Source organism: Macrosteles quadrilineatus, unplaced genomic scaffold (genome assembly GCF_028750875.1).
Source record: "Macrosteles quadrilineatus isolate MER2022 unplaced genomic scaffold, UCM_ALF_1.0 Scaffold_9__3_contigs__length_116548681, whole genome shotgun sequence".
In the NCBI taxonomy this organism is placed as follows: Eukaryota; Metazoa; Arthropoda; class Insecta; order Hemiptera; family Cicadellidae; genus Macrosteles; species Macrosteles quadrilineatus.
Window position 1 is genome coordinate 69,706,336 of NW_026542602.1, and position 72,089 is coordinate 69,778,424.

The 72,089-nt window shown below is 31.8% G+C and overlaps 1 protein-coding gene across 2 annotated transcripts; it reads right to left on the reverse strand.

The window, feature by feature from the left end:
* Window positions 1-19,397: 19,397 nt before the first annotated feature.
* On the reverse strand, window positions 19,398-59,053 carry LOC129002811 (lipase member H-like). 2 transcript variants are annotated; one of them, XM_054430887.1, is made up of 7 exons: window positions 58,960-59,053; window positions 31,351-31,432; window positions 30,066-30,193; window positions 27,022-27,291; window positions 24,085-24,291; window positions 22,651-22,807; window positions 19,398-21,944 (listed from the first exon to the last, which is right to left on the reverse strand). In XM_054430887.1, exons 1-7 carry the CDS (start codon window positions 59,009-59,011, stop codon window positions 21,563-21,565), a joined length of 1,278 nt encoding a protein of 425 aa, XP_054286862.1. In that variant the 5' UTR covers window positions 59,012-59,053; the 3' UTR covers window positions 19,398-21,562. The 2 variants fall into 2 exon arrangements, with proteins under 2 accessions (XP_054286862.1, XP_054286861.1); XM_054430886.1 differs by lacking the exon at window positions 58,960-59,053 and adding an exon at window positions 42,768-42,848.
* Window positions 59,054-72,089: the final 13,036 nt, after the last annotated feature.

A 72,089-nucleotide genomic window follows, 5' to 3' on the forward strand; every position in this document is an offset into this window, starting at 1 on the left:
AGAAACTTGACACTCGCGGTCGAAAGGACTCGCGGTCACGGGGTGATCGTCGGTATGACTCGCGGTCACGGCATGATCGTCGGTATGACTCACGGTCACGGCGCGATCGTCGGTATGACTCGCGGTCACGGGGTGATCGTCGGTATGACTCACGGTCACGGCGTGATCGTCGGTATGACTCGCGGTCACGGTATGATCGTCGGTATGACTCACGGTCACGGCGCGATCGTCGGTATGACTCCGCGGTCACGGCGTGATCGTCGGTATGACTCCGTGGTCACGGCGTGATCGTCGGTATGACTCCGTGGTCACGGCGTGATCGTCGGTATGACTCCGTGGTCACGGCGTGATCGTCGGTATGACTCCGTGGTCACGGCGTGATCGTCGGTATGACTCCGTGGTCACGGCGTGATCGTCGGTATGACTCGCGGTCACGGTATGATCGTCGGTATGACTCACGGTCACGGCGTGATCGTCGGTATGACTCACGGTCACGGCGTGATCGTCGGTATGACTCCGCGGTCACGGCGCGATCGTCGGTATGACTCCGCGGTCACGGCGCGATCGTCGGTATGACTCCGCGGTCACGGCGCGATCGTCGGTATGACTCCGCGGTCACGGCGTGATCGTCGGTATGACTCCGCAGTCACGGCGTGATCGTCGGTATGACTCCGCGGTCACGACGTGATCGTTGGTATGACTCCGTGGTCACGGCGTGATCGTCAGTATGACTCCGCGGTCACGGCGTGATCGTCGGTATGGCTCCGCGGTCACGGCGCGATCGTCGGTATGACTCCGCGGTCACGGCGCAATCGTCGAAACCACTTCGTCTCCTGCGTTCGCGGACCTATCGCTCGCAATAGCGGCGTCATCGGCACTCGCGAAGCGGCAAAATCGCCGGCGATCGGACCAAATCCCGTCCCGAAAAATTCCCGAATCAAATGTAATCCCGTCCCGATAATCGGGAATATTTTTTCCCCGAAAAATTCCCGAAATTTCGGGACCCGTCCATTCCTACTCTATAGCAAATGAAATTTGTTATAATATATATGTGTAAACAGTGGCCTACAATTTTATGTGATTAAGTCAGCATTGACATATGTGAGTGCAACAATGCATCAGACCTTCATCACTTCCAATAGAGCCAAGATAGTATGAAGATGTAAATTGGATACTACATATTTAATATAAAAATTTTATAAAAAAAGTACATTATTCGGACAAAATTAGTGGAATTTGTTGAAAGAAGACCCATCCTTGTTATGAACATTAATTAATTTATTTATTTATTTATTTTATTTTCAATGCTACAAAACAGCACATGCCAATTACTTTGTAGCATTAATCAAATAACAGGAATGTTAACATGGTATTACAATTAATAATAAACACAACTAGGGAAAAATGTCCGTCTTCAATGGTGACAGTTTCACTCAAACCATAAATAAAAGAATATAAAATATAAATAAGAATGACAATATAACATTTAAATATACAGTAACAAGAGAATATATACTAACTAAAATAATACTGATGGCCATGAATCAATTATAATAAATATGCAATAAATATAATATAAATATATGCAAATATATATATATATTCTATATATGTATATATATATATATTCTATATTCTATATATATATATATATATATATATATATATATATATATTCTTATATATATATAAATATATAAGATATTAATCATTTATAACATCAAGAATTTTGCTGCAAAGAAGACATTAATTTTGGTGAGATCACTCCAATAGACATTTTTCCCTTTGGAAGCCATTAAAACTTTTTTTAGGCCTAATCTTTGGACATTTGTACTCAAATTCAAAGTCAAGAACTAATAGAAGCTTAACTTATTCAGAATTATTATTAATTCAACCAATCTATAATTCGAACATACTTTATATTTTAAAACAAAATTTAATTAGGCTTATATCACAAGATTAAATTCAAATGCCGCTCGATCACCCCACCTGAGATAAAGATCCTTGCAGTAAGTTATAACACTTGAACCTAAATTAAAACCATTGTAATAGGCCTAGCCTAAAGATTTTAAAGTAAATTCATTTCCCACTGTTTGTACAATTTATTGTGAACCCTTTTCTTTTCTTTTACTATCAGTTTTGTATTATAATTAATAAATTTAAGTTTTGATACTGTACATGGAGTTTCCATTGTAGACCTGAGTTAAAGGATGATTACAATCATAAATATCTTTTTAGCACGTTTTAGGCCTCTTAACCTCTAGAGAAAGACTGAGGTTTCTAACTGATGCGGTTAGTAGTGGCAATATAGCAAAGAGTACCCACTTCGAGAATTTTAGAGGCTATACGGGGGCATTTTTTCCAAGAGAAGAACGAAAAAATTTTTTTAAGCCATTTAAAAAACCTGATCATGGCCTATACATTGAATGAATGAATGAAAATTACATTACATAAAATTACATACCAACGGATGAACAGGCTATGGATGAATATAGTTGAAGAGCAGAAAGCCAATACAGATTAGGTACACCCTTTGGATTATGTTTGGATTGTCCAAAAATTGGCCCAGCTGTCCTTGAACGTAGGGATTTTAATAATCCTTTTAATAGGAATATTGAAAATATGAAACGAAGGAAATAGATTAAATGCTATAAAGTATTTGAAACTTTGGATTGTAACTGAACAACATATTTAGAAGTGTAGTTTCAGAAGGTAGGTTTTAATCCATATTTTCTGTCTGAAGCTAGACGCTTTCACAGATACCTTTACAGACTAAAAAGTGTCACAAAGAACTATTAATGTGTTATACCAATTTTGAGTTTAAAGTAAAGATGAATTTGACAGCATCAAACTGTTAGAGGTTCATTTCAACTACACTATTTCCTATTAAAAGGCCAGCTACAATAGTATCATGGGAACGAGCTGTCACATTTATAGTACCACACCACGGAATTCGGTTACAGTTTAACGATAGTACAACTAGGCTAGTCTGTGGTGTTCCAGCAGCAAATCCCATAAGTCATTATACAGTACATTCCCCACACTATGTTCTGTGTGGCTTCACATCAATTATATCCACACGAGGTTTCCCTGCGTGAATAGCACATTCTAATATGGTTGACAGGTTTTTTGCAAGGTAAAAATACAATACACATTTAACTTTTAAATATGTTCGTTTCATACTGTTATTAGGTTAATAAAATTACTATCAAGATTATTTGGGGACTTTACTCACCTTTATGTTTCTATATAATGTCCAGGACTCGTCAAAACACACACACATTTACAAAACAAACAAACACATATATAGAAAACACGCATTCATCCATGACATCAAAGTCCGTCGGTTCGTAGACCTTAAAAACAAAAACACATAAGAAACAATAAAATTACTATTTTAAAATAGGGGCTTAGTCGGTAGCGTCACATACTCTAGGACCAAGGCAATCATTTCGTGGGTTCGAGTCCTGGTTCCTGCCACTACTTTTTATAAGTACGGACCATAATATACATCGACGGTACCGTCTCACCCCTTATTTTTCCGAATATGTTCTGTAGCCTATGACAAAGGACAAATTTGAGGTTAAAAGTGTCCAATGACGTTATGATCAATTTTGACGTAAATTCACTCTGTAATCATGTGCTGGATAAGTGATTATGGTGTGTCATAAATATTTAAATGACACTATTTTATTTTTTATTCTATGGAAATATAAATTTGTTAAATATTGCAAAAATACAAATACTTTGAATTTTAAGAGTGTTTATATCATTTTGCTCAATCAATTTCCTTTCTGGCTGCATTCCAATCAAATACTAATATAGTATTTTCATAATTACTCTAGCCTCGTAAACAGTAAATCTTTAAAGTTTGGACATTTTTCAATCTATAGTAAACGCTCTCTATGCTGTAAGAAATTTTCTTAGGATAAATTGACTCTAAGGTAAAACATACTCAAAACTAATCAATGGAATGTGGTTGTTGCTAAACGAATTTAAAACATTTATGCTTTTAATTTTTATTTAAATAACTATTTAAATTGTGTTCCAAGTTTCAATGCAAGACAAGTTTGTTTAAAATAGATTTTTTTGTAAACGGCATTTAATTTAACTTAAGTTTTGACAAAACTTGAAAATTGAAATCTTTTCTAATTGAAAGCAAAATTGAAATCTTCCAAAGACCAAGAATATAATGACCTATTTACTGATACTCTTCATGATAAACGACATGAACACTTTCAGCTAAAATTACAAGATGCCATCAATATGTACCAAATAAGTTGTATAGTACAAATAATATCATTAAAATATTCTTTTGCACTTTGCAACATTAAGCAATATGCTTTGTTACAAAGTCTCCCGTCAGTTGACAAAGCCTAAATGAAAAGCTTTGTATGGCGGGCTTTGTAAAACACCTAATAGCTGTGCCATTGAGCGAAAAGTCCCTTTGGGAAATTTCTATGAAAGTCTTTGAATAAAGCAGCAAGCATGAACGGCAACTTTATAGCAACATTTTTAGCTTCATATCCTTTCATTGCAACACTAACAGGATGAAATAAATAATGTAAGACTGCTTTAAATAAATTATAAATTGAATATTAATACATCATTTTTTACCAAATTAAATAGTGAAAAATTTAAGATTTGATGTTGTAGCTCATGTAGTTACATATTTTGAAATATTTAGATTGGAAAATAAATGATCGTATTTTAGAGAAATAATCCTTCTACATTGTAGAATCTTTGTAGATTTTGTAGTAATTGGTGCCAGGACGTTTTGCATAAACTTGTTGACTGATTGATTACTATTATTTTCTTTTATTAGCTTTTAAATAAGTTTACATTTCCTAAAGAAGAGTTGTCCTCAATACGAGATATTAAATTAGCAATAAAAAACCAGTTACAATTAACAAATCATCCGGTTTTTAAAGAAAGTAAAACTACCTGTAAAATGTATTTATTTAAATTTTGATCAATTTATTTCCAAACTAAAATGTAATACAATGACTAATTTAGAGTGTAGTGCATCTTGAAAAAGACATTCATGGAGGAAACGTTAAACAATGACGTTTAACAACATGAAACCACAAAAAAGACATTTAGCAGTACTAGTGGCATAGTAGTATTTACAATGGTATATGTTTTATAAATTATCAATATGTAACTAAAATAAAAATTGATACAGAAGTATATTTTTAATATTTCAAACCAAGGATTGGTTAGTTTCACATCAATTTACCCATCAAGTTGTATGTTATGTCATATAAAATTTGTCAATGTCACTGTCATCTCACAACAGCTAATTACGATTTTCTGTTTAATTTTGTGAAATATCCTAATTAATTCTTTATATAATGTGTTACTATGGAATAGTAAGTAATGAAGTCTATGACGCAATGGTTAAACTTGGATAGCCTTGTCGATGTGATAAGTGATTTTAGAAGACATGGAGCGTGAATTAACGATCGCACGTGCCTTCGGTCCATCACATATCACGTATCACAACAGCGCTGGTCCGTGTGATATGTGATATCAGTGCATCTGAAGTTATTGGATATCGTGTATCCACTACACCGCCCAAACGTCGATATCAGTTCTAACCACCACACGATTGGTGACTACTTCATGTAAAATACAGCGTTGGTTTATGCTTGTAACGTTAAACTATTACTAATAGCATATATTTGTAATACAACATATGTTAAAAATAGAGGTTTTTAATGTTTTTTTTTTTTAATTGCTAGTTTTATTATTAGCAGAAGCTTATATTATATTACATTACAATATTTAGCACTGGTTTTAGAGACTCAACATCTAATTGGCAAAACAAAGTGAAAACATATAAAGTTAGAAGGCAAAATAGTATTTTAAAAAGATAATATGTAGTTAAAGAATGTTTAAGTAATGTTTATTGTTAGTAAAATACATTTATACTAGTGTGAACTTATTTCCATCGTATTATACTGTTGTAATTGAAAACGTGACAAAACCAACATTGATGATTGGAATTATTTACCAGCTCAGATTAAACACGTAATATTTGTTACGTTTACTGTGCATTTGATTATGGATTAAATGAGTTTGGAACGCTACAAATATTTTAAATTAAAATATTTCTCAAGCGTTTTAGTACTTTAATATTGCATTGAACTTATTCAATAAACGGTGTAAAAATGATATTTGAATGTACTGTTTACTTTATTAAGGTTCACCTTAGTGATATTTCGTTTTCAATGCATAAGTGATTCGAAATTTTGCCTCGCTCCAGTGGTACAGAGACATTAGTAATTGATAAACTAAGGTGTTAGTTAAACAAAACTTTTAATTAAACTGCAATTTCGGTAATCAGTTTAACGCTTTGATGTAATTTGACAACGTTACCTGGAACCAAACGATTTACTTCAAACAACTAACATAATGTCTTACTTGGCACTTTACAAATGTATGCTAATATTTATGTGTTTTGTTAATTATTTACCAAAAATCATTAATTGCTTAAAATCGTGTTTCACGTTAAAGAATTAGGTATACATTGCATTATGGTATTAAGTCTGTTTCGTGGTACTAATGTTTTGTGATATTTAAAGTCTCTGAAGACACAACAACATCATAGGGAGCGTAATAGCAATTCTGGTCTCTTATATTACCCTAAAATTAAAAGGAAACTATAGTAAACGCGTTTATAGGCTATTCCACGAAAGGAGAAATCTCTGTATTGAGAACCAACTAGGCTTAAATCGGGTTTAGTCAACACCACAGGGAAATTTCAGATAAACCTCCTGAATAAAGAGGGATAAAAAATTACAACAGATATGTCGTGGTCATCCATCTTATTGGCAGCTGGATTGAGGCTACATAACCTTCGTTCCATCTTATATTTTGAACAAATACTGGTAAATGTTTGTATACATTTTACAACCAAGGAATATAGGACCAAACACAGCTAAAATTTAAATAGATTTTAACAATAGGACTAATTATATGATACATCTATGTATTTTTAATTTTGAAAATTTATATCATTACTAGGCTATAACTTTTACTCTAAATAAAAACTTTACTACCTTCCTAGTAGCATTAAACCTTAGTAATCGTTAAACCTGATGTTATTTCAATAAGGAAAGCATTTGAGAATTCTAAGAAGAACTTTTACTGAAAATCTAAACAGTCAAATTAAAATTCGCTAGAATGCTGGTTTATTTGTTTACAAAACTCATTCATCAGTTCATTGATTTTTCTTTTAAATTTTGCTTGAAAATTAGAGATTAAAATATGTCGAAATGTCCTGAACACGACATCATTGCATTTATTCCTTTGTCCGTCGAGCAACTGGTTCAGCCACTGACTTAAACAATAGTTTATTTTTTACAACAAAACTTTTGCTTCTTTATCATAACCAAAACTAAACTAATCCAACTCGAACTAACCCAAACTAACCCAATTTAACCTAACCCAACCTAACTCAACCTAACCTACCCGTACCTTACCAAACATTACCTAAACTAACCTAACCTAACCTGATCCAACCTAACCTTACCTAACCTAACTAACGCAACATTAGTTTATTTCATTTTTACAACCATTCCTTAATGCTTGCTATTTAACCTAACCTAAACTACTCCAACCCGAACTAACCAAACCTAACCTAAACCAACCTAACCTAACCTTACCTTACCTACTAACCAACATTTGACATGATTTATTTTCATTGTACATAGTTCTCTATAGGTTAGTCGATTAAGTATTTTAGTTGTCCTATTTTTTCTACAGTCTTTATTTACTGATAATTTAACTTAAATTGCCGTTTCATGCACATTTTGTACATGGCATCAAACTTGTAACTGAATAAAACATAACCTTAGTTACATCCAAATAGATTTGTATTGAATATGAGCAACATGCATGTATGAGGTACCTACACAAACTAATATCATCTAACTTTGTCAGACGGCCCTTTGAAACTGCTACATACTAAGCTTGATAACTGAGGATCAAGTTAATCTGTTAATATTACAAAATCAGCGAACTGTGTTATAGAGCTGTGTCACATAGCAAGAGTTGCTCCTAGTAACTTAACCAAATAAATAGTTCAGTTGCAACTGCTTCTTCTGTTACCTAGATTAAACTGCTACATGAAAATATTCATAATAATAAATGTTATTACATATCTTTTACCAATGTATATAGTTGATGTTATATTGTACCTTTTTATCAATCTAAACAGATCGATTATCACCATAGAACAAAAACAAAAATATCGATTTATTTTCCAATCGGTTATTTAACTTAAACTTAACTTGAACTTTTAAAATATGAAAGTAATCATCAGTAAATTTTTGTATGAGGAATACTATTCATTTGAGTTAAACGACATAATAAAATTTGAACGATCGATGTAAAAACTATAGTAAAATATTTTGGAATAATAAAAATATTGATGGATACCACCTACGTAGGATAATTGAACACCGAATTACGATATACCAATATGGTATATTATTGTAGCTATTGTAATAGATGTTAGATTAGTATTATTATACAATATTAAATGCCTTTATTGTTTTATATTTTTAGCATTCTACCGGGTGATTGTACCAGGATATTCAATCATCGTATCAATCGACCAATCGGAACGGATTGCTAATCTGATCACATTGCTGATTACTGCACAATCAGTGACTGTTGTGATACTGATGTCCATTTAAGGCTTGAAACGTATATACATGGTTTAATGAGTCTTTGTTTGTTCATATTTATCAATCGACACCAGCTGGAGTGATTTATTGTATTTTTAAGCATCATAAACTTTGTAATGCTAGTGGTATTTGGGACGTACATTTCCAAAAATATAATATTGTAAGTTTCAGAAGAGTTAAATTTCACTACACCAATAATTATACGTTTTGGTACCTCTTGAAATTGCCAAGGAAAGTGAGGGACTGAATTTCCTATTCCCCCTTCTCTGGGTTCCTCGCACCATTCCTTTTGCTTCGCCCCCCCCCCCCTCTTTCCCAGGAGGGTTCTCAGCTGATCCTAAAAGTCTTTTTTGCTGTGAAGAAACTGGTTGCTGTAATCAAGTTGGCATCCGTCGTCCTCTGCAAACGACAAATCGTCAAATGTTAGGGCTTTTTTGAGGTTATGTTGATTCGGTTCTCATAATAATCAGTTTCAAGATAAAGTTGCAATACTGCCTTATATTTAAACTTATTTATATATATTATTTATATAATTTATAATATTTATTATTTATATATATAAACCTTTATATTACTCTCACAGTATTTCCTCACGTCTTTGGGGCGGACTGTTCAAGGTCGCATTCTGCGGGTTTATCAAGAGTAGAAAATATCGCCCATGTACTAAACCAGTTTGCAATAAGCTATAAAAAGTTTATTTAGAACAAATAAATAATCAATAATGCTCTTTCATTACTTGTTTACTACTAAACACTACTATGTAGAATAAATTTCATGAACTTTTAGGGTTGCAGCTTAGTTTAAGTTGTAACCTATAATATTGGTAAGGGATCGTACGCTATGCTTATATTACACCAGACAACTCAAGCTCCTCCCCCCCCCAAAAAAAAATAGGAACACTAAAGGGTAAGTTATATCTGTGTCCCAACAACTTTTGGATATTTGTAATTCAATGCACATGTAATAACAAACTCTTATGAATAACAGGAGTAATATGAATAACTCTTATGAATAACTGGAATAATAATGTTAAAAAAACTTGTTTCATTTGAAAATTGGTACACATAGTAGCCTACACGTTAAATTCTACAACAATTGGGTTAAAGTTGATCAAAACCACTTAATCTAAACTTACGTTGGAGTGGTTGCTGTAAACTTTCTTTACGTAACAATTAAACAACAAAACAAGTTAGCTGAACTTTGTACTTGAGGAACATTTAAATGAAGGATCTTAGTTTATACCTGGAACCTTTTAATGTGTTTACCAGATATTTCAGGTACAATAAAATGTGTGTTGGCAATAAAAGGAATCATGAGGTTGAAAAAATGCAACAAATTATTTGCATGAATAACAAAAGTACTCTGTGTTTCTAGAACACTAGTTATTTAGGAGAATGTATTTTGTATAATTATAGCATGATAAATAAATTGAGATTACCGAGTGCATTTTGTTAATCTCTTTACAACAATAACTTACTGAGAAACAGTAAGAACACAACAATCCCTTGAGACCCAATGAGAATAGGTTAAATGTCTTCGTGAAAATAGAAATTTGCCAGGTGAATAATATCCTATATAATAGGCAAGAATGTTTCTTGAAAACCTATTTCTCAGCTCGTGTGCATCGCAGTAAAATCTACTGTTAGAAAGGTATTTTCCTGTAGATGTGCAGAATCCCTTTGTATAATATAAAATAGGCTCAAAAATAAGCACGATAAATGGATTTTAAATAAAAAAATAACGTTGGCCTTATGGTTTGATGACGAAATAACAACGGAATATAAACAGAAAAACAAAGAAATTACAATCACAAGTTTTATTTACAGCGCTGGGTAAAATAGAGAAGTGTGTCTTTAGATATTTTTGGTCAAGTTTTCGAACACTGGACGTCGTTTTCATTTAACTACTTGGTAAAGATTCGAATTTTCATTTATACATTATGAATGTAACTTCAATGAAAAATATCATAATTTAATTTTGTTACTGTAAATAGCACGAATGCAAAAAGTCACCGTTCTGTCAAAAAACATTATAAACACAATTGTCACAACTTAGTTCTAAAGTTCAAGTGTATATTTTGGCTAGTTACCATAGGTTAGAACGTTTAAATTTGTTGATTTGGATTATTTGATTTAATGACCTTAGAAAATGTATTCATATTATAAGGTTACTTTATAAAGTTTTCCAGGAAATATGAAGTCCACTTATGGAAATATTAGTATTATATTAGGGTAGAAAATCTATCACTATTTTATTATGAATGCAAAATTTCATGGTTGAAACAAAAACAGTTCACCGTGGCTATTAAACCGGGACTAATTGACCACACATGTTATGCATTTAGGACATAAAAAATCACACGGGAACTGTTCCGTGTGATATTTGATATCTATTGTGTGACGCGTAACTGTTATTGGTTATTGCGAATCCACCACAATATATCGATTTATCAGTTGTAACAGTCGTAACTGCAACGCGAGTGGGATGACAAATTTATCTTACGTGGTGTTGTTAGCTTATAGTAAAAACTATGTTGGAGGATAGTGAATGTTTTATTGCTTGGTGTTCGTGCAATATATTTTTGAATATAGATGTTGTACCCAAGCTTTATACCTGTCATATTGATGTTCTACAAAATGGATGGTCTTTAGGTGAGTCGGTAATTCGGAGTGGCGTTACGAACTTATGGTTCAGGAGCTATAAGGAAAAAAAAACTAGGGGGGGAGGGACTTCGCGGAAGTTAGCACCCCCCAGTAGTAAAATGTATGTGAGCACTAACTTTCAAAACGGAACCAATGGTTAGTGCTTCAACTTCCATCGTTAGTGTTCATACGGTTCAGGAGCTATAATGAAAAACTGTGTGGGGGCCAACTTCACTGAAGTTTCATCCCATCCCAGTAGAAATATGTTAATACAAAACTTCAAAATGGTATCAATGGTAAGTGCTGGTTTGTGAATGTCCAGGAGTTGTAATGAAATCTCTAGCTCTGAGGGCATATTCACGAGGCGAAATTCGGGCTCAAGGCAGTGAGGTCGTGGGCTCGGATCCTGGTTACTGCAACTACATTTTATCAGTACATTTCACCCTTGTACTAGCTCACCCCTTGCTGGATATGCTGCACACATGGGTCCAAGGCCAAATAAGTTAGCAAAGATGATCTAGTGTGCCACTTACTGAAAAATTTAGATCATGTTTTGACGAGTGTTTAATTCCCTTATAATCTCTAACTCTGCTCACCCCTCTTTATACATACACTTCATTTTTGGGATGTATTATAAAAAAAATAAACAACTGCCTAAAACTACATTGTTATATGAAAACCCACTCTACCTACACCAAACGAAAACATTCCTGTAAAATTGCCACAGACATTCATTGGGGTAAAAGGATAACAATATATTAAAAAGTATTTTTAACATATTGTAAGAATATTGCTTTTATTCGCATTCCACAATTAATTACAAACATTTTACCATACTATAAGCCTTGACTCGATTTGTTTACAAAATATGTTTTTTATTATTACATTTACTAATGACAAAATATAATATCGCTAGTATCAGCTAACGCCAATAAATGAAATGTGCAACATGCATCGCATACACTTGCTATGTTATCATAATATTTTATAAGTTCAACCAAAATTTATTAAACATTATTTTCCCCGAATACATCATTGAAACGTGTGTCTACCGAAAGAGGAAAACTGTAATGTACAAATACAAACAAAATAAACGTGCATTTTGATATTTTTGTTGATTTAATATTATTGATAAATTTAAGTGCTTTATTTTTTATTCACAAAGATAAAGTAACAAGGCAAATGACAAGAGTCTGTAAACCGTTGTATACTGAAGAAAACCGGCAAATGAAAGAAGTTTTCCAATTTTATTTCTTTTGTTTATTAAAATTACCCGCTTTCCAGATATTGTAAGAGTTCTCAAAAGGCGCCCATGACACAAATAATTTATCGACGATATAAAAGTGTTGAGGATAAAAGAACAAAACACGGATACTGTATTGGAAAACCAGCAACTTGACGAGCCTAGATGATCCTATAGGGAAATTCTATATAAAGTTCCCTTCAAAAAGAAAAAAAAAACATTGATATCCCCTGCTATACGGTGACAGTTAATTGTTTTTGCAGCAAAAACGGGGCTCATATCAATTATATTTTTTGTACTTAACTACAAAGGAGTATACCGTTCGTTAATTTTTTCCTCCGTTTTGAAATATCTCTATATTGTATGAATCATTATACAATTAGTTTTAGTCAAGTTTTTATATTTTACCTTATCACTGTTATTTTTTTTATAATTTTTGTTGTATTAGACAGATAAATGTATATTTTTATTAGTACTGCAAAACATAAAGCGATAAAAATTGTTCCATCTATAAAGTCTAATACTTGAAAGATTGTTGTATAGTAATAGTTAGTTAGTTAAAATAAAATACAGGATAAGAGTAGGCTACATGGTTGTACTAAGACATTAAATTTAATACTTAAGGAAATGGTAATTTATCGGATTGGACTAATTTTCTAAGTTCCATTGTAAACATAACATAATAAAGTCGAACGTCATATTTTTTATATCTCTACCCTTGAGCACTAGTAATAGTCTATATATTTAGAAGGTAGTAAGCAGCCTATACCAAAATAATCACTCATATATATTTAAATGGGATATTTTATTGGTACAATGTTAATAATTGTCTTAGATAAGAACTTGGTATACGCATGCATACTTTATTACAGTATAAATTCTTGATGGATGGTAAAAATTATGTTTGAAGTTAATTTTACTAAAAAAGCGAAATCCTTTTGAAGAATACGCTGTCAATCAGTAATGTAGCGACCATAACTGCAAAAAGGAAGACGCAATCTAAGATACAGTAAAGCCGATCTTTTGCGTTTCGTCAGTAAAGGAGTCGTTCAATAAACAAAAACCCAAAAGTGCTTTGTTATAAGTAGATGAAAAGATTAAAAACTATGAAAATACGTCTTGATTTTGTAAAATTTAAAAGTAGTTACCAATTAAAATCTTGTTAAAATACTTATAGTATTAAAGTTTGTATTCAAAGATAGCTTTGATTGAACCACATTGATTAACCTTAATTGAACCTCTAATTGATCAGATGTGTTTTGTATCCGTACATAATTATGAGTTTAAACTTATACATGTAATACATTAGACTCATTTGTTACAGTTACCACATACGCCCACTTACTCCACATACCAGTAAGTCTACATACCCGATAGAAGTTAGAAATAAAAATTAGCATGGCTTAGTTGAAAAATAAACATCTTATTTTCAAGCAGAGGGACGTTCAAGTGGGCGTGTCTTATCAAATTTACCTGCCTTATCTAAGATCAGGGGTGCAGCGGCTATCGGGAATCCATCCATGCACTGTAACCACTTCATAACTAAGTCTTTATACATTGAATTTACCTGAAATATTTGCTTAACTCAAGGTTCAAAATAGTACAAAACCAATAATATGTCAAAAGCAAAAATATTAATAACTGCATATTTAAAAATAAAACATCAACAAATATCAATCACAGCCAATCGAATTGCAGAATTCGTAATAGTTTTTGTTGGAAAACACATTTTTTGCTAAACATTATTTTTGAACCCATTAAAGATTGCATTTCCGGAAAAAATGTATCGCTCTATGTATAATCAATAGTATTAAAATGTAAATAAATAAATTATTTGGCTGTTTCTTGCCACCATTAAAAGGAAAATATTTTTCATAAGATTGAGTTGCACAAGATCTTAATACTTGATATGTTTCATTTAAATTATATCTGTGTACGGTACTTATTGTACATATCTTAACGACGCTTTTCACCACGACAACATTTAAAAATATCTTTATAGGTATACATAAAACACTATGGTACTCAATTTTACTAGCAGAACCAAGTTTAAGGTACTTCCAAAGTTTTATTCCTGTTACCTTGATTTAAAAATACATTAAAAAAGTCTCAGTTAAATTTGTAACGTGTGTAGCGTTAAAATGTTAATCAAGTGATATAAACAGCAGTATGCTTGAGGTGTAAGCAAACATAATTGTATAAACCAATACCGCCTGACATGCTCTTAGTGCTGTGCGTCTTTTGAGTTTTGCATTACAAAATCACTGAGCTGTATTTTGCTGTGATGTCATATAACAAACGGTCCTTCTAGGAACTGAATACGACCAAACTACACGTGGAAAATTTCGTTAAACACTTTGTTTAATTACATTGCACAAGTAAGTTATAAATAAAATGAAGTTGGATTTTAATATCATGAATTTTTTATTCATTTCTAGGAACTAGCCTGGAATTGCTTTCCAATTTTTTTCAGGCTAGATTTAGAGTGGGTTGCGACAATACTTAAATAAAATCCATAAGTTACTGGCATGATTTGAACCTGGGACCTCCAGGACCAAAGTACTAGGACTATACCACTATACTACTAGTCCAGCTCGCTCCCCAATATATAAGACATTAAACTTGTATACGAATATAATGTAAAAATGGCTTTTTCGTCACACTGCATAAAAAATGCCGTTTTTTATTGCATGCGTTGCGAGTCTAAAGTCGAATTTTTACTCTCTAGGTAGTAAAAATACTTTTTAGTCTCTAGGGAGTAAAAATCATTTTTAGTCTGTAGGAAGTAAAAATAAGCTGTTGTAAACAGTTGTAAATTTCGATTTTGGCAAAAGCATCGATCGAATTATTTACCGATTGATTTATTACGTAAGTTTGTAGCCTGATGTTGTCGATTGCTCGATATATCGCTGGTACACAACCGTAATAGACGAAATAATTGAATCTTACTAAACAGCTGCTTATTTGCATTAGTAGGATTGAAAACAATCTGGAAGTCGTTTTGAGGTTATCTTTACAAAAAAATAATTTCGATTTCTAGCTTTGTTTTTTTGTTAATTGATGATGCAACATGACGAAAAATATTGTTCACCACACGGGCAAAAAGAGTAACTTTAGACCCTAGTGATGAAATATACTATTTCGTGTTTTTTACGCCAATGGCATTGTTTACGTTTTACGAGGACACGGTTCAAACCCTGGTCTAGTTACAGCTTTTGCTAACAAACTTGGTTTAATTTTTATTGCTACCTAGCTCTAAAATAAGCCCTTAACTAACTTCCAGTTACATTTTTACTGCTCATAAAACTTTAAACCCAGTTATCGGAGGCTGTAAATTTTACAATGTTAGGTATGGAACGTCAATTTGGGCAACATGGAAACAAATCTTGTACTATCTACTCCAACCAGTAAGGGCTATTTTATTTACAAGAGATATCCCAAGTATATTACTTGATTATATACGATACCCTTGGTACAATTTTAGTTTTGTATGCATTATTCTTGTGGTATCTAATTCTATTTACTTGTATAGATTATTTCCCATTTGATATTTTTGTATTAAGTGGTAAATAGTAGATAATAAAGGAATGTATTATAAAAAAAAAAAAAACAATCAAATCTGCATAGAAATTGGTTAGTGACCTTAATTTAATTAAAACTCAAACTAAGGTTCAAGTTACATTTTACATTACATTTCAATAGAAACTTAACAACAAGCAAATAAAAGACAATTTGCTTCACCGATCATGATATCGGTAATATAATTATTGCAGTTTAAAAAGTAAATATATCTTTATATTATATATAATTAAATGAAAAAAAAAATACTACAATATAAAGTAAAAGGTAGAATTTGTTTCATTTTCTTCTATATAATATAGAGAGATATTAACTTGTTTAACTGCAATACTTATATTCGCCATATAATATTTAGATTTGATCTATAGAAACACAAAAATTTAAATTTGAAACAGCAAATGAATCTAAAGTATTGTGATTTCGTAAAATAAATAAAAATTTATTGTACAATACTTTGAAAAGTGAATAAACATTAGTTATATGATGAATAACTAATATACTGAATAATTAATATATATGAATAATTAATATATATGGTAAACATTATATTTATCATTGATACTTTCTCATTTTGTGTCAAAACTAACTTAAAAAAACCACAGCTTAAACTCTTATACGAACAAAACTAATTTAAATTTATTTAAGTTAAGTCCAAAATTTGAGGACATAACGAATATTGATTCTGATACTTTTAAGAGACGGCGGGAATGGTAATTAATATAGTGTCACGATTCCTGAATTCCTAACCTTATTGACAAAGTTATTAAATTCTTTTGTTGAAGGATGTTGCTGGATAGGTGTTGGAATTCAAAGAATGTTCATGAATAAACTGTTACAACCAACTGGAAACTGTTACAGTTCATCTTTGGATATAGTTTTGTATGTTGCTTAGTAAGTTTATTCAAATGTGAAGTCGAAGGTCTCAAGTCATTAATATTATTTATATAATATTACATTATATATTGAAGTTTTTGACATGATCATGAAATTGATTATTAATAAAAATTTATTTTAAAGACATTTTTCAGATATTTATTTAGTTTACCTTGTGTTACTCAAAAATGTTTAACTTTAAGAATAAATACAAAATCTTAAATAGTAAAAAAAGTGAAACATATTAGGTTCCCTGGGCTACAACATTTAATATACTTAGGCCTGTACGTACAGGTGTTTAAAAGGTCTTAACACACCCAAAAATATATTAAACGGCTTAAGATAAAATTTGGCAACTTCAACATATCATTATGGTGAACGTTCTAGCATTTTTCAGGAAATCTAAATTAGACCCCCCTTCCACTTTAAGGGTTGATCGGGGGAAATTAAAATTTTCAATTGTAATGACAAATCAACTGAAACTTCATTGGTAGTATACTGTAAAAAACATTACGAAAGAAATCATATATTGTATTGGTACCACTATGTAATATGGTCGTAACATAGTTATAAAAACCCAATGGTCAGAAATGTTAATGATTATCATTACTTGTAGCAGTGATGGTTATTTATTAATGATCAGGGACTGCTAGATCCAGTTACAAACGATCAAAAGGCTACAGAATTTTCATTTTATCAACAGCAAAATTTTGATGGTTAGACGAACACTATAAAAAAAACATATACAACATAAAAATGTTTGGATAGCTCACCCAACATTTTGATGGATAGGTGAGTACTATGGAAAAAAACATATACAACATAAACATTTTGGATAGCTCGCCCTCCCAATACAAAGGTCATTACTTTTAACACACAATCAACAGATGTAAATTTACTAAGAAAATCGTATCATATAAATTCAAGAAAAATAGCTAATATTTTTAAACGTCCAAATATTGAATAGCTAATTTTTTACAAAAATATCAACTTTAAATTATTAATACAGTCCATTTTATTTAAAATCAAAGAGCCTCATAATTTAACAGCATTGAGAAATTATTTTGAGGATATTTAATGACTCAAATTAAAATACAATTGCATATCTTTCAACCCAAAGGATGTGAATTTCAACAGAGTTTAAATATTTATGGAAAGAAGCGTCCAAAGATCTGAATTTGGAGAGGATGGCAAACAAACATATTGAACCTTGCAAGCTCTTTTGTGAAGGACGATTTTCTACTTTCTTCCTTTCTCTCTCCCTCTAAAAATACTGGACTATTTATATGAAAAATATGCGTTAATTAGCCAAGTTAATTGAATACTTACTAGAATTAGTAATAATTAATCGCAAATTATGCATATCGTACAATAATGGATAACAAATCATTTAATGTTCAAGCAAAAAAAAAACAATTGAAAGGTAAAAAAAAATAAATGAGCGCAAATTAAAGAATTAGTTTTAAATAAAGCTTTTTGTAAAGACATTAAATATTTATTTCTATATGAAAACTGTTTTAATCGGACGCATTGAATAAAACCAGGCTAGTGTGGTTATTCCTCACAAAAATTCAAAAATTCAAAAGTGTATATTTTTTTAGCAAGCGTATTTGGTGTTACAGGAAAGATATTTCGTTTTCAAGTGTATTATTTGTATAAGTAGGCCTAATATACTTTTAGTAATAAGTTATTTAAAAATACCAAGCCACTATTAAAGTGCAAAAATGTAGCCTATGTATTTATTGATAGTCTTGTCTGGTGTAAGAGTGGATGGTCCCAACCAGAGAATAAAAATACATACATTGTCAAATAATATCTCTTTGTTCTACAAACTCAATCATATTACAAAAATGACACCTTCTAGTTGCCTATTTTGGTGGTCGTCATATTAAAACGAATAATTATTTAGCATTTAATGTGTTTAGAATCATGTATTTATCAACTGTAGCTATGTTGTTAGCTATTACATAGCTATTACACTCACTTACCATTAAGTCCTCCAGCGTATCTATTATTCCAAAATCATTTTTTTTTTCTAAAATAACTTTTTTTTTCTTCATCACTTAGCTTAAAAAAATTATAAATATATACAATACGACTCTCTTCCACACACAGAGGTATTCCTTCTTTGTGGAAGATATTTCGCTAATTTAAAAAGCTTTTTTATATGTTTATGTTTATATTAAATTTTATATTATTAAAATACCAAACAATATTGTAAACATTTCTGTATGGTACTAACATGATTTGTAATTTGTAAATATTTTGGCGGAATAAATGCTATTTTGATTTGATTTGTTGTGTGGTACTATTTAGTATACCTAATACTATACTGAATGTTTTGGGAAAATAAATTGAGTCCAACATATTTTAATTTTTTAATATATACAAAATATTCTTTGGTGAAACTACCTATGTCCTAGCTATGTACACATTTTCGAAGAAGGTAACAAATAATTTACACACCATTATACAATAAATGTATAACATTTTGCAGTAAAAATGTTAGGTTATTATTTGGGACTTTTACATTTTATTCACCATAAGTACCAATACATTTGTTCATAATTTGGAATAAGAAATTATGTAGTTTATTGAATGTTTGTACTCTTACCATTAATTACTACTATCACATTTTTATGTTAACATGATTCAATTACAGCAACTATATTTCTATCTGGATGGGTACAAATCGTCAATATCTGAATGTTTTTCTTAAAAATACAGCTAACTTAATTGTCATGGTATAAATTAAAATTAAGTAAGTAAGACCAAGTAAGACCATCGCAAGAAAATCACATTTTCACCACAATAATTTTTTATCAATGAAGTTGAGCACATGACTAATAAAAAAATATGATTTTGTTGGAAAATTATAAGGTAAAAACAATTTGTTTAACTCTATATGAACAAAAAAAATTCTTTTAAAAACTGAAATATAAACAGCCACTGAATCCTCAATATTATATAATATTTTTTGTCTTGGTTTAAAAGTAGACTAATTCAGTTACTATCATAAATTTGCAAGATTAGTTTTGGTAAAAAAAGATTGTTCATTTTGCTTTGAGCATCAATACTGCTCATTCCTATTAAACTTATTATACTTAGAGTCTTTTTTGTGCTAAAATTGTATAAAGACACCGTGTAAGGCACTAGAACATTTTAACCATACAACTAGAGGTAACATGTTCTATCGTCAAGAAATACAGTGAAATGAAAGACAAAAGGTCAAAACATATTGACTTAGAGAGAAAAACCTACAACTCTCAAGGTTAATTGCTTTGACTATCACTTCTCAATACCTTTCCACAATGCTTTATTGAAGCAGAATTGTGAACGAGAATTATCATTTGTTATATTACTTACAGCTTCTTACAAAATCAACTAATTAGAAATGTGATGTTATCATGCAGGAAATTGCACAAGGACAAAAAAAGCATACATCTATTGCAACCGAAAATGATAAGTTGTGGCTGAATAAATTAAGCATTAAATATCACATATTTAAATAATTTTAACACACGTGGTATCTTAAAAAAAATGCGATGCTCCCTGATGTGGACGCCAGCACTAGTGAGACTACGACTATCCGCAGAACTATCCTGATAATTGGACCAATTCGTTAAGTACAAGGATGAAATTTTGTCCAGATTCCACTATAAACTGTATGTCTCTTAGTGTTTATTAGCTGTATGAGCTATTAATTAACAGCTGTGCCTAAGGAACTAAGGAACATGTCGGCCTTAGTAACTAACAAGATTACAAGATCGCACCTCTCATACCACACTTATCCTTCACTCATATTAGGGTTAAAATACGCACTTAGTGGAGTCCCCTTCTTAAATAATTGATATCATTGCGAATATTAGAAGGCACTTAATATCTCGGACCTTTTATATGGGTATTATTTTAATATTTTGACACGAGGAAGTCATGGGGAAACCCGAGAGGATTTGAAGCAGGATGTTCCCCATGACGATTCGTTAAATATTTCAATTTTCTCAGAAAACAGAATTTTAAATTTCTGTATCCAGATCTTAAACCATGTTTTAGTTTATTAAAGCTAAGCAAGATATATGCTTATTCGACATGTTAGAACATTTAAGTCTCTCTTCATATATTTCAGCATGATCTTCGATAACAAGTTTTGATAAGTTTACAGTTTTGAAGTTTGAAGTTTAGTGTGTACAAGCCCTCAATCACATAACAAATCATTACGACCACTCGTTAATAAAAACAAATTATGCATATATGACATGAATACTCTTAGGAGTTCCGTGATTAATCTTCAGAGAAAAATATTGAAAATGATTGCTGTGTTGTATTTTGAACCCATGCACTTAAAGTACACTTAAAAATTCGAATCACTTTAAATAAATACTTAAAAATAGTTTAAAATACACTTTATATTCACGTTTCCCGTATCTTCGGTTTTAACCGTAACAGACACTCATTTCTTGATCTAATTAAAAGGCATGATCACAACCACGAGTAAAATTTCCTAAAATTCATCTTTCCTAACATTATCCCTATCTGCTACTCCACCAGCTCCACAATAGTTGAACGAACTCGTACCCTGCTAAAGAGGTTGCTATAAAGCCTAAAGCGTCTGCCAAAAGGCTGCTTCCACTGTTTTGGAACGCCGGAGGATCTGGGGTTGTAGTTGTTTTTGACCCCCCCTTGACCTTCATGACCCCTGAATCACTAGCTCCTGGATCATCTGCTAAGGGCATGCTGGTGTCCTTCTTGTCTTTGTGTGTTAGGAAGTTGACAACGTCCTTAGGTTGTATGAAGGCCTCACTGGTGTTGTAAACCAGGAGACTTTTGATGTTGTCTGGAAGGGGATTCTCCGGATCCTCTTCTCCATAGGGAGGTTTGCTCTTGGTACTCGTGAAGAACTTACCTCTGGTTCTGAAAAACGTGGAACGCAAGCTGTTTTATTTTTCGTAAGTTTTATTAGATATATATTTTTTTAGAATTGTCACGTGGACTTATATAGAAAATTTTAAAAAGGAAAACTATCACAATGCACAGAATTATATTTTTGCTGGTCATTTGCTAGCACTTATTGTGTTAGCAGTTGTTAAATCAATCTAAAAATGTATCCATTTACAATTTCACAAACTATGTAGTAGGAGAATGAGCTATAGATAGTTTGAAGAACCTAAGGAATGCTACCTAGAAAAATACGTGAAATATATTTAATTGACTTCAAAATTGGTAATAGTATCTTCCATATGAAATAAATGTGTTAAGCACAACGTATATCACGAGTATACTAAAGATTTAAACACTTTGGTACATTGGCAAGTCCATACCTCTTTTATATTGACGAAATTGATTACAGCTGCGAACTCATTCACGTTAGATCATATATCAGGCACACCTAACTATTTTTTTGTACTTTTCACAAGTCCTAGATACTGAAGATGACCTTTAGTGTTTAGCTTTAACCTTTAATGAAAAACATTAATTAGTCAAAGAAAGGACATTCTCTGTAACCGTAACTGGGGAACATCATTTTTAAGTCTACCCTTGATTAGGAGTTGGTTGTAGCATAAATTTCCTCTTTTTTTCATTTTTTTAGCACTTTCAAGTTTAGTAGGTTTTTACTCACGTGGGAGGGGTGGCGTACCCCATGGGGGCTTGGGTCCCGTTGCTGCAGTGACCTTTGTTGAAGGACGCCCAGGTATCACAAGCTGTGGCGATAAGAGCGTTCTTGTGGAATATCGACTCGGCAAACAGAGCGAACGCCATGTAATGGCTGCAAGTAACTGTGAAACAATACATGATTTAGAGGTGATTTTTGTACGAGTCTCTAATTTTTGTAAAAACCTATAAAGTTCTAGTGGACCATAGTGACCACTGTAGATAAAGTAAGTATAAATTTGTAAAATTATCATAAATTATTGAAATTATAAACAGTTGAAAGAATGAACAGGTTTAAAATAGTATTTATTCTATAGAGATTTCCTAGTTGAACAAATAATAACGTAAATTTTTGTAGATAAAAAGTCAAAGTAACTAATCAACTACGTATAATGATGACGTTGTAATCACTTATTTTTTAAATAATAACAGCAATACTCTCTTAGTAGCAACATCCAGATACATATTTAGTATTAAAAGAATTGTTTATCAATCTTGTGAAATTAGACAAAGACTTATTGAAAATGACCGTACAATTTGTCACGAAAGCAATCCCTCCGATTAATATTGGAGCAGATCCACTGCGACACACATCCAGAGTATGAGTAAGATATTAGGGTTAGATAAATTCACAGAAATCCTGTTTGATTAAAAGTGAAGAATGGGATAAGGAGTGTAATTGGTTTTAGCTATCCTAGTGGAAGAGTTTTTAAATATTTCTCGTTTTAATTCATTAAGTTTAACAAATGCTGAATATAAGATTATTACACAGAATTCTATTACGTTCTGATCTTCGATAGTACCAACAGTATTGCAGATAACTGTTTGTGCTAGATTTATTATTCGGGAAAACATTTGTGATGTGTACAGTTTCTTCATAATTGGAGTAAATATCTTTGTGTGGAGATCAGTTGATGCCTTAGATGAGGAGAAACACTTATTGACATAATTAAAAAGAGGACTAATTTGTGTAGTGGGATTCATAGTAGGGGAGCTTCTCTACTGGTAAAGTGGGGGAATTTGGTTTCCGAGATCCAGGGTTCAAATCCCGTCAATCACCAAAGTATTTAATCTGAATAGTGCTGCCGCAACCACCTCTGGACCTATCCTGAAGAAGAGTGAAAAAACAATATCGCTTTAGAACCTAGAAAGAAATAAAATAGGAAAACGGGTGAATGACGTCCCCAGAAAATAAAAACTATATGCATTTCCTATCGTCTCTTATAGCACCACACATACTAATAACCTATGTACAAAGCCTTAAAAATACTTAACAAACTAAACACCTATACCAGCAATATAGGGGTGCCCGTGAACATATGTATGTTACCTGCGTTCAAGGAAAATCCAATTTTGCTAAGGGTGTAAAGTAGCATTATACTTATACTTAACAGGCTCTTACTTATATCAATGGGGTTTTCATATGGACATCCCTTCTGTGGAACTGTATCTCCGTTGGGAAAGAAGTCTACGTGTCCAATGGGGTCTTTCTCTGTGTAACTAAGGATTCCTCCGGAAGTATGAATAGCGTTGACGAACATAGCATCTCCCTTGTCCAGGCGATGCTGTTTGTGGATCTTCTCGTATCCAAATTTCGGTGGATCAAGACCTAGTCACAAAACAAAACAAAGAAAGTCGTTACAGTAATGTATTAAATCAAATATAATGGTGCTAATGCTGCATACTGTTTTAGGATAAATACAGGGTGATTGATATAAGTGTGCCAGCCATTTTATTCGAAAACTATAAGAGATATCAAAAAAAGTAAAATGGTAAGTGCCTTGGATTTTTTATTAAAAAAATTGTAGTCAAGTCAAAAAAATTATTTTAGCCACCATTTTTCCAATATGACCGCCAACTCTGATTTCTTTTTACGGAACATCTTTGAAACGGTTAGGTTTATGAAAAAAATCACAAGTATAAAATCGTCTTAAAATTACTTTTTTTACCAGAATACATCATAAAATACAGGGTGTTCCATAAAAAAAAAATCAAAGTTGGTGGCCATATTTGAAAAATGGCGGCTAAAATAATTTTTTTTACTTGACTATAATTTTTTTAATAAAAAATCCAAGGCACTTACCATTTAACTTTTTTTGATATCTCTTATAGTTTTCGAATAAAACGGCTGGCACACTTATATCAATCACCCTGTATTTGCTTTTCCTTCTATAAGGAACCAAATATTGTGGTAAGGATATGGTAAAGTATGGTTGAGAGGTACTTTAGAGGACAAGAGACCATTGAAGACCAAGAGATGGTTTGACGAGGTTACGAAGGCCTAAGAAAAATGGGAGCAGACCTGGAGCTGACAGAAGACAGAGGATCCTGGAGGCACATGTTTGGCGAGGCCAAAGACCGCCTTGGTATTTAATGGCCACAGGAGTAAGAGTAAGTAAGTAATTTATGTGACCTCTAAGTAAGTTTGACATAAACAAATTGACCACGAAAGGGAGTTCACTCAAATATTCTATTTTAGAAATCCAAGCTTTTCCTATTTCAGAGAAACAGTTTTTGTTGATTTAGATTGTCATTACACCATTGATAAAGCTAATTGGGCTTTTTTTACAAAACCCTTGTCAAAACAAGACTGTCTCTACGTCATAAACAACTTGTTATTTTGTTGAAACTAACATTGATTTGAGCAAATATTATGGCTTGTAAAATTTATTGATTTGCGTTCTGGAGTAACTTTGATAAAACCACCTACGAGAAGAGGTAAGATTAGCTAAATGTTGGAAATGTTTAATACCAAAGCGGTTTGCTAATGTAATAGCATGTAGGAAGTTCGACGAACATTGACCTCTAATCTAGTTTATCAACCTTTGACCTTTAGAAGTACTTGAAACAATCAGTATTGACTTCATTTATATTTAATGGAGTTTTCAAAGGAACACTGTTGTAGCAGATGTAAACTATATTTTAGGGTGTATATTTGTAATTTGACAAAGAGGTACGTTTGGTACATATATTTCTTGGTCAATATTACCTATATGAGTTTAATACTTAATGATTTAATTTAACTCTTTTTTCTACGTCAGTGGAATTTTAATAATTTAAGTCATAGTTGGCTTATACGTTTTTTTTAGGGAAATCGGTCCAAAAGCATAACGTTTTGTGGGTGGCCGGGAATCGAATCTTATACAAAAACTTTTGAAGTTTTACTACAGGACGCAAATTTTTTAGCACGCTATTTAAAAAATATCAAATATAAAACTTAGGATCAACATAATGCAGCAAATTTGAAAGACACTAATTTATTTGACGTATTCCAAGTTCACAGTAAAGACATTTAACACAAGAAGTAATGATTTTAGTATCATAATAAATATTTGGGAGAAAAAATAATCTGTCCATTATGGAGTGTAGAAAATAAAAGAATGCAACCATACATATAACATTCCATAAATACCGAGAATGTTTACTATTGGTCTAGTTTGTTTTACTATCCAGGTCAATATATCAACCAATAGCCTCGAGTATATTGGTTCTGAGAACCTAATACTCGCCAGAACATGGGAGCTTAACACATGTCCTTAATTAGAACATGTTTAGCTTTTATGAAAGGAGGCTCTCTCCCTTACAAGTACTTTAACAATAATTTATTTAAGGAAAATGCCATGTTTTTAGGATTTAAATTTCAGTGTTGTGTAGATTTTCCACCTACTTACATCAACTGTTTATTTAGCAAATATAATTTTAACAAGGTAAATGATCAGAGAGAGATGGACCCAGTTACCAAAACTCAAAAGCTAACAGCAATACTCATGATTAACCGGTGACGTTTTTGTAAGGAAAAAGGAGGAATCCAATTTGGTAACAACCATAGGTATCTCCAATCAGAATTCAAACCTAAAATTCAGCACAAAAAGTTCTAATGTAAACATAACACTTAACATGTAGTAACTGAGCAGATATAATGCTCACGTAGTAATCACAAGGCCACCAATAGATGATAATAAATGTCAGTACAATATACTCTTTTCTATCCGGACTATGTACATCCGGCAGAAGTTTAATTTCTTTAACTGGGCAATTTTAATCAAAACATCGGTTAAACCGGTCTGGATCTGCAGGAAGTGGATGGTGCTGAAACCACTTTCAAGATTCTACTGAAAGGATTTGTTTCATATGATCACGTGTCTAAAGAGAAAAGTCAGTATGTAGCTTTTGTTTAGTAACACACAAAAGACCCAGGTTTCATATGCCATTGGGCTTACTGAATGGCCCTAAATCGATGAACAGCTGATTTTATTCGGTAAGAAGTTCAGGCATCTCACTTTATAACTAACTTAAGCAGCAAACAATCCTTTTAACTCCTTGAAATATCCTGACTGACCTGTTATTCTCCCTAGTGAGTTGTTGAGGTTATGCCCTATGATCCCAGATACGTGAGCTCCCAGACTAAAGCCGACCAGGTGAACGTCTTCGGGGCTGATACTCTTGCTGTCCATGACCATGCTTATCCACGCAGCCGCCTGGGCAGCAGCCTCCGCTACCCCTTTGTCTCTCACCTCGTGGTACGCCGTCAGTGCGGAGTCACTGGGGTCGTCAGCCAAGATACTCCAGTCCATCACCACAACGTTGGAGGCTCCTGACATCAGAAGGGCTAGGGAAAGGAAAAAGTTTAAAATCATGATTTTCGAAAATTTTGTCATTATTTATACAAGTTTCTAAATCCCATAGCAGTTTTGCATTTTAGGACATTTTCTTGGCATATATCACTGTTACTACAATTCTAATAGACTTGTATAGCTAAACAATGATTTGAAATTATAGGATTAGGAGGATTAACAGTTTAGTTTGATTCTATTACTGTACTTGGGGAATAATGATGTTTGAAAATACTTTCCTTAATTAATACTTGAATTTCACAATTACATATACTATTTTTCTTTGGATTTCTAGTGTGTAGGCTCCCTAAATATATATGGTTAATTCTAAGAACCAAACTATTGTAAGCGTTCAAGTCTTGTAATATAATCAAATTGCATATTATATGATCCGACCACGAATCCATCATCTAACCAAAACGCCAAAACCAGTCTCGTTTAATCAAATTTGTGTAGGACAAAAAAACAACTTACTCAGCTGTCCATCGGTCTAATGCATCAGTGAGTAATGATATATTCGTCAGTAATTTATTTTCATCTGCACAACAGGGATGATGCAGACCTGACGGGTGTGAGTGATACATTTATTGGCGGGAAATGTCACAAACAGCTGTTTACATAGATTTAGCTGCAACACCTGGCTTTTCTGTTGTTGGCATCTGTTTATTCTTGTATGGAAATACATGCTGGTAGATACAAGCCTATTGTTTAAGGTTGAAACGAAACAAAGACATCAGTGTTCACATTTCCACTGAGATTAAATGGTTTAGATAAAATCCTTTTGTCTTGAATATGAAACATTGTTATTCAGTCATGCATTAGTTTTCATCTAAATATCGTTACAATTTAAATATGAAATATTCATTTACACAATTCAGGAAGGTTGAACATAAATAAAAAAATACCATCGCCACAGCAAATCTGCATAATTTACAAAATCTGTGAAATTTACATTAATCTGATATGATTTTCACTTAATATATTTGAATAACATTAGGTTTAAGCAGTACCTAGGATTGCTGTGATAGGAGGGTAATTAAGTGCATTTTTAGTAAAATATAAGCTAGGCTTATTTTATTAAATATATATATAGGCTTAGTGTAAAACAAATATACTTGTTAAGTTTAATCAAAATATGACTATAAAAGTAAACCACAAAAGTTCACTTACTCTCTATTGGTGTTTTTGGTCTCTAGGGACCTCAAAACAAAATAGTGAATCGGTACCGGGTCTAGGTCTTTCTATGAGACCTCTGGTAATAGTTATTCTCTATACAGGGTGGTCATAAATTCCAAAGACGGTTAAATATTTTGAAAAATAATGTAGATAGAGCTACAATACTTGGTACAAAGTTACAGAGCATAAAACTTTATTTTAACACATATTCAGTGATTATATGACTCTTCAGGGGGACGGCCTACAAGGAGTCGGAAGAAAATCTTTAACGGAAGCATAGGTCAATATGAAAGGAATAAAGGTTGATCCCGCACAAAATGGCAACCATTCAAAGATTTCTTGAATCTGTCATTTTGAATCTTTGAACGACTGCCATTTTTTACTTAGGCGTTCTTTTGAGCTTGAATTTACGGCATTGTAATCTACTAGTGAAGACCTTTAATTTGATGTGCATATCGACCTATGCTTAGGTTAACAATTTTCTTCCGATTCCTAGGTCTGTGCCCCCTTAGGAGTAAGCGTAAATAGCAATGCAAATTAAATGAATCTTTGAACCACTGTCATTCTTGACTTGGTTGTCCGTTCGAGTTCAAATTTGCGGCATTATATTCTACTAGTAAAGACTTTTAATTTGATGTACATGTCAATCTATGCTTCTATTTAAGATTTCCTTCAGTCTCCTTGCGGGACGTCCCCATGATATGACAGAAAATTGATATTAAAAAAGTAGATTTTTATGTGTGGTGTTGATGTACCAAATCTTATTGACTTATCTGTTTTCGTTTAGAAAATATTTAACTGTCTTCGAACTTTATTACCACCCTATGTGAAATTGGCCAAAAGATTATAGTTAATTTATTGGGACCTATAAGCATTATTACATGTACTACAAGCTTCACCATTGATGTCATTAGTTCATTTTTATAGAAAGACTCAACATTACTTTCATCGATGGATAATCTAAACTTTGCTATCTTAATTCGTTCTCTTTATTGCGAGATGAATTTAGTAAACATAGCAAATAAAAACATTTTCTTCACGCCATGGTTTACTTAATTGTTTTGATGACTATCCACAACACCACGTTGACATAACACACTGTCGGGAATCACAGGTCACAAAACAACCTTCAACTTCGCTGGAAAATACGTCAGCAAAATTACCCACTCGTCAGCAGTTCTGCCACCACAGGAATGCCGCAATCAGCTGACCACAGTCTGGCATTGACATTGTTGCCAACCTGAAACTTGACCTTTCCACTGCAACCCAACCGTGCCTAGTCCGTGAAGAAATACAACTGGAGGCAGCAATGGTAAGGAAACTCTGCTAGAAAATCGACACGCTGTATAGTTTTGTAATGTTGGTACGACTAGAGGAATCAACCAGGTTATTGGCTTATGGCTTTATTACGATTCCATAATCCCCTAAGCTTCTAGTTCCAATGTACTTTACCCCTAGTTCATATGGCGTTCAACGTCTCTCGGTCTCTAGCGATCTCTAGCTCAGTGTTCGTAGAGCTTTAACCATTGTTGACTGAATCTATAGTCTTCTTCAGTAGCTAGAGTAAACATTTCAACTCAAGAATATTGTTTACCTTCTTTTATAGCGTTCATTGAGCGAGCTGTGTGATCCCCTTTGAATCCATGGATGACTATTGTAAGGGGTTGACCGTCTTGAAGCACTCTCGGATCATCTACAATTGGCGTGTCTACTGAATCTGGTCTGAAAATTTAAGACATTTATGCAGGGAAGATTGGTATTCATTGGCAATTTATCATTGATAGATTTATTATTCTAGGTATTCTTAACTATTTAGAATGTTGGACATAGTAAAGAGTATTCAAAAAAGTTAAGCTTTTATTATGGCACGAATCTTTTAAATATTGGAACATTAAGGCGAAATCACGTAAGTGATCAACAATTTCAACTCATTCAACACATTCCCTCAATTCATTCATTAGAATTGACCATGTTCTGACCATACAAGGAGAATCGACCACTAAGAATGTAAAATGTTTTTATTTATAGCACCAAAATTAAGTATTAAAATATATATGGAACCAAAAATGATAAAATGTTACTTATCATTTTTATTAAATTTATTGAAATACATTTAAACTTGTAGTATTAATTTATTAAAACTGTTCTTGAAACTGGGTTACATTACAAATTATATTACGAATAAAATATAGATCTACTAATATCGGATTTCTCAGAGATGTAGCTTATAAATTGTAAAATGTACATAAGTGTTTATTTGTGGTATAAACTTGTTTTATTGTAACATCCATGGGTTATGCAAAGCCAACGGATTGAAATCTATGTATCTATTTACACAACGGATACCAGTTCAGTTTGTATTGATAAGTTTACATGTTACACATAAGGACTGGAAATGGAAATATTCATAAATGTGTCACTAGATAATTTATCACATATTTGTACTAAACTGGATTCATTCATCTCAGGTATGTGGTTTTGATAGATCGACAAGAAACGACCAAAGATGGAGTGCCTGAGCCAAGCCCTTTCCTTTCACCGACCTAGATCAATACACTATCGAAACATAAGTTATCGGTGTACAAAGAAAATGTACCTTTTCATATATGAATTCTCTAACTCTTAAAGGTCAGCCCAATGAAAAAAACAGTTCACATAAATTTACTTTGCCATTATCTAGTTTGCAATGTCTGAGCCAATAATTAATTGTTATCTGCAAGTATAGCCTATTCTGTATAGGAATCAAAACAGTAAAATATTTCACAATTCAAAGATTCTATATAATTAAAGATTGGACCAACATAACAGTATGAACTTCTGTACAGGGAACCGTATATTTGAATATATTATTGAAGCTTAATGCTAAATTTCCAACTTACGTAGGATATATGTAAAAGTTGACTGAACTATCGGTTTGAGAAGTTGCATCATCTGGCTTCGCCTGCGGTAAACATGTGACATCTGAAAAATAAAATTAAATATTTAATAAACTACAATTCAAACTAAACTAGATAGTGGCTTTAGTTTCTATCATACATTTTTGTATTTAAAAAATAATAGTTCACAATCTGTTCAGTAAAAAGTTTGTTGTGGGTTTGTAATTTAGTCAGGTTTAAAATAACTGATAGAAATTGTTATCTATGTTTTATGAATATCTTTGAAGTAACAATTTTGTAGAGATACACTAGATGTAATATGATACTAGAGGACCTCGAAACAACAGAACTAAAATAGAGTATTTTTTTCTGCAGGAATAACAATACAAGTCGTATTGGTTAAGTCATAGAAAACAAATATAAAATTAATTTTTCACAACAGAAAGTTTGTAATGAACTTAGAAAATTGGTTTGCGAATTTCTTTTCGTTATATGTAACTATTTCCCGTGACCGCATGCTGTGTTTTCAGCATATTTCTGGAGGCGATTGTATGTTATCACACGAACACATGGAAATGGAAATCTTCGCTTCTGCTTGTAATTTTGAGCACTTTCTTTAACTATCTGTTCACGTGAAAACTACTTTGTTTCGTTTTTAATGTGTGATGCCTTTCCTTTTTGAACCGCTTACTCATTTTTGATGGTTAATGATTGCTATAGTGAATTAATAATAGGTATTTGTGAAAAATTTGGGAGCTTTACCCACCTATATTATTGACTGATAAAGATAAGATCAAACCTTGCACAAAAGTATGTAATTTAATAGTCCTAAGTAATAGGTAAACATTTAATTTGAAGAAATATTCGGGGAATACATTTGATTTTAGAATAGCATTTGCTTTTCTGCTTTGTGTAACCAAAGAAAAATCTAATATGCTATCTAACATGAGTATTTCAATGTATATATCATTATGTACAACTCTTAGCTGCTATTGAAGGTATACAACTAGTTATTTATAACAAATTTCGAATCAAATGGCAAGAAAATAGTCTAAGCACAAGAAAATATATACAAAATACAGACATGACAAGTTAACTTGAATAATTGTGATTACAAACCAACAGTTACAATTTATTTTTAATTAAAAATATAGTAATCCTACTGAAGAAAAGGTTGAATGGGAAAGAAAAGTAAAAGCTTTAAAAATAAATAACATGACATTCAACACATCTATATAATTAATACGCTACATGAAACTTTGTCGGTCGAACTCCTCCGCCATTTCCATTTCCGATTTTATCCGTTGATGTCTCATTGGAAAGAGCGTGTCGCGTAGATTTGCAAACTGGCCTTACTTTTTTGAAAAAGTTCCTTGGGATTTGCCCCAGTGGCTGTTAAAGTTCCCATGTTATCCTTATGAAGAACATAATTGTTTACATTTTGATCAGCTGTATAATTTAATTGCTGTTATTTATTTTTCAATCCTATGAAACGCATTGAGTACATTTATTTACTATATTTGAGTTTGTGTAAACATAACCCCCAAGACGGATCGTGTTAGCATGATTGTTACTTAAATTTGTGCATTTATCGTTGTTTTGTGTAGCAATAATTTGTTTTTTTGTTGTTTTTTTTTTTTAAATGCCTCCGACGTGACGACAACGAAACATAGACAGGAGGCGCAATCGTGATAACGACCGCAGCTACAGAACGGTGACGCGTAATAGGCTTAAAGTCAGCACCTGACCCTGGACAATCTCAACTATTAGGTTAAAAATGCGCCGGCCCTAACACTACCCCAAAACGACTTTTCGTTCTCAATTGGCCCTCTATCAATGACCTGTGTTGCCTGTACAGCGAGGCATTTTGAGAAGGGGAAAACCGGCCGGAATGCTTTAGGTTTATCAATAACGAAGATAAACATAGTTTGAGTTACACACCGGTGATCTTTGAGTTGACTCTTTTAAACTCATTGTAAATATGTCTGTTATTCTTTTTGAAATAACTCCTGTAATGCTTTAATTGCTCGAATTCGAGCAACATGTACACTAGTTGCCATTAAATCGATTAAGTAATATTTTGAATTAATGAAATTTTTAAAGCTGCAACTGTTTCTTTTTCTACACACATTACCCGTTTCATTTTTTCTTTTTTACCTATTAAAACTTGCATAATTTTAATGATACAAGCCCTTGAAAAGTGTACATTGACGATTGCCAATGTCACCAATATTGATTTATCAGCGACTATGTTATTGAACATAACGTTGAGTGTTACTGAAGGTTAAGGTAACAGCAGACTGCCTTTAAAAACCCTGTAAAACAATCTACTTCCTACAAACATTGTAGGGAAAAACTTTACGCATTATTTAATCGTTTCCAGTAGTATGATATTATAACAATAACACAATTTTACCACTGCAGCAAACCTGCAGACTAAGCAAATTTCCATTTGCCTGATTAGATTCTCAATTAAATAATCCTTTCAATATGTCAGATTCGTTCTGCATTTGGAACATAGAACTCACGGATAAACGAGTACTTAGGTTTGCTGCCACAGGGAAGGTGGTGGATTTTGGCAAGTGTTAATAGCAGCTATGTTAAGCTGTTAAAGCTGCTTAAGATGATATAAGCAATCAAACATCATTTCACTTATTCTCCAAGAGAACATTGAATTTTTTAAGTAAAGGTTTTTATGAAATTTTTTCCGTACCCATTAAACGTACAGCAGCGCCTCGACATAATATTTTTTTGTTTTTATGTTCTACAAAATAGTTTAGAAGCATATTGTACATTTTTTTATTCTGAGTGTGAAATATTGGAGACTCCCATTTTTACCCCTCAAACAGGAAAAATCAGCATTTAGAGGAAAACCCGTTCCAATAGTCCGAATGTGCTGGTTTGAATAAATTTTAACGGAATATTTTTGGCCTCAGAGTACATTAAAACGACAAAACCCGTCCTGGTTCCAATATTACACAAAATTCTATAGAAATAGTGCATTATTAAAATGAGAAATTCGCAAAAAATGTTGTCAAAACTAATACTTATAAGGTACGATACCAATTATTGTTGTTTTGGAACTCAATTTTCGACCATATACCTAATACAGCTGTGCTTAAAATAGTTATTTAAGTCACGCAGTGTAAATATATGATAGTTAATCACACCACAAGAACATGACAAGAATACGAAAGCCCCAAAGAGAAATTGCTTTTTACCGTAAAGCTTTAAGGTTAACAGCCTTTCCACAAAGATATTGGATAATGTTGAGCTACATCAGCGGGTTTAAGTAGGATTTATTTTTATTTATATCCGAAATATATTGTTCACACAATACCCCATACCTCTTCGTAGTGCATTTTATACTTTGCATTTTTAACATATTTATGCTGAAATTTATACTTGAAAATGTGTGTTGTTAATAATTACATATCAATTTCGTTCAAAGATTTCAATGTCGGCCAAACATTTAGTTTTGTAGTTGTCTCATCTTGAAATGGGAATAGAGATCAAAAACTAATAATTATGGAAAATGCAGATTGTTTTTTTTTGTGCGCAGAAACTATGGTTCTTTAATTAAAGAAGAAGGTTTTCCAAAACCCAAGCTGTTCGGCCTTATTTAAAAGATACCCTTACCTCTATTAAATTATATATTGATGTTTGTATCGAGGTTTTATTTATGAATTTAAAGAGATAGTATTTAAACTCATTCTAATAAACTATTCAATCCTAATGTCCCCTACAATCACTTTACATCAAGCAATTTTAAATGTACTATTCAATTAACTAAGCCTAAACTAGAGGTTTTCGTAAACCGAAGAATTCCAGCATAGTTTAAAAATTTTCCATTAGTCACAGTTAACCTTCCAAACATGCGATGGCCCTTGAAGAAGTTCAAAAACAAGTTTTTGCGGGCATCGCGATGGAATGTGGTTCCTCCAAAACTGTGACCTGCCGCAATTATTCTTCAACCGGTCGGAAGATAAACACTGTGTGCTATGTTTTTATTTTGACAATATATTAAATCTATCTATATAAGGCGAGCATGTTTCTTTAAAACCTTTTTTCTCAGCTTGTGCATTGCAATGAAAATCTGCGCATACTGCTGGAAAGACATTTTCCTGTAGATGTGCAGAACCCATCCATAAATTATTGAAATAGGCTCAAAAATAAGCGCAACAATTAATTAATAACATATAAAAATATGGGTTTCCATGCTGATGACGAGGTAACAACGAAATATAAACAGAAAATCAAAACATATGGAAGAAATTCCAATCACATGTTTTATTTACAGCGTTTGGGTGAAAAATAGAGATGTCTGGTTACATTTCATATTTTGGCCGAGTTTTCGACGATTGGACGACCTCTAGTATGTGGAAATAGATAAAAGACTCCTCATCGCCAATTGATGGTTTGTTTCGGTAAACAATAGTCGTATCTATGACGAAATACTTTTTTATAATGTTTTAAAGTTATTTTAACTGTTATTAGCAGGGAATGATTGACACAATGGTTTGGTTAAGAAACAATATGTAATAAAATTATTGACAACCTTATATTGCAATCCTTTATAAAGAACAATGCTTTGTTGTAGAAACCATTTTGAAAAGGAGAATACATTTTTCGACATCACACTCTACACACTGCTCTTGAAAGCCTGACTGAGAGCAATAATTACAATGACGTTTGGACTTCGAACGAGGAAACATAAGTGACATTGCGATAGTTGTTATCAATAAATAAATAAAGAGGTAATTGTTATCACTGAGTTACGTATACCACGTGACTTCTAAAGAGTAAGTAGTGATGTAAGTAGCATATCGATAAATTCTAATATTCACCACATCACAGTCAATTTCAATTATCGATATTGTAGAATAAAATATACAAGATTCAACGTTGAATATCGATATATTGTAGAATTCATCACATCAGATTCATTACCTGATGATGAATATTTTCTAAACATTTTTGATGCGTTTGTTTTCTACTAGTAAAAACGTCACTACCAGTGATGAGTCAAAACAGAATCCTAAATCAGAAAACCTCAAAATATAAATATTGATTTCGGTTTCGAGATTCTATCAGCCACATATTATTGTTGTTTGCATTATTTGAGTGTCAATCAAATTATGAAAGGTGTATTTTATGCAGTTAGGACAAAAAAAGTCTTGTGAACGATCTGACGAATGCTCAATCACGCACAATATGGTAGAAATTGAGCACATATCACCACAAACACCGTTGACAAGTAAATTATATTCTAAACTACAATAGGTAAAATATCAAGTAATGCAACAAAGACGTACTGAACACTGGGCAGTTCAATATTTTATCAAAGACGAATAAAAATATACCACTAAATGGTTAAACAGATTTTATATTTATGTTATAATGTTAGTATTAAGAGTTTAATTTTACTATAATGTTTTTTTTTATCAAAATTTATATTTCAGTGTCATCAATACTAAATTTCTTCAAGTTTTGACTACATAGTAAACGTTTTATTATTACCTATTTTTCAAACTCTAATCAGGTTGCTAACATGTTTTGCGTTTGGATTTTAATTTCAGGTTTAGACTATCACTGATCTCTAGGCATAATACTGTACAATCATAATATTATGGCAGACAAGTAAATAATGTAAACGTTGTGTAGGCTAAACGCTGGACATTAATAGAGGTCCCTTTAACAGAGGTACTATTTACGATGGGAAAATCAGGTCTACTAAATGATCCAATCAATTTCATATGACTTAATATTCAAGTAAAACGATTGGAGCACGATCTTCTGGCAAGTCGTAATGCATGCCTGCAAACTAAAGGCTACTAGTTTAATCCAAAGTGAAACCTATTCTAGACCAAAACTGTTTTGTCTTTGGGCTACAAAATAATGGTGCTATCTAAAAGATCCAAGCTAAAAGTCAACAATTCCATGGTTCAGTCTGGTCCCTTACAAAAACCTTAAAAATCCCTATGTTGTTGAGGCTAGAAAAATAATAAAAAATACCATTGCGAATAACTTGGCTTACAGCTGTTGCTAAACATGTGAGAAAAACCAGGCCTAGTTTTACATTTCTCACCCGCAGCTATGATAGTTATACGGGATAACGCAACCTTGGTCGTGATGACACTGCTACTGTGCAACTGAGAATGTAAAATAGGGGGGGGGAGAGAGAGAGAGAGAGAGAACTGTAAACTGAGGAGACTAAGACAAGGACAGCTATTATGAACTGTGAGAATGAGAAGCTGCACTCAATCAAAGAACGAAATACTAGGTTGCCAAACGTCTTAGAGTTGCCAAGGTAACCGGAACTCCAAGGTGTACTTAGCTTTGAAATATGGGTATTAGTGTTGCTGGGGAGATAATTTGGTGTAAACACGAATGCTGGAGTATGACGATCGTAATAAATAATTCAACTCTGCAAAGAAAGCTTGCATGCAAACCTGTTGTGGAAGGGAGGATGTCAGAGGAAAGATGTCCTCCCATAAAACTAAATTCATAACATGACATTTGTAAGGTCTTAGATCGCTATACTATATACTTTATACTATACAGGGTGATCAACTCAAGGAGGCCACCATTGGGATATCGGAAACGGTAAGAATTAGAGAAAACTTTAAATGGGGGACATTCCTTTATTTTTTGAGGCAGTTAAATATATGATTTTATTTTTTCGAAATTCAGCCGCCATTTTCCAAAATGGTGGCCAACTTTGAAATTTCTTATGGAACATATTTTATCATGTTTTCGGATAGAACAGGCAATTTAAAAACATTTTTATTCTTGACATTTTTTCGATAAACCCACTCGTTTAGGAGTTACAGCATATGGAAAAATGACTTCCTGTGTACATTTTACATCATGTAGCTCATAAACAAGTAGGTTTATAGCGAAAGTTCAAAAAGTAAATAAGTCAAATAAGTCTTAAAATTTCATCCACATTCTAAAAAGACCATAAAATACACAGTTTTCCACTTTTCAAGTTTGCCGCCATTTTGGAAAATACCATAAAACGTATAAAATCATATTTTTAACTGCCTCAAAAAATAAAGGAATGTCCCCCATTTAAAGTTCTAATTCTTACCGTTTCCGATATCCCAATGGTGGCCTCGTTGAGTTGATCACCCTGTATACTATAGTTGAATGCGTATACTACTAAATACATAAAGTTATAAGTATAGTATTTAAAACAATACATACATAACAAATACAAAAATTAAAATAAAGGATCCTCAATAAACTATCAAATCCCATTCAAAGAGCCAGAAAAACTAATAGAATGAAAGATTATTGAATTTGTCCTATTCCCAGATCAAATTACATACTATTCTGCTGTTATCCATGAACCTTTTGCCAAATGTCGTTATCAATATAAGAAATTAAAATATTTAAATACTGGTTACATCATAGGGAAATTGCATACTGTAAAACGGTCTTTAAAAGACTAGATATTGAAACCATAAAAATGTTGAAGTAATGATTTAGCATTGCTAAAATGTCAAAATCTTTAAAGTAGAAAATTATAACTTTTTTTAGGAAAAAATTTAATACATTTTGCCCTAGATTTGGGGTTGTAATTATTTGTACTTACCTACTACACCGACCAAACCTAACCTATCCTAAGGGTGGACTATTTTTTACGTTGGGTTAGGTTAGGAAAATTATGCTATTTAAACTAATTGAAAACTTATTTGTAAGTCGATTTATCGGTGTGGTTGGTATGATAAGTATCTAATTATTCGATCTTCAATCTTTTACTTAGAGCTGAATACAGTGCTGTATACACTTGCAAACATAAATAGGCCTAACTATTGAAATGGCAGCGTACACTGTTGTTTAAACTGGTTACAGGTATTCCCTGTATGACTGATTGGGTTTCTCCATTTTGTTGTTTTTTTCGAACTATTTTTCCAACACGTCCTGTCAAACACTATAAATAAACAAATGGGGATTCTGAGCTTATCAATCGGGCAACATTTGGGTTTTTAGTTTCCTTAGTCATTATTATATTTACACAGTTGTAATGTTTTGGACTAGTAAAGGTCGGCAGCTTATTACTTAACACTAATTGTCTAGCTCAAGGGAACAACCTGACATGGCAAAAGAGCAAGAAACCCATTATCAAAACCTGTTTTCATCGGAACTGACGAATCATGACATACTTTTCCGGTATAGTTTGAAACGTAACGCGTTAACAAATTAAAGTGATTTAAACGGTTTTTATTTTACCTATAAATCCTTATACTAAATTTTTCCTTATACTAAAGAGTTCTGTAGGAAGTAAATATTACATTTTAGTCTACAGGTAGGGAATATGGAATATTTACTATAGTTCGGCCGCTTAGAAAGCGACCTCCTCCAGCATTGGTTTAGCATTAGCGCGCAGGTCGTTTTCTAAGCGGCCGAACTATGGTATAAAATATTTTTGAGTGTGGCTTAAAATATAATGAACTACATATTGAAAATTTACGTAATCTTGGAAACAAGATGTTTTCTTCGTGACATTAAATTAACATTTGAAAAGCATTGGCACAATTGTACAAAGTGTTTCAAAAAGAATCATCGGATTTTGAAAAATCATAGCTACTCATCTATGAATCCTATTTGATTGAACAATATACTGTTAGAAAGAAGAAGTTCTCGAGTTTCACAGAAAATATCTAATAGTACCATTTTAAAATTTTAACCCGCCCAAAGATCCAAAATGGCGGAGATCTGAAAACGACAATACGGGGTTTTTTCAGCTATAAATAGAACGTGGTAAGAGCTGGCAAAGATTTGAAAGAATTTTCATAGTCAGGAATTACATTTTCTACAAGACACACTACTTAGGTGTTTCCAGAAAATCGCATTTACCTTCACCCCAAAAAAACACCCCACTTTTAAAAATTTGTATTTATTTTCAAGTTTTAAATTGTTTTCACAACTCTTTTCTACCTAAGTAAATTTGTATTGCAAGTTGCACATATGCTGTGCATCTAAGGGTTCTATACTCAGCACCTGTAAATTGTAAAAAAAAAAAACTGCATCAGTTACTCTTAAATATAAAATCAACCTCATGTCCATATGATTATTCGTTTTCAAATTATAAAGCTACGAAATCGGATTCTGTATATTAATCAGTTGTATTCCATTAGTACACATCTTTAGGGGATTGTCTGACTGAAACCAGATTGACTTAGTTAAAAAAGGATGCTCTATCTGCCGGAAAAGTATTTTTTACAGTTCTCAAATTGCTATTTTTCACAATACAAAATTCTTAGAACCCCTCGGAGAGCAGAATTGAAAAAAAAAAAATAGTATAATTGACTTTTAGTATTTGTCAATTGGATTAGTAATGTTCAATTAAAGTTAACCATTGAATACCTATTGAATATTTCCCTACTATACTCTGATAATATTTATACTATCTTTAATTTCTCAAAAAGTATTTCACTTCGAAAAATGTATCAGCTTATTTAAAAATTACGTTTAGTATGCGCCTCAATCATAACGCACGTAACCTAATGTGAGGTAATTTACCATTATTTTTCTTCCCATAATCCTGGGAGTCTATTACACTATTACCAACAATCGTGACAATCTTGGTCACGATTCTCAAAAGTCATGCTGCGGTTTGAAGACGTAACTAACAGCAAGAGGAAACTAAAAAATTAAGCGTTCTTTCGCAATACCTTACGCCTTGATTAACGTTTATGTTTCATAAAATAAGAGTTATGTTTATGCCTACTAGATAAAAACCTTTTAGCGTTTTTCCATGTTCGTATGATTATCCGTAACAGATATAATTGTTCAAGTAATATTAGAATGTTAAAATGCGTTCTTTTAAATGTTTGTTGGATATTTTTCTGGGATGCAGGTTTTTGGGCTTACTGTGATGAATGCGGGTGCTATCCGTTGTTAAAATACCCCCACTGCAGCAAACCTGCCGACTAAGCGAATGTCCATTTGCCTGGATTGATTTTCAATATTAATCTATTGAATATACCTTTATGTTAAACGAGTGTCTAGGTTAGCTGCTACGGGGAAACTAATTAAGTGCGTTTTAAATTAAAATATCAATAGCTTAGTATGAAATAGAATACATTCGCCAAGTTTGATCAAAATATATCCATAAACAAGCCAACTACAACATTTGAAAATATTCTCCATTAGAATAACATGGGAATATTAAATTCATATTTTTTTCGGAAACCAATTACCTTACAACACTCTTTGATATACTAAATTAGTTTTTTTTTCAAGCTATTGATAAAGGTCTGGAGAAAAATTGATAAATGTTGTGGTTTTTTTTGTAAAAACTGAGAAAACCCCATTTTTACCTCATAAAACCCCCCTTTAAACCCTATTCCCATGGTCTGATCATGATGGTTCGCGAACTCATTCAAGTTTATCTCACCTTACACCTTCAAACTAAATTTGAGTTATCATCTGGACGGACATATCTACATATACGTACATAAACATTTGAACGAATGGTGTTTTTGGCCTCTGGGGACATCAAAATGAAAAAGTAAATCAGTCCCGGGCATAAGTCCTACCATGATACCTACGGTAATAGCTACTTCCCTTTAGAGAAATTCGCTAAAATTAATAAAAATACCTGTCACTAGAAAAAATGTTTTTGCTAGGCTATGTGTTTTGAGCTATAGACTTATTCAAAAGGGTTTGATAATCTTGCAATATTTGTGTTAAAAGCTAGAAGAGATAAAATATAATGTTTTACAAAACGTGTTATTACAGTTACATTATTTTCTAATTATTGAATAAGTATTTTTAAATTGATTCTACATTTAGTACAGTTTCCGTGTTTGAGGTTATGTTTACAACAGCTGATTGCAAGGAATAAAACAAATATGCCATATTGATAACGTCTGCGGACGACTACGTAGACTATAGATATCCGTTTCAATCATACAATAAGCATAAATATGATATTCTTTATCGGAATTAGAACTATTCCTACCATTATTTAATCATATAAAATTTGATAAGTGGATGCCACGTTATATAAAAGTAGAGAAGAATGAATGATTTTACACCCCTTATTCTCTATTGATCAATATAAACATAAATTGATACGAAAATATAAACCAAACTTTACAGTACACAATGACAGTTGACAACATAAATCGTACAATTTATGCCAACCAATTTATTGAATAATTGATTGAGGTGCAAATACAATAAATTTTCATTCGATCCGCGGTAATTTTAACCTACAAATTTAATTGTTTTACTTTATTAAGTTTTGGTTACATAGCGTAAAACCACTAATCTCCTTAAAAACAAAACTTAAATGCATTACGAGATAATACAAGTTAATAGCAATAAACACATTAGATTTTGATAAATAAATAAATTAACCTTCAAAAATACTTAACAATAAAAAAAATTATAAACTTTATCACCTCTGTACAATATCCACAAGCAAGTCACGGTTACAACACGAACGTGTATTTCAGGAGACATCACAACACTCCCTACACGCGGGGCACTCACCGACTGACTGAACTCCAGTGGTACTGGTAGCGACAGAACAGCTGATAGTCCGGAAGTTCCGGTGACGGTCACGGTGTAACAGGTGATTAGATCAATTAGCGATGGCCAGCGGTAATTACAGCTGATTTAACCATTGACACCGCAGTTGAACAATTGATGCAGTTCCTGAATGATTGTTTTAGAAAGTTGTGATAAAGGTTGGTTTCGGTTGTTGTTAAATTGTTTCCCCTTTAGTTAGATTTCTGGTATAGTGATGCCGTTTTCGTATATTAGATTTCAGGCAATGGAAAGTCTAAAATGGTCTGGATCCTGGAGGAACGCTGTTTTCTAAAAACAAATATTTGAACTCAATTTGAAATAAAAATGCCACCGCGCTTTCGTTTGAAAGAAATGTATAATGAAATCTGTATAGCACTTATCTCTTTGATGTGATTTTATCTATGGGTAAAATATTTTTTCCATATCAATTTCTAATGAAATACAAATTCCAACATAACAAAGAATAATGAAGTAATCATAATTGTTTACTCAACATTTGTTTACCATAAGCTCTTTTTACCTAATCTAATCTATGTATCAATCTTTGTAAAAACTAAGAGTATTAAACAAGTATTGTTTAGGTAAAATTCTCTAAATAATGAACAAAAAATATTTAAGAGACATTTGTAGAGGGTTTTTTACTAATCGTGTTTACAAATCTTGTGTGTAAGCTTTGGCTTTAATTAGACCCAGAACTATATTTTGAATATGTTTTGCCTGACAATGTGTCAAAAATGGATTATTGCTGTTTTTTAGGTATAGTAGGTCAATACTTCCCATACCAATAAAATCTAATAGCTTGGGTTTTGTTCAATACGTCTGTAAGAAAAATGCTAGTGGATATTTAGAAATTAAGGGGTTTAGCATATATCATGTTATTTTTGTTTTTACAGTCAACTATTTACTTATTTGTGATTTAAAAAATACCATCAGGTTGGTTTAAACTATTATATAGAAGAACTTTGATCTAGATTGGTGTTGCATTGTGGACAGAGTTCTTCATATTTTATGCTTCTTAAAAAGTTTTATTGGGTGACGATACTACTAGGCCTGTTATAGGAATTTGGTAATCTTCAGAGTCAGGTAGGGTAGACGTTGTTCCAATAATTGTAAGGCTCAGAATTATGCCGCTAGCCGTAGTCAAAACGCTTGAACGATATGAAAATTCAAAGAACAGTTAAGCATTTTAACCTATAAAACATTTATTTGATTACGTAATTTACTACAGTTTTGGGTTAAATCAAACAACTCATTAGAACAAGCTAATTATAAAACAAGAACAACAAGTAGCCTATAATTGTAGCCTATAATTGGCTGAGGAACTAGGAAGTACTGTAAATCCAAAGGATACTTCTAATTTCAAATTCTACCTCCGTTCATTTATTAATGATAAGGTGACAGCCAATGTTAAAGCCATGGATGGTTGGTGTTTGTCAATCAGCTGTTCCTTATCACTCTTATCACGTCCAGTGAGTCGGAAGTGTCGGACAGGCTCAAACATGTTTTCGACCTTCAGACGACCTTCACATTAGGACGAGGGGAACTAAATGTATTTTTTTATTTCTGTCGAATATTCGATATTAAGTTGAGGAAGTTTGGTGAATTTAAAATAGATTTAGAGGATAATAAGCTTTTGCCTGACCTAGTTTTATTTAACAAGTTTGATAGTTTTCCTTAAACCTTCATATGGATGGATTTCCTTGCCAACATTATTTTATGAAAGGAAATTTGTAGCAGTATTTATTGGTACCTGAGATACAATTCTGTTCATTTTATTTAAGCAATTGGCATGCATTTAATGTAGTTTTAACGGACGTAAGTCAGTTTTTTAATCATTGAATAACGTAATTGCTTAGAGTATATAATTAATTAAGAATCTTAAAATCGAATTGTCTGGTTAGCGTTTGGTATTATAGTGGTTGTCTTCAATAATGATGGACGCTGGTTAAATTCATAACCAGATCATCTCCAGACCCAAAGGTAATTAATTATTGGGCTATTAATAATGATAACTAGAGGTCGTCCAGTGGTCGAAAAATCGACCAAAAATATTTAAATGAAATGAAAAAAAAATAAATGAAAAAATTCTGTATTTATTCAGGCAAAGTTAGGGCCACATGGTCGTTTCTTACACTATGTAATGTACAGTATTAACCCCACACTGTAAATAAAACATGTGATAGGAATTTGTTTTGATTTTCTGTTTATATTTTGTTGTTATTTCGTCACCATCATAGCAACCCATAACTCCCATGTTATTTTTTTTAAGTTTTCAAATTCATTTTTTGTGCTTATTTTTGAGCCTATATTAATTTATAAAGGTATTCTGCATATCTACAGGAAAATATCTTTCCAACAGTATGCGTAGATTTTCCGTGCGATGCACACGAGCTGAGAAAAAAGGTTTTAAAGAAACATGCTTGCCTATTAATATATAGATAGATATCTACCAAAAGGTACTAAAACCAACGATTAGACCATTCCCAAAAAATAACTTTAAACATGCCAGAAAAGTAAATATACACGAAATAAAAGGTTATCAAAATATTTGAATTACAAAATGATTCCTGTAAATATAAATTGAATATTGTTTGTGAAATACAATATGATTATGAAATAAATACCAATTTTTTTTGCTAGTGTTAACAAAGTACCCTACAGTTGCTATCTGAAAAGTAAATTCAGACATGAATTGCCGATTTTGTAGTTAAAAACTAAAATTTTTCTAATAGTAAACAACTTCATCATCAAAAATAAAAACCCTGACGTAGTTGATAATTTAATCCAATAAAAATGTATGCACCAACTGGGCTACATTTTCTTAAAATAATATTTAATTTATTTTAACACTTTAGGATAAAATGCTCTTTTTAACATTGTAGTTTTGGAAAAGAAAAATTAGATTTATAATTTACATATATCTTTGTTGTTTGATATTTATCCATCGAGCAAAAAGAAAACTGGAAAACTTTAAAACAAAAAAAATATCCTACTAAAACTACAGTGTATCAATTTATTTATTTTGTGTACTATTTCAGGTGGTCCATTAAACCTTAGAAAAGCTTAAGATAAAGTTTCAATAGAAAAGTTTCAATGGCTAAAATCAAACTCCTTGGTGAACTGCTTGCTTTGAACACCTTGAACTTGAACTGTTTGTTAGTCCTTGACTTGTCTAGAACACTTTCACTCCGCGCTACCCAGTAGTCAGGCGTGTTGGACATTAAATTGTAAGATTACAATCTAGTTACATAATCTAAGAAATATTGTGGTGATAGCTATTTAAATTTTTGTTATTCTAGAATTTGTATATCAAAACATTCTCATATAGTAATTACATAAATGTCTAGTAACAATCTCAGTTAGAATTGAACCAGTTAACTTCATGTTTGAAGGCGAGCACTTTAACCACTGAGTATTCATTAAATTAGTCATTGACACAAAATATGTTCCGATGATTAAAATAAAAATAATCACAATACTTTACTCAAATTCAAAATGGTGATGATAGCATGATAAAGATTGCAAAGAGATAATTGTTGATTAGGGACCCAATTACTAAATAAACGAACTAATTATTTAATAATCTAGTAAAGTAACGGCGAATAAAATAAAAAATATTCTTATTAAAAAGTTATTCTAATACGCCTTTCAACAAAACACATGTGTTAAACCTTTTTGTTGCCACTACACAATGTTGTTATCCTTTAATCCGTTAACGATGTATTTCCAATAGGAGTTAGCTGTATGATATCTCTATATACCTAGCGATCTTTGTTACAGATCAGTTGTTCAATTGCTGTTTTATAACGAATAAACTATTGATGTATAGATCATTTGGTATTTTATACACATCAGACACATATTGTGAGAAAGTTTTCATAATTTGAACTCAAGTTGTTAGTAAGTTAAGTTTTAAAGAACTTTCTGATCAAATTAATTTAATACAATAAGGTGAGAGCGAGAGGTAAGGAGACATTCAACTACGAAAAAGATATATGTATAGAAAACTTTCAACAATTAAAATGTTAGAATTTTAGACTATGTTGTTTAAAATTGATGAATATATCAGGATAGATATAGTTTGCCACTATTGCTATTATTTCATATCATGAAATGGCGTAGCGAATTAAAAGGACAAACTGTAATGTTTAAACCGATTTTGTGGTTTTTATGTTTTGTCAATGGCTGGAAATCCTTTTAGTGTTAACGTTCAACTGATTTTCGTACAACTAAGGAACCTGTACCACAAATATTTTAAATTTAAAATTGTAATGTATGCCTAATAATGTTAAAAATAATTGATTTCAAACAAATGTTGTCTTTGACTATTCTTTTTAAAATTTTGTCAACGATTTTTATCTTAGGTATTTTTGTTTTAGTCACACATTGTATAAAATATACATTATTTCAGGCAAACGAAATCTACTACGATTATATTGTTTCAAAACAACCATAAACAATGTTTTATGAACCATCTATAAGTATAAAAGAGGATGTTTGTATATATACATATTTGGCAGTGATAAACTCAGACACCGCTGGACCGATTGCCACGAAACTTGGTACATACGTGTAGAATTTCATGGAATAGGTTTATACACCATCAATTTCGTGATCCGTCCAATCGGCTCCGCCCCAGTGGCTCTGGAGTTTCCCATGTTAGCCTTATAAGAAATGAAATTAATGAATCTTAACAGCTGTTTCAATTAAACAAGTTGGTTCTGTTCTATGATGCTCAATAGCATTAAAGTTACAAGGATTACCAACAGGGTGCAGCACTATTATTTCTTTTACATTTATTTATGACTAGCTGTGTACCCGTTCTACGCACGGGGATCTTATAGTAGGCCTAATCAGTTGAAACCTTCTTATATAAAAAACAGCAGTTGGTTTGCGTATTTTCAGATATGCTGGCCAAACTATTTATTATACATAACTTCATTTTATGTCGTTTGTTGTTATTCCGGATCGGTATGACAATCAATAAAAGGTTGAATTACCTGTGTCCGCTGGTCGATCCTAATGTATCCTATTACAGGAGATGCATTTCGGCGAAATTAAATCGCCATCATCAGTCCTAAAGGTCTTGAGCTTCCCCATTAGGTGCGTCTTGGAGTTTTTGAAACACATACACGAACTGTACACTTATACACATGACGAATAAAACATAAATACACAGTAGGCCTACTTTTATTTTTACTATAGACAAGTAGACGCGCGTCGTTCGTGTGCAGAGTCTCGACTGAAAACGCTCATTTAACAAATGTAAGTTTCCCAGCAATATACAGCACTGATTCAAGGTCTATTTCCCGGTTGTCAAAACTGAAGAACAATTTTATACACAAAGAATCTCTATTTTCATTTACTGTTACCCTACATATTATTGCACTTGCGATTAATTAAATCCGTTATGTAAGGAAAAACGTTTTTAATCTTAATTGGTTTGGATTTGCTTTCAAAACGTGATCGGAAATGGTTGCGGTATTTGTAAACAACATTCAATGTAAACATATCAGTGACAGCTAGAAGAAATAATCTTGATTTGAACAGCTGTTCGTTATTTCATAGAAGAATATGTGCTAAACATTGGGAGAAAACTTTACAAAAAATCGCATTAAATTGGGTTTTTAAACGTCCGTTATTTTATTTACAAAGTGGTGACGCCATATTTTAATGGCTAAAGACAATTTCGCCAATCCAGTGAATACATTAAAATGATTTGGAACTTGATAGGTACTCTCGTTTTTCAGGAGTAGGCCGCGTAAAATGGCTCTTGGGTCGTAACCACAGAAAACGTACTAGTAGTACGTTTTCTGTGGTCGTAACAGACATGAAGACAGACAGAAATTTAGATGAGACTTGTTTCGGTTTCTCTAATGTATAAAACGTAAAAATAACCTAAAAGTTTATGATTCTGAGCAATGTACAGACAAAACTCTAATTTTATTTATATAGATAGACAACAGCTAATTTGCGACCAAAAGGTGAGTGAGCATAGCGAACGAACTTCAACCTGGAGGCGAAAAAGCGTAGTGAACGAGCTAACCTGAAGGCAAGTAAGCGTAGCGAACGAGCTAACCTGAAGGCAGGTGAGGTCCAACCCAAAGATGAGTGAGCGTAGCGAACGAACTTCAACCAGGACGTGATTGAGCCATGCGAACGAGATCATCTTGAAAATTAAGAAGTTAAACGGGGCAAGTTAGCCCGCGGGTTACAGCTAGTATTGTATAAATAGAAGTCTGTTAGTCAAAACCAATCATATGTTTTTTGGTGATTTTTTTGTGTATTTACAATGTAAGCGTTTATATTATAATATTTATAATCTTACTTGTGGCTAAAGTGAGAAGTCAACAATTAAGACACACCTAAATAACTGGCTAAGTGTAGATAAATGTCATTCGTTGACTTAGCCTGTCTACATTAAGAACCCTCCATAACTCTTATGATCTTATTTCATTCGTTTCATTTGATTTCAAACCAAATAGAGGCTACGCAGCCTTAACTGTTGTTGGTTCTGTGAGAAGGCCAGCAACATTTACGGCATAATAGCAGATGTTCTATGACAGGCAGTTCAATTTATGACATTTATGATCACCGCTTCTCTGTCATGATGAGACGCGTTCACCTTGGAGTATAATTGTTCTCAGAACAAATTATATAATTAGGCTCTTTGGCCGCTCCGCGTTCTGCTGAAGTATGAGAGAAAAATCTTTATAACATTTTCTACGCGTCGCGTCGGATTCTTTGATAATTATTGGATTTCTACATCGTTGAAATACTGTGTTACTGTAAAATAACTAACCTGTATCTTTTGAACATATCAGGCCGACTTAATCGATGAAATACTGGGTTAAAGTAGCTAGTTGTTCAACAGCAAAACTGTTTTAGGTATTGTTATCATCAGTATTGTTTATCCAGTGGACTAAATTTCATAGAAAACAAGACGTTATGCAAATATATAACAAAATATGTTAGCCTTAATTTTTCCATTGAAAATAAGGTTTTTTATATGAAGTTTTATTTTCAGTAATATTCGGACATTGAAATGTTTATTGTCTAATATGTAAGAAATAAGTATGAGCCAGGTTTTAACTGCACGAACAATTATGGGTTTTTTGCTCATATCTCAACATATTTCGATGTTGTGTATGCCCTAATTGTAGTATTATTTAGCATATAATTTATATAACTAGTTTCATTGTGTATATGATTCAAGTTTGTATATTCAACTAAACAAACAACCTGAAAATTAAAACATGAATGTGATTAAGGTCATCTTCTTTTGTTGAAGTTGGTTTTAAATTAAAAGATGATGCTTTCGATAAAATGCATTACCTAAATTAATTACTTATCGAAATATAACGATAAGCATCTGAAATTGAAAAAGAAATCTGTACTGTTAAAAGTAAAAAGAAACATCTCTCATTGCTCTTGCGACTTTAGAATTTAAAGCCAATTCACGGTCAACAATAGCTATGCAGTTCCAATTGTTGTATAATAATGTTTAAGTTATAAGGGTAGGTTAAGTGTTCGTTTAAACTATAGATACCCTAGTTATTGTTGTCTTATCTAATTGTGCCTCTAGGTTACTGGGAGGTAGTTTAAAGCAACTATTGTAACTAGAGCTTCTTAACTATCTAGTTAAACCACTCTAAAGTTTATGATGTTCTTAAATCCCCTTCAAACTGGCTGGGTAAGTTCTTATTGAAGTCCAATCAAACTAGAGTTCAGTTTCAGTAGTTTAGCCATAGCTTAAATCCTTTTGTCAAACATTTTACAAGGTTTACCATTAATCAAATAAATTGTCTAAGGTTTGTTTTACCTTGCTAACTCGAGTGTTCTATTTTCACGGGTTAAGGAGGTAAAAAAGTATATGTTTATGAAAAAGTTTATTGTTTTTACAGTAAAGACTTACCATAAACCAATACGCAATAGTTTGACCAATATTAATGCTTGTTCTACGGAACAAGTCAGTTTTCTGTGGTGTATCTTTAATAATATGTCGTATTGCTGTTTTAAGTATAGTGAAGCAAGCTGGTGTAGTGGTCAAGCACAGGTCTTATGTCCCACAGGTCCCAGGTTCAAGTCCCGTCAATTACCAAAGAATTGTATCTATGAGATAATGCTGCGACCCCTTAGGACGTTCCTGGACAGAGCCTAACATCCTAGGATGTGATGTTTGATGTATTCACAACATACAGGGTGTTTTTTACTTGGTTCTTTATTATTGTAAAAACTGCAATAGATAGAAATATTCTGTTTGCGGGAATTGTCTATTGACGTAGGAACAACAATTGTTGTGAATTTAATGCGAAGTTCCCGTTCACCCCGTTTCTCCTCCTACCCTTAACTTAAAATGTTTAAACTGTAAGGTACCCCTTTTGACGTATCAAACGTGAGAGCATGGAAAAAGAAAAAGAATGGCACAAACTAGAGATCTCCACGTCAATCCTATCAAAAGTTATGGCAGTTCAAAATTTGAACTTTTCGTCCCCTTTTTACTTTTTGTTTTAAACGGTTGTAGCTCGAAAACGGTAAGAGCTAGCAAACATTTGAAAGAATATTCATGTTAGGAATTAAATTTTTTTACAAAACAGGATAACGCATTTCTGCACCTTCATAAACCGCCCTACTTCTAAATTTAGTAATACTTGTCGGACTATTTACGTTTTTTTATTGAACAAGCATGCCAGCTAGTCATACTTTTGAAAAGTGCTTGTGCGATAAAAACCCGTAAAAAGTCCGAGAAATTTTACAAATTTTAGAATTAGGACGAAAAATGCAAATTTTGTAATCCCATACATAACATTTTGGATTCTAGTTTGTACCATTATTTTTCTTATTTTCTGCTTTCACATTTGACATGTCAAAAGGAGTACCTTGCATTTTAAAAAATTTAAGTTTAGGGTAGGGGGTATGGGAACTTCACACTAAGTTAATTGAGGTCCCTACGTCAATACAAACTGCATATTTCTATTGCAGTTTTTACATAAATAAAGAAGCAAGTAAAAAACAAAAAAAAAACTAAAAAACACACCCTGTATAATACAATATTATTAGTTATAGTCACACATGTTTAAATGTCCTCTTTAAAAAAATCCTTCCAAACAGGCCATCGGACAGGAAAATCCAATGATGACATAATTTATCATAATCAAGGATTCTTCCTAATCTTGAATCTCGATGTTGTAGATAGAAAGAACAATATGACTCACCTGGTAAGCCCTGTCATTAGATGACTGTTGGCTTATAAACTAGAAATGGGAAAACTCTCATTGGTTAACGTTTTCTAATATAAACAACATTGAACCGTTGGTCGGCCATCAGTGCACATAATCAATTGTATCTAAATAATTGTTTATATGTTTATTGATTTATTTATTGCACAATATACTTTATACTTTATAGGTAATTTTTTTTGGAGGTTGTTGAAATAACGCGTAGCGGGGTAAGCAGGACCCGATTCCACATACCAAAACAAGTTGGAAAAATTAAAATTTTCGATTTCGAGAAATTTTTGCCGTAACCTGCCATTTATCAATCGTTTAACATTAATGAATACCTCAAGGCTATTTTGTAATATTATTGGGACACTTAGTACAAACCATAGGATTTAGTTTTTTAAAGTTATTTATACATTTTTACCAAAATATTTAAATTTCAAGGTGCTTAAGCCATCTTTAAGTGCTCTTTTTAAGCCATCTTTCACGAAAACGATAAATTAATCCAAATTATTATAAACCACATCAAGTTTAAAGCTATTTAAGTCCAAATGTAATGTTTAAGTAAATAAAATATCCAAAAATCTTCTGTTTGTCAAGTTATTTTATCAGTTGAAGTGTGTCTAAAATTGTTACCAGTATTTACAAATAAATAATGTGCTAAAGTGTATGGAATATTTTTAAAGTTATGAAACACTTAATTTTTTAAAAATAAAAATAATATTACTAACAAATTTCAATATCTTGATTGTTTGGTAATCAATTTTTACAATTGAAGCGTATTTAATTGGACTTTAAATAATATAGTATTTAATTCCAAAGTGTATTTTTTTAGTCAATATAGGCTTAACAAAATTGGTTCCTCTGTAAAAATAATTTAGACCAAACTAACATTTTGTTATTTAATTTGGTTTTTGAGCGTTGTAATAGAGTTTTTGACACCCACTGCTATCAAAAGGTAGTATGTAACCCTATTTGAGACATTAAGACAAATCCTCCTTTTAACAAAACTAAAATTGTGGAAATCCTTATCGATATGAAACAATTTCAATTTTAAAGATGTGTATGCTCAAATCCTTTTTACTGAGGTTCGGCACAAGGTGTAAATTTATTTGATACGTCCCCTAGGACTATTAAATAAAAAAAAATTATTGTGATAACTAAATATATCTGTTAGACAACCAGTAGCACTCAGTGAAGAGATTTTGTTAATTCGTCATCTTATACATATTTTAAAAATATACAAGGATACACAAGTCAACAATTGAATCCAGAGTACATTCTTCAATTGGCATCAAAACATATTAATGAGCTTTAAACGATTGGATTGTGTTTTAAAAGCAATAAACAAGACCAGTATATCGAACTGTAAATTGTTTTTGCAGTTAACATCGTTTGCAATTGAAGCGACCAAATGATGGGTTGGGTAAATAGTTAACAACAACACATCGAGTTGTTATGTAATGCGAGTCGATTGGATATCTGTTTACCATGTTAATGATCGTCGAATATCGGATCAGTTAAAATCGATCGGATCATCCGATATTTGTCCAGATTTTTCGTTGCTTTTCGGGAAAATAGTCAGTCGATAATACAAGCCCACTGGAAAACGTATGAAGTAAAATGTTTTGTTTTAAAACCAATGTAATACTATTGTACTTGAAAACTAAAAAAAAATAAAAATAAAAATAAGCCTATAAATAAACACAAAATTCAAAATTAAAGTTTAAATATTTTAATGTCAGGATATGTGTGTTAGAGTTATACAGTTGAAGCTTATACCTGTTGGTTGATTGGCTAGATGAGTTTCAAAACAATTTTAAAAAGATATAATTAACCAAAATTAAGAGCTTACACAGACATTTGCCTCGATGCAAACTAACCCAGTGTATAAAATAGCATCGAGGCAGACACAAAGATACGTTAGACACAATGGTTAAGGTAGGGAATTAGAGGAAATAGGTTCCGTTTAAACCTCCTGCAAAGATAATCTCACTAATTACAGCTTAGGCTGCTCTTTCCGCTTGGGGATTCTCAGCTGTGCGTTTTGTGTCATTGATGTTAATTATTGAAAAGAAAAACTAACTTTTTATATTGCCAAAGAATCAATGACAACGTCATTGTATTTTAAATTACTATGATTAAATAGTTATGTGAGGATTGAAAAGTATTTTTTATATTTTATTTACTTAGTGACAGTTTCTTTGACTTAGGAGACTTATTTGTATTTCCAAACAGGACTTTGATAAATTTACTCATTAGCTATTCTTTTATGGCACAAACTGTTAGGTCTATAATACAAATATTAGTTTTTATAACCTGTATACACAGCAAAACGGAAGTTTTACGAAAAAAAAACTTTAAAACTTTAATGAAAGTTGGTTTTATATCATTTGAATTTCTTTTGCATTACCTGAAGTTATTTTCTATCTTAGTTTCCTAATGATATATTTTAAAAAGATAAATTAAAAGATTTTGTTAACTTATTGAATTAACATCAACAATGTTCTTGTTCTAAATACTAATACTTCAGATAAAATACACCAAAATTAAAATACAAAATTATAGATTGGAACAGATATTTCCTACTTATAAGTTTTGAAAGCTATAATATATATAAGGAATATATCACATTTACCACATGCATAGTTAATTATCTTCATAGTCAATTAAACAAGCTTCATTGAAAGGAGTTTAAAACAGTTCAATTCAATTAAGTAAATTACATCAGGAACAATAGACCCTTGTACAATGTAAATGCTTAGAATGTTCATCCGAGTTGATCTCCTATTACGTTTAATCGGCGTTTACAGCAATAAAATACTGGGATCCTTCGCAAGGGTCTACCTTAGAAGTAAAGGTCTAAGAAATGCGATACGTACGGTAAGAAAGTTCAGATGGCGTTTAAGAATAAAATTATCTATTACATAATGTAAGAAATGGTTTTATTACGTCACTTATATTACAATAAAGCTGGAAGAAATAAAATATTATTTTTTTTTAGATAAGTTGTTAAAATAAACCTCGATAACTAATTTCTTTTAATCATTGTAAAAAGTAAGCTACATTTTGACATTCATTTAAGTAAAGCACAGCTTTTATTTAAAGAAATCTCAGAAATGATTTGTATCAGCAATCTGACACATACTTACTCTCAATAGCTATTCAACATCCTTTATCATAAGCAACTAATAGAAGTAACCATGATATTTTATGGGGGATATCATAAGTGTTGCAACTTTTGAACTATAATTTTGACAGGATTTAGCGTACAATCATAAGGACCATTACATACTCAATTTTAATTAAAACCAGACGAGGCATTTAAGAAAGTCTGATTTTCGCATTATTTTATGGGGTTTTGAAGAGAAATCACATAAATTACAAAACATTTTAACCGTACTTATTTCAGCAATAGGGGTTGTATTGTTTTGTTTAGAGTAAAAAGGACTTAAACATACTAAATGTTAAGCAAAATCGTTTTGCCTTTTTTGTAAAAAATGTATTTATTGAAAAATCACTATTAAAAATCAAAATTTTCAAAATTGGAAAATGACACACGCACAGGCATTACCACTGACTTTGGAAATCCATTTTTTTTGTTCAGGGGGACCCAAAAAGTATACGTTAACCAAAAACTCAAACTCGAAAATTTGGGAAGGGAGGAAAGTAAATAACACTTTATTCTTTTACTTTAACACTGCTCAATTAATCAAAACTGTACATAAAACACAAAACCTTTTATTTGTATGAGTAACATATTCTAAAAGAATGTATTGCCAATAAAACTTCCTTGAAAGTCATCGTGAGAATCATTTTGATTAAGGGTTTCTACTATCGAACCCTTCCACTTCAAGTTCTCATGTGTAAAACTCAGGTTCAGTTAATTTATTGTGTTATTTGACATATACATTTTTCATTTATAAACTCTATTTATGAATCGAATGGAACCAAAATATAAACAGCACAAATAAATATAAGCAATTTACACTGCTGGCATCATAAACAATTAGAACACTGCCTAACTACTTATACCACAACAACATTGGCAAACAATGTAATAGTCACAGTAAATATGAAAACATCATCCAATTGTGTTTGCACACCAAATATTAGTCGGGCAGATGTTTTAATTATTGCAGAGATTCACAGAAAATATTGCAATTCAGTTTATTCTACGAAATGATTAAACCCGTGTATATTGTACTAATCTAGAACTGATGGAATAATGAATTTTTATTCCACACATAAATTCCAACTCAAATATGAAATAAATACCTTGATGTTATATTAATATCTCCTTATCAAGCTTAGCCTGTAATGTTGTCTACTCCATAAAACATCCTCATTTTGAAATATTTTAAAATCAAGATAAGTTATAAGTATTAATACATTTAACTACAACATTAATTAAAAACAAAATATATATGCCCGTAAAAACGCAATACGTTATCAAATATTCTTAAACAAATGGATAACGCACAGCATTATTGGTTATTAGAAAACATCATTGTTATTGTTCAGTTCAAACTTCCTTAAGATACTCATCAATTCCACATGCCTTAAGCACTTGGCTAAGTTTAAGGGGTTCATTAAGCACTACATTGTTTTCCCCTTAGATGTAATGTACACTGTAATGTGTATCAAAATATTGTTGTTTTGTCTTTAACAGTTTACAATTCGTTCTAATTTTGTTGTCCCATTCTAGTAATAAGTTAATAGTGTAAGTATAACATTTGGCATTTATTAGTGGCTCTGTTTGAAAATGGTTATGATTAAAAACTACAATTGTTTTTGGTGCAATTTTGTTTTGAGGGGTAGTTTTAAAATTCGGTTAAAACTTTTTACTCATAATTTTACAACGTTTTTCTTGTAATTCTTGATGTTAAAAGAATTTTTAAAAAAACTTGCAGCGTTATTAGTACTACGGACCTTGTAAACAAGCGTATTTCTTTGACTAAGTTGTCCTACACACGCTGTCAAATTACAACAGTTCAACTTCTGAATGTAGTACACTTCCTATCAACAACTTCAACAAATGTTTAGCTGTATTCAGTGATGGTATAGTCTTTATGGGCAATATCACTATGTAATGAAATACAGTCGAACTGAAAATTCAGGAGTAGAATGTTTCTTAGTTTAACGTAGTAGCCTTTGAAATTTTAACTGTACTTAGGTATCTGCGATTTATTTGAGTAAAAATTGCTATCAAACCTGCCACTAAATATACACAACATTTTTCATTTTCCATTTCAACGAGGATTTAAGTGACACAAATTTACGTTTTGCACAATCAATATTCTTCACATTTTTGGCCTCTCAAGTATATATAATGAGGGTAAATTGTGATGTTTTTTATTAATATTTCAGGACTTAGCAAAAGGTTTGAGGGAAATTTAGGAAGGTTCAACAATACCCAAAACGTCACGACCTTCGTTAGAGTGAATTGCATGCAATAGTCAAGCCATTTAATTTCTCGTGATATTGTCGGTTATAAATGGTATTTTAAGTTTCTATTTATTCTTATAAACATATATTTCTCATTGTTTTTGGTAATTTATTCTTATTTTTGGCAGATCTTATAAAATTACAAAAAACCTGATTATGATTTAAATAGCTACACAAAGACGAATTATTTGTGATTGTTCCCCTCTTTAAAAACCTTAACATATTTTAATTAAATAATTATCTTTGCTTAATACCAATGTGCAAATATTTAATGAAATCAGTGTAATTAAATATCTCAAACATAAATCCACAAAGTAGTTTTTGCGAAGAAAACTATCCCGTTATGTATCAAAAAGTATTCTATTTAACGTATTCTATTTAAGTATTTTAAGTATTTAAGTATTTATTTAAGTAGGTATTTAAGTATGTATTTAAGTAAGCAAGTAAGTATTTAATTATTTATTTAAGTTGTTTTAAGTTATAATATTTTAATTAAGTTTTCTATTTAAGTATTTCTATTCTGATTATGTTTAACTTTGTACATTGCTATTAAGCAAACATAATTTTTTGATTAGAGTATTTTTATTTTTAAGTTTTCTAATACATTACTCGACTTTCTACTATTTGTATTATAATGACGATGCGTGATAAGATACTTCTAACTGGCAAAGAATGTTTTTTTTTTCACATTTGAAGAGCGTTTTACGGCCTTTGTTGATTCTGTCGCCTAGTGGTTAGCGTTTCAACCGAACGGACGGGTTCAATTCCCTGCACATCCACAAAACATTAATGTTTTTCGGACTGTTTTACATAAAAGTTGTAGGGTAGCTCAGTGGTTATAGTGCTCGCATAGTAATCAAAACGTCACCGGTTAGATCCTGAGATAAGTGGGTAGATTTTTGATGGTTCGAAACTGGACCTAGCTGTCCTTTATCATTTGGCTTTTAAAAAAGCTCTGATTAATGAAACAGCTGGTCTTAGTAACAAAGCAATGCATCAAACTCCATTCTACACTCATTCTTCACTCAAAATGCATTTATACGCACATAGGTGGCACCCCATCTCAAATGGGGGAGCGAGCTGGTCTAGTGGTTAGAGCGCGGGACTTCAGTTCCATTCGGGGTTGAAATCTTGTAATGTGAAAAATTATTCCGGGCTCGTGCAAATAAAAAAAAAACCATCTCAAATGGTAACTATAATAATTAAGTGTTTGAACTGATTCAAAACAAATACCGTTGGTGTAAACACAATCAAAGCAAGAAAACTCCCCGGTTCATGAAATGTCATGATAGATCTACAGCAAAAGGAAGCTTCCAAAGACTAAGTCTCGCACTCTAACTACTTAAACAGACTTAACAACTTAGATTAAAAGAATATCGTGTTTTCCTTTTACCTGGTATTTTGTATATCCAACAGAGTACTATCACCAGCACTGCGATGCCCATGGTAGCAACCTCCTCAACGTCCACTCACTAACTGTAGTACCCTTGACTCTAGACACTTCCTGTTCCCAGTCTGGCCAATCCAGCCAAGAGTCGCAGTCAAGGATATGTGAATATGATCCAACAAAAACATGTATTCATCTGGAAACCTTGACGGTTTTGTGAATCGCATCCAAGCAACTTCTTTGTTTGTGGAAAAAGTGTTATTGGTAAGATTCTCTTTGTTCAACTGTCATATTACTAACCGTACAGCTACATGATATACAACATGGTAATAAGATGTTGTTTATTATGGCCGAGAAGTTTGTTTTATAGCTAGTAAAATTTGTATAATAATTCATTGGAATAGCAACAAACTGCAATAACGACCAAATTGGGTTGTTGTTAACGTTACAAAACCTCTTTAACTTATTTATTTGTAGTTGTATCCACACTCTTTGGCTATTGAAAAATAAAGAATTTCTCTTTCAACTAACTGTATTTGTACTCTATTCTAATTGTAAAACATACAAGCTTTGACTGCTAATCTGCAAAATACAAAAAAACACAATGCAATATTTATGTAAAAATATAACATTTTATCATAACAACTTCGGATTTATCCTGCTAATCTCCTATTACAATCTTTGTATAAAAGATAAGTTCCTGGCTCATTGCCAAGGATTATCTTGAAGGCAGACAAAACATATTAAATAAGATTGCCTAGCTTACCTTCGAAGGGCAAATTGAATTATAGCTGATTATATCTGAACCATGACTATTACCATAGGTATTTTAGTGCCATTGTTTATACGATTCAAAAGTCGCGAAATTAATATTGAACTTTGTAAAAACATAGGCATTGACTAAAGTTTGTGATCTGTTATTACTTTACCAGTCTAGGTGACCGAGGAGTTTAGTGCTCGCCTTATACCATAAGGTTCACTAATACGAAACGATATAGTTTATAGAATCTAATGCAATTTTTATTAAGGCTATCGACTTAATTATGCAATCTTGCAAAAGTTTGATTGTATATAGTGATAAAACCAAGACTTGAACTATTTCTAACAACCCAGATTCCGATGGTGTAGAACAAGCAATTGAAACAAATAAAATATGAAAAAACTAATTTAGTGAAACATGCATTGCAAAAACGGTTATTTTCTGAACATCGTGGAATTATAATCCAAACTACATGTATACCAGATAAGGTAATTTGTTCACACATACTTAATACTAAACAACGCGACTAGAAAAAGCCAATTAAAATGCTATTTAGGGGATTTAGATCAAATAATCTTCTTAAAAAATTTATTTTTTACACAATAGCCTACCTTGAAAATACATGTAAATTTAAAATGAAGAAAAAATTTCCATGAAATATTTAAAGAGTTCCAATACGCTTTTGGATATTTTGCCGTTGATTTTCAGGCCCATTATGATCAAGTAGGATACGTTTTCGAATATTTGTTGTTTACCTGTAAATGCTACAATTCTACAAAACCTAAAATATTTCACCTTTTTGTAGACACAAATTATATAATACTTTTAGTCCCTACGTATGATAATTCACATTTAGCATTGTAGGGTAAATTTGATGAATATTTGCTCACTGGAGATTCGATTAAAAAGATATACATTTTGAACCGTGTTAAACAATTGCTTGTAATGTAAACTGTAGTTCTAAAGCTTCAGTTTGACAATGACTGATTGAACACTAAACCACAAACATCCATCACGATTTTATGGTTGAATTCCTTTATCCTTCAAGCGGCTTGTTTTAATGATTGCTTAAATATTTTAATATTTATTCGTAATTTATGGCTTTAAGCCTATTCGTTCGTGATATCCAATTTCCTAAATATTGAAACTGAGTAATAATTTTAGTTATTACATGTAATTACGGAATATAATATTTTGCTGGCATAGTTATTTACAGTAATTCATTTTCCTTGTTCGCCTTCTAGTAACAGGTATACATCTAACAATTAAATGCTTCATTGAAGATAAATTACTCTCAAATTAAATAAAGTTGTTGAAATATGAAATAAGCAATGTAGCCTATCTTACATATCTGAAATATATATAAATATAAATTTTCCTTAGCATAGTAGATGTGCAATTTTAATGGAAGTTTTTCTTTCAGTGAACGTTTAAGCTCGAGTACTATCCCTGCGGCAAGATAAAGGTACGCTTAGAAACAATAGCTCAAACTGGGAATTAGAGACGAATAGGCTCGGCTTAAACCGTCTTCAAAGATAATCCTTGTGATTGTACATCTTAAGCATACGTCGCTGAGAAACTTCTAACGAACACAGTTTGTGCGTTGTTCAGTGGAATATGTTCTCAAACGGTTAAAATCACAATAGTCATCAGCATACAGATTACAGTTCCTAGCTATGAAAAATGCAATAGCTTTATAATGTGATTTTATTTTGAACTTAACGTGTTAGTAAATGGACGAGTAAGCTTGTATGGTTTACCTTGGCAAACAAACTAACATATTTTACATACATACATACATGATACATGATCTCTCCGTCCGTAGTCCTTCGCCTTAAGGAATTGGACAGGTCAGGGTTAATACAAAGAATAACCAAACTTAAATACTAGTTTTTGTCGCCGTTAAGGTAGCTTAACTCCACTAGATATTTTTTCAATTCTAATTTGAATTTTGTTAAACTCTGAATTTCAAGTATTTTTTTTTTTTTAGTGCCTGGTACAATTTCATTCCCATATAATTTGGTTTGTGTTCAAATGTTGTGAGTTTATGTTGAACAAATCTTTTGCTGTACCGTGAGTGGTTTAAGGTAAAAATTGTAAACTGTATGTGAGCTCCTGTATATTTAATATTTAGATTCACACAAAGAGTTCGCGATAATATTTGTTATTAACTCTAAAATTGAAAAGAAACTGAATCAGTTGGAATTCAACCAATATTGATGGATTAATTTTATACTGTAATCTAATTTATAGGGTAAACAAAACGTCAGCAATAGGAGTTTTAATGAAAAATGTACTTCACTCTACGATATGTATCTCTATATAATTTACTTAAACATACCGTAGAATTTGTTTCCAAAATACTGGAAATAATCAATGTAATGTGATTAGTTAATTCATCTGTCGATAATCCACGTTACTGAATTGATTGACGTTTGTATGCAATATATGCAATGTTACTAATGTTATGTTAATCGTTCCGCATGATTAAATGTTACATGTAACATGATTTGCTTTGAGATGCTTCCAGACTATGCAACGTTCATCTGGTTAACCATTGAAGTGTGATCATGAAGCATGATAAAGTAATTGCTTCTATTGATGGCAAACTATTATAACAAGTTCTAAGTACTGTGTAAATTTTGTCCCTATTAGCAGTTATAGGATAAAGTAGTCTCTGTCGATAAACAAATCGAATTGATGGTATAAATTACAACTGATGTATTATAAAAATGGAGAAATCGATGACTGAAAACAATTACAGGGAACACTGAAACACTTTGTCTTGACTCCGGTGTAATAATCGTCTCTTGAAAGAAAATGTGTGTAATTAAGTCTTGAAACATTGATTATACTAAATAACAACATTTCGTATCGAATTGCAGCATGTTCATAGACTTTGGTTTGATTATTATTTATATTATCTGTGGCAATGTTCAGTAAATGTTTAACAAAATGCTATATAATCTAGAAAGAGTGTTTGAAAGAAGAGGCGAGGAGATTTATTCAAGCTACGCGAGTTTCCACTTTGGATCATTGATTGTGGGAGTGTTTCCTAAACTGATTGCGAGAAAACTTTCAGTCAAATAGTCATCACTCCATTATATTGTGATCTCTTACATCTTTAAATACTATCATAATCTCTTACATCTTTAAATACTATCATTATGATAGTTCATTATGGTAGTTTAAAGATGTAAGAGATCACAATAATCATAGATTAAAGGGATGGACATGTCTACTCTTTAATGTGTGATACTATTTGTAAACATTTTCCCCGCGGTTGTATTCTTGAATATACTCTGAAACTAGTATAACAAAGTGGCGGGATTCAATCTCTTAGTCTATTTGGTATCTCATATGGTTGTCACAATAAAACACTGTTTTCCTACCTCTGTATGAGGGTAATACAAATTCCATACCTGAAACAGTACACACAATAAATCTTTGCCGCTCTAGAGCGGGAATGGATCATTTCCTCTCTAGAGCGGGAATGGATCATTTCCTCTCTAGAGCGGGAATGGATTATTTCCACTCAAGAGCGGGAATGGTTCATTCTCACTTTTTAATCAGCTGATATAACTGTTGTCATTTCAAGACCAACCACAGCTGCGGATCTTAAAACTTAGCTGCGGACCTTAGTTAACAACCGGTAAGCATATAACATAACCTTAAAAAGCAGACAGAACCTAAATGACATTTTGCATCAAAAAAGTGTGTTATTAGGTAATAATGGTGGCATTTAAAATTTTGAGTGTATTACAAGCACAGTCATTCATTGCCGCTCGAGAACTGTAGATGGCCTCACGAAGCTAAAAAATACACACTAATACACTACTAGCCATTATAAACGAATCTACATCCATACACTACATCCATACTATATCCATATACTTTCAGCTATTTCCTATCTGGGTTTATCTTGGCAATAGGTTAATTTTTGACTACAATAATAGCTGTACGCGATATTTGTAATTGGAAGATACAGAAAATATAAAATATTCTATCAGTTATTTAGCTAGAATAACTCCCGGCTTTAAGTTGTAAAGTATTCAACCATAAACGCGTGATGGATGTTTGTGGTTTAGTGTTCAATCAGTCATTGTCAAACTGGAGCTTAACGGTTTACATTTAAGCCATTGTTTAACACAGTTTCATATTCATTTTCCTCGTTTTCTAATTCTATCCTTATTAATAACAATGAAAAATTTACGACGATAACACTTAACCCTTTGCTTTATCCAGTTGCAGTTAAATGATAACCAGTCGATAAAAATGTATTATGTAATAACTATTCAAAATATACTCTTTCATTTTTTTACATGCTCATAATGATAAGTCATAAGTCGTTTATTCAGCAAAATTAACATAAAATGCATTAGCTACGTCAACAAAACAAAATAAAATACAATATTTACATAAAAAAAACTCTCTTGTATAAATTAAAACTGTCAACTATGCTACTATATTTACCCCACCAGTTCTAGGGCAAAGAAATTCACGAACGCTGCAGAAGGCATTATCCAGCAAAAAAATGCTTTAGTTTTTTCTGAAATCTATTTAAATCCTGTTCGGTCTTTAAGGAAGGAGGAAGGTTATTGAAAAGCTTGACAGCATTGTACTAAAAGTTTTTTTGGAAGAATGAAGTTGAGTGCTTAGGAATTGCAAGGTCGGAAGAATTACGAAGTGGATATCTATTGTTGATCTGTGAACAAAAAGAAGATATATTTTTTCTGGTGAAGGATAGTGTTTCAAAAATGTATATGGATGGGAAGGTTAGAATTCGGAATTTTTGGAAAATGTCTTTGCAGGATTGTCGTTTAGGTAGGGAAAATATGATGCGGATGGCTTTCAATTGTTGTCGGAAAAGAAACTTCGTCTTTTCACTTTCACCACCCCAGACAGGGACAGCATAGGATAAATATGGATATACAAGACCATAATAAGCAGACAGGAGGACTTCTGAATTTACTGTTTGGCTAAGCATACGTAGCATGGAAATACCAACTGATATTTTTGTTGTGACATGTTTGATACGTTTGATGATTTTATAGCAATTGGCCACGTGAACTTAAACTTGAAAAAATAGTCCATCTAATACTCCTTAAATTGTATAAAATTAAACTTATGTATGCAATGGTTTTTAATTGGACCTCAAATAAAGCAATAGATGACTTGTATCTGTGAGTATAAAAAAGCATATAAAACTCACATTCATACACACACACACACACACACATTCTTATATGAAGTAAGTAATAGTGAAAAGATTAAAAAAATATGATCTGCCCTATTCAATGCATTATTAAAAAAACATAAGTACGCCTTTGTACCTTTGTAAATTCGATGATGACACAATACTAAGTTACATTCAATATGATCCGTTTAAGAGAAGACGCTGTCATATTAATGCACTTAGTAATTATAAACTTGTGATTGTGATCAGGCTGCCTACGGAACTAAGGTTGGTATCCCATTACAGTTTAGATTGCAGTAATAACATTTTGATAATTAGAATTGACACCATTTAATATTGTTTACGCTCATATTCAGAATGTTTGACATTTTTTTTCAGGTAATAAATATTTTGTGCAATGACATGTAAAATACTGTTGTATATAAGTAGAGTTAATTTTCACTAAAATGCTCCAAGCAAGATGCATTTCTAAGAAACGAAGAAATGAAATGTCTTTATTGCTTTTTTATAATTCATATAAATATTTATTACGATATTTATAATTCAATCCAATTTGCTATTTACATTAATTATATTGTTAAAAAGTGTCTTTATGATAGTTAATCCAGGATTTTACTAAGTTTACACTCCTATTTTGAAAATAGTATTCTCAAACCATACGGGTTATATTAATGTATTTTATTTGCATTTATTAACTATGATCCCACTAGGGGTACGTGATTGTATATGGTACGTAAGTATCCAATGATTAGAATTTCAAGCCGTGTAACTATCAAATTTTTATTTAAGAGAAATATAAAACATGGCACATATACTCGAAATGTGCCATTGTAGTTTTTTAATCTTCCCGCTACAAACAAAAAAGTCAAATATATTTACAGTTCATTTTATCGATATAATTAATTTACATATTTAAAACACAATAAAACTTGTATTTACCCGAGAAAAGAATGTACAACATTTATTTCTCTCTAATAAATAAAATGTGTAACTGAATCCATCAACAATGAAACGTAATTATTCACTGAATATAATTTCCACTGTGTGACAATTTGCATTCATGTCACACATTACTCAGGTGGTAAAATGGCGCTGACATAACCTGATGTGGAACTGAGTAATTGAATCTGTCAACGGTTGGAACAAAGGAACGGTTCAATGTAACTGTTCTTTTACATGCTGATTGTAAGTCTTATTCAAGCTTTTCCTCCTGTTTTCCTCCATTACCGCATGTTCTCCTAGTTTCATTATTTAAGCCATCTTTTTATTGTAGTCCAATCATTGTCAAACGATCACCTTTTTTTTGCCTTCTTGTTATTGTTAAGTTTTCTTTAATAATTTATATTTGCACTGTTAAATTTTCAATTCATTTTTGATAACCTTTCATCTCGGTTCATGTTCCTCCCAATGTTGTTACATTCACCATTAGCACTTAAGTTACAATCAATCATTGTCAGACTCTCATTGTCCATACTTGTTATTGTTAAGTTTTTATATTTTATTGCACTGTTAAATATTCAAATTTTTATATTTTCCTTTTCGATCCTATATTTAGTGAAGCAGGCTGTTAATGTTAGTTCAATTTTAAGACCATTGCATGTTTTTTTTTTCTCTCTCTCTTGTTTGCCGATGTTGTATGTTCATAGAATATATATTTGTTTTTCATTTTTCATTACTCAGTTGCGAATCATTAGTGTTAGTGGTGTTAGCATGTACTCATAAAGCACAACCAAATAGCAAGATGTAAATCTTATAGCATGTTAATAGTATTATTGATCCACAAATTGTTATTGCATGTAATTGATTGTACAAATGGCGATTTTGCCGTAAATAAATAAATAAATAAATAAATAAAAAGCTTGTGTCGTTTTCCGTACTCTAATTTAATATGGCCTGTACATAATTTCGACTCGTTACATAGTTTAGCTTTCAGTATATCACATGACTATTTACCATCTTTTCCTAACAGTTATGTTTGGATCTTTAGTTAGGAATGCGATATTCACAAGCCGGTGAACGATTGTAAACGTTTTCCTAAATCGTAAAATACTCTGTCGATTAAACAAAGTAGTTTTTTACAAAGAATTCTAAACTTGATTGATTTTTGCCCAATTATGGTACCAATTTTCCGTATCCCTATGTATTTTAATTTAATTATTCACAATCACAGATCACAGTACTTAAAAATATAAGAATGTTTTTAATAACTTCGTGACCAGCGAGTTATACGAGTTATAAATTAACTGAAAGTACGAATATACGTCAAATAGCTCTTTAATAATATATTTACACTTAAACTGTTTACTTACAGGAAGGAAAATACATATGAAAAATCGTAAGTGGTGGTCGATTTCGATGCACTCCAATCATCATTACATCCAATAGGCGAATGACAAGAATCAAAATGGTGTCCCTTATATAGGCCTACTATTGGTGAACGGGTGGTAAAAGATTCGCCTATTGGGTCTGTTGATGATTGGAGTGTACAATCGAAATCGATCACCACTTACCATATGTTGTGTATATTTACCGTCGTATTGTTACCAGTGTATTTAGCGTATATTTCTAATTTTAATAATTTTCTTTCCAAAGTTCAAACATATAATGCACGAAACAAAAACAAAGGTAAGCCTACACGGGGACACAAAGTTTTAATTGACAGTTGTCGTAGGTCTACACAGAGCCGTTACATTGTTTAGTTTTGAGGTTTGGCCTCGTCACTTGTTGAAAGTTAGGCTTTAAAATTGTTTTGGATTAGTTAATAGTTGTTGACACTTGTGCCTTTTCAATTGTAAGGTTTTTGGAAATCATTGGTAATGATCGCATTCATAAAGTTAAAATAATTCGTTAAAATGTAATACTCCCATATTGGTAACGAATTAACTTGTAAAATTATAGACCTATGCGTTTATTACCGTACTAGAGAGAAACCTGTTTAAAGTTTACTTGTTAGACAGTTTTATTTCCTCAACCAATTTTGAGAATATACGTTTAAGGTTCCCTGAAACAAGAAACCATAAATCTTGTTCGCCACTGATTTAAGAGGATCTTTCCAGCTTTGCAAAATATCACCCTTCATCCTCTTAGCTTTCAAGACTATCACACACTCTTTTATCGAAGCTCAAATAAGAGGAATAGTACAATAGGCTTCATCTTGTAATCAACAAGTATTATTACATGATATAACTAAATAAGTGCACGATCTAACTGGTGTACATGTATAGCGCTAAATAACATAAGGCTCTATAGTGCTGTCACTGATTTGTGTGGCCTCTGCGTATTTTGTATTAAATACCCGCAGCAAACCTGCCGACTAAGCGAATTTCCATTTGTCTGAATTGATTTTCAGTTAAATATATTTTAATAACATTAGGTTTAACGAGTACCTAGGTTTGCTACTACAAGGAAACTAATAAAGTGTGTTTTTGAGTAAAATATTGATAGCTTAGTACAAAATAAATAAATTTGCCAAGTTTGATCAAAATATATCCATAAACAAGCAAACTACAACATTTGACAATATTCTCCATAAGAATAACATGGGAATTTTAAATTTACAATTTTTTTAATTTTCTCCGTTACTAATAATCGAACAAAAATACTTTAATACACTAAATTATTTGTTTTTTTAAGCTCTTTAAAAAATTCTAATGAGAAATCGGGAAATTTTTTGTTTTGAGGGTCAAAAGTGAGGAAAACCAATTTTTACCCCATAAAACCCCCCGTAAAGTCACGTTCCCATGGTCCGATCGTGCTGGTTCGCGAACTCATTCAAGTTTATCCCGCTTTACACCTTTAAACCAAATTTCATCAAAATCGGACAAAAATTACTCAAGTTATCGCGTTCACGGACATATATATATATATATATATAAGTCTATATATATATATATATATATATACACACATATAAAAATTTGAACGAATGGTGTTTTTGGCCTCTGGGGACATCAAAATGAAAAAGTAAATCGGTCCCGGATCTAGGTCTTACCGTGCCACCTACGCTAATAGCTACTTCCCTATAGGGAAATTCGCTAATACAAAGCTCTAAAATATAAGTCTGGCTATTTAAAAAATACTAATAGGTAGATGGGCTTGCCGGGTATGCTTAAAGCCGGGTTTTCCTAGGCGCGGAAGCGGAGAGCGGAGAGAGGAACGGGTAGAGCGGACTCCACTTGTCTTAGGTAATTTAATGTTACCCCTTTTCCTAGAGGCGGAGCGGAATGCCATGTTAATTTCTTTTCCGCTCTCCGCGTTCCTCTCTCTGATCTCCACTTCCGCGCCTAGGAAAACCCAGCTTGCTAAGATTCTGATGACGGCAAGAGAAGTATGGAATACATATTTTAAATTTTTCATATTTTTATTTTTATTTCTCTTGCATATTTTCATATTTTTTCATATTGTCATATTTTAGAATTTTCATATTTTCATAGTTTTATATTTTCATATTTTTTAATTTTAATTTTTTTTATTTTCACATTTTCATATGTTCATATATTCACGTATGGAGTTCTGCTCAAAGTTTTACATACATTTTTGGACGTCCAGGTTTTGTCACAATAATATAAGAACCCATACAAATATTTTACCATATATTTTTCTAGTTTTCCGGGCTCGTGACAATGGAATACACACAAGATCCAGTCTGAAACGCATTTTTGTAATATTGTGATTTTGTATTCCCATCCATTCTAGATAAAACCTTACTGCATCACAAGTGTGGGCCATAATAAGTAGTGATCAAATCGAAATAGTTGTAAGTTCAACAAGATAATTTTGAATGGCGTTGAAATATAACTAAGAGTAGTGTTAAAAGATTATAGACCACGGTTGTGAACGAATAAATGTTTAAATATATAACTATTGTCAACGTCCAATTCTTGTGTTGATGTTTCGGTATACATTTCAAGCAAAAATATATTTAATTACACTTTATGATTTTTAAGGATACTAGGCTACAGTGATAATATAGACGACAGAAGTAAAATATACGTTTATTATAATAATCAGGTGTTTATCTTAATTATTATCCGCTAATCGCAGATAAAGAATAAAAAATAAAAAAAAACAGCGACAACTTATGAATTAACACATGAATCCTGTGTCAATATATTTTACAGAGCTGCCACACTCTAAACGGTAAGGTACAATTATAAGTCTTTTAGGATTTGAAGGCGTACAAGTAATAGTGTCAACGTTTTACCATTAAAGCTTGAACCAAGATTGGGCAATGAAATACCTAATGGAACATTTAATGAAACACTATATGTATAGTTTAGATTCTCTAGATATATTTTAAACTGGTTTCAAAACTAACCTTTATAACTCTGGTGCAAAGGAATGTTTTAAACAACGCTATCCTTAGCATTATGCTTTCAAGTTAAGATTAATGTGTTTGAAAATATTAACATTGTGACAGTATTTCTAGTCATTATTAAAAGTAAAAGATGAAAAATACAAATAAAAGAATACTGTTTAATATCCTACTCTAAAAAACAATAAGCAAATTTTCCCTTTATAATACTTGCATAATGGTGGATGTAGATTTAATTTTTTTGATATAGTGTGTTTAAAATTAGACAAAATAAAATTCGTTTAATTTCGTTAAATTAATTAAATTAATTTAATTCGTTTAATTTACTTAATTTTGAAGTAAAATGATGGACATAACTTTTGTGTTAGGTTGCATAAGGTACTAAATTTCATGAAAAATTTGAGTTAATTTCCATGTAAACAATAATGTTCAAATTTAGGTTTGCTAAATAATAAGAAAAAGATTACTCATTGAAAACTATAATCTTGTTATTGGTGTTCTATTTTAGTATAACTGAGTTACTAGAAGGTAGTTTAAAGTGTCTATTGTAACTAGAGCTTCTTAACTATCTAGTTAAACCACTCTAAAGTTTATGATGATCTCCAATCCCCTTCAAACTGTCTGGGTAACTAAGTTCTTATTGAAGTCAAACCAAACTCTAGTTCAGTTTCAGTAGTTAGCCATAACTTAGATCCTTTCAACAAACATTTTCGATATAGCTTAGTGAAAATACGATTCACCAAAGCCTTGTTTTAATATTGCTCCTTTAGTGTTATATTTTATCGTATTGATTAGATTAATTAAGTAACCTTTTAAGATGATTGACCTTTACATTGCCCTAGTACAAATATATTTAAGTAAGATATTCTCTACCTATGAAAACATAAACAATATGCCTTGAATGCTATACTATACATATAAACAACGAATTACACGTTTTATTCTTCCAATATAAAGTATAGCCAATTTAGGAATAATGAATCGAAAGAACTCTTTAGTCAATAAATAAATAGAGTAAAAGATTTTAATGTGGACGTGCCATTTTATTGTGTTAATTATACTAAGATATTTTGCGCTACCTGTAAAATAAATCCTTCAAGTATTTTAAGTAAATTTTAACGTTTATAGGGAGTAAACCTCGAATTAACTATATTGTAGGAAATGAAATTGTGTAAATATTATTCAGAAGCTATCTGTATATCATCGAAATGTTAAATCTACTGACAGGCATAAAGCATATAGGCTTTAAACCTAATTCCGTTTATGCAAAACAATAAACACAATTTTGTAACACGAGCTGAACATTGTTTTGTTTACATTATTATCGTTTGAATCGATGGTTTGAGTAAATGGTTTAACAATGACCCATCATGTTGTTCTATGTAATGCGAATAATAGAGATCTCTCACAAAAATTCCCCGTTATTGTTTAGCAAACGTTTAATCAGAACGTAAAACAAATCAATATATCCCTTAACAAATTGTCCAGCAAAACATCATGTATTTGATCACTTATTTACGATAATTATTTATAATAATAAAGTGTAATCAATTATTAAATGGGATTAGCTGTATAAAACTTCAAAATTTAAAATTTAATTACCATTGTAGAAGTAAAACCTGAATAATAAGCAAATAATTTTCTTCAACCAAAGAAACTTTTTTAGAGTATTCTGTGATTTTCCAATTATTTATTTGAAGATTTAACTGTTTTCTTATTGTACTTACAGTTTTAAAAACAAATAAATAATTAAGGTAATAGACCAAAGTTAGAACACCCTATGACATTACTATTTAAATAAACTAAAATAGCATTGAGGCAAATACAAACCTGCAATAGAAACAATGGTTAAGGTAAGGAATTAG

Coding starts and splice junctions, on each gene's coding strand:
- LOC129002811 (XM_054430886.1), bottom strand. CDS start 42,828: ATGTCTCCTGAAATACACGTTCGTGTTGTAACCGTGACTTGCTTGTGG. Junction 31,433..42,767: donor CTTGTGGATATTGTACAGAG/GTGATAAAGTTT, acceptor TTTATTTTTCAG/ATGTCACATGTTTACCGCAG. Junction 24,292..27,021: donor CTCACTAGGGAGAATAACAG/GTCAGTCAGGAT, acceptor TTTTGTGACTAG/GTCTTGATCCACCGAAATTT.